The 72,089-nt window shown below is 32.2% G+C and overlaps 5 protein-coding genes and 2 long non-coding RNA genes across 8 annotated transcripts; 4 read left to right on the forward strand and 3 right to left on the reverse strand.

The window, feature by feature from the left end:
* The first annotated feature begins 2,106 nt into the window (after positions 1–2,106).
* LOC128291409 (uncharacterized) lies at positions 2,107–3,704 on the forward strand. Its single transcript, XR_008281183.1, has 3 exons — positions 2,107–2,275; positions 2,759–2,836; positions 3,464–3,704. It is a non-coding gene; the product is annotated as an uncharacterized LOC128291409 (long non-coding RNA).
* Positions 3,705–14,003: 10,299 nt separating this feature from the next.
* On the forward strand, positions 14,004–16,228 carry LOC108459685 (protein BIG GRAIN 1-like A). Of its 2 annotated transcripts, none has more exons than XM_017759086.2 (2): positions 14,004–14,185; positions 14,365–16,228. In XM_017759086.2, exon 2 carries the CDS (start codon positions 14,395–14,397, stop codon positions 15,652–15,654), a length of 1,260 nt encoding a protein of 419 aa, XP_017614575.1. In that variant the 5' UTR covers positions 14,004–14,185; positions 14,365–14,394; the 3' UTR covers positions 15,655–16,228. The 2 variants fall into 2 exon arrangements, with proteins under 2 accessions (XP_017614575.1, XP_052882807.1); XM_053026847.1 differs by having other exon boundaries at positions 14,393–16,228.
* Positions 16,229–19,973: 3,745 nt separating this feature from the next.
* LOC128291434 (uncharacterized) lies at positions 19,974–21,577 on the reverse strand. The gene is made up of 2 exons (XR_008281213.1): positions 21,514–21,577; positions 19,974–20,170 (listed from the first exon to the last, which is right to left on the reverse strand). It is a non-coding gene; the product is annotated as an uncharacterized LOC128291434 (long non-coding RNA).
* A 10,698-nt stretch (positions 21,578–32,275) lies between these two features.
* Positions 32,276–34,492, reverse strand: LOC108459608 (putative pentatricopeptide repeat-containing protein At5g37570). Its single transcript, XM_017759011.2, has 2 exons — positions 33,291–34,492; positions 32,276–33,202 (listed from the first exon to the last, which is right to left on the reverse strand). The coding sequence occupies exons 1-2, from the start codon at positions 34,339–34,341 to the stop codon at positions 32,559–32,561; spliced, it is 1,695 nt and encodes a 564-aa protein (XP_017614500.1). The 5' UTR covers positions 34,342–34,492; the 3' UTR covers positions 32,276–32,558.
* Positions 34,493–34,771: 279 nt separating this feature from the next.
* Positions 34,772–48,964, forward strand: LOC108460307 (uncharacterized). The gene is made up of 17 exons (XM_017759755.2): positions 34,772–35,479; positions 36,324–36,723; positions 36,800–36,871; positions 37,026–37,088; positions 37,862–38,071; positions 38,968–39,564; positions 39,871–40,626; positions 41,485–41,766; positions 42,178–42,333; positions 42,453–42,877; positions 43,271–43,673; positions 43,921–44,250; positions 44,987–45,728; positions 45,842–45,900; positions 46,563–47,036; positions 48,047–48,085; positions 48,625–48,964. Exons 1-17 carry the CDS (start codon positions 35,139–35,141, stop codon positions 48,808–48,810), a joined length of 5,535 nt encoding a protein of 1,844 aa, XP_017615244.1. The 5' UTR covers positions 34,772–35,138; the 3' UTR covers positions 48,811–48,964.
* Positions 48,965–50,298: 1,334 nt separating this feature from the next.
* Positions 50,299–52,905, forward strand: LOC108458377 (ubiquitin-like protein ATG12). The gene is made up of 5 exons (XM_017757742.2): positions 50,299–50,437; positions 50,592–50,650; positions 51,416–51,484; positions 51,579–51,641; positions 52,404–52,905. Exons 1-5 carry the CDS (start codon positions 50,404–50,406, stop codon positions 52,461–52,463), a joined length of 285 nt encoding a protein of 94 aa, XP_017613231.1. The 5' UTR covers positions 50,299–50,403; the 3' UTR covers positions 52,464–52,905.
* Positions 52,906–61,823: 8,918 nt separating this feature from the next.
* On the reverse strand, positions 61,824–62,707 carry LOC108459780 (transcription factor MYB114-like). The gene is made up of 2 exons (XM_017759183.2): positions 62,393–62,707; positions 61,824–62,331 (listed from the first exon to the last, which is right to left on the reverse strand). The coding sequence occupies exons 1-2, from the start codon at positions 62,613–62,615 to the stop codon at positions 61,943–61,945; spliced, it is 612 nt and encodes a 203-aa protein (XP_017614672.1). The 5' UTR covers positions 62,616–62,707; the 3' UTR covers positions 61,824–61,942.
* Between the last annotated feature and the right edge of the window lie 9,382 nt (positions 62,708–72,089).

A 72,089-nucleotide genomic window follows, 5' to 3' on the forward strand; every position in this document is an offset into this window, starting at 1 on the left:
TACTCCATGTATCATTTACACATCACAAACCCTAATTCTTCCAATTATATCCATCCCAACTAGCTCTCTTTCTTAATGAAACAGAAATTTGGTTTGCCCATTTCATGTTCTATTAGAACGAGAACAAATTTCTACTTGGGTTATGGGAAGGTTTCGACCCAATTACCCAATTGATGCTAGTTGTTTATGATCTACAAAAAGTGTTACATATTTGATAAAATATTAACATGGTTCGGTTGGGACTCTCAAGAGTTTCGATCTATCCTTGTGATGGACATGTGATTAATTGGATAAGGATTTAACTCTTATCATTATCACTTTGTTGAATGATTAATTAAGAGATAATTATTATATTTTCTCAATGAATTTTTTAAAGATTTATTTGTTGTTTAGAGGAGATTATCTTGCTGGTATTTCAGCCTATGAATAGGCGTCATTCTCCCTTGGTGATTCACAGCTTGGAGAGGTAGAAATTTACAACACTTTCAACCCACTTTGTTCTTTCCTTGTGTTGAGGGTTTAGTTTGTTTTGTTGGTTGTTGGTGAAAACTCTTGAGTGGAGTTTGAGAGTTGCTTTTGATGTGTGTTGAGTAAACTATTGTTCTTTATTGGGGTTGCTATGGGCTTTAGCCAATAGAAACGGATTGTTACAGTTGTTTGATTTGGTGACCGAATAAGAGCATATCTTGAATCAAATTTAACCCTCAATATTTACATATTGTATAAAAAAAAAGACCAAATTACATAATGTAAAAACTTTTAGGGTTAAATTTTTTAGAATCAAGACTAAATTGACACAATGTACAAATATTAAGTGTTAAAGTTACTATTATGCCAATTTAAAAATTGTCAAGTAATCTTTCAGTCAACCGTTTAACAATTGGTGACCAAAAAGAAAAAAAAATCGAACACCTAAATGACCAAATTTACAATTTTTCATAATTAGATGACTATATATATAATTTACCCTCAATTTTAAGGAAATTAAAAGCTGAATTTTTGTGTAAAAAATTAATTAAATAACTGGACGTTACAACGTTCTTTCCATTGCTAAATTATCTATAAATACATTCAAGACATAAAACTTAAGCCAATTCAATGAGGAATTACGGTATGACCTGTAGCTTTAATGCGGCTGAACATTCTTCTAATAGACATAGAGTTATCATCTGGCCTGGCCTAATAAAATTTTAGGTATGATTGATAGGTTTGAGTTCGACTTGGTTTGAAAAATGGGTCTAATTTTTTGCCTAAATTCGACTCAGATAAAAATGTTAAAACTTAAGTATAACCCGCTCGTGTTAAAATTTTTGTATTTTATTTTTTTATATAATTTTTAAAAATATAATACATAAAAATACTAAAAATATTAAAATAAATGTTTCCTAACAAATTGAAAAATAGTAGCAAAATTGACAATATAATAATAAGAGTTATACAATATCCAAACAATAACAACAAGATTGTAGGAACAAAATAGTGAAATTACAACAAAACAGTAGGAAAAAAATAGCAAAACAGTGGGAAAACAACAATTCTTTTTGCAAATTCGGGCCGCATGGACTTACACACATTTATGTATTGTGATTAGTCCAGTTTTCATTGTACCAGAGGCTACACTGTAACATCCCGAAATAGGGCCTAAATGGAACAGTGGTTGCGAAACCACAAATCCGAGGTAGAATGTAACGGCCTAATTTTCAGTGGTGTCAAAAATGGTGATTTCAGATCACTAAATCGGACAAATAAGATTGAACAAGATAGTAACTTAATATTTATGAGTCAAGTAAGAATTTAGAAGAATTTGTGAAATGGTGAAATTAGTGAATTAAAATAATTTATTAGGTCGACGGGTCAAAAAACGAGGTATCGAGACCTCGAATTTGAAAATCGAGCTATAAATATTTTTATAAATATTTATGAAGTGTCATTGAGTTAGTATTAAAGTTTCGTTAGAAAATTTTGATGTTTGGATAGCTAATTAATTAAAAAGGACTAATCGAAAATAACTCAAAATTTATTAAATTGTGAGTAAATAGCTTAAGTATTTAAAAAGATGGATTTAAAGAGCAATTAGACCCAAAGGTTAATGGCTGGACGGTTTGGGTATGAAATAAGCAAGAAAACAATGTGAACAAGGGACAAAATTGGAATTAGCATAAAAGTTAATAGTTAAAAAAATGATGTGATTGAAAATCTAGACATTTCTTCATCTTTCTCAGCCAGAAACACCGTAATAGGTCTCCTATGCTGGTTTTTCATATTTTTGCACCATGTAAGTTCAATTTTTACTATTTCTTAGTAATTTTTATGTTTTTGTGACTTTTACAATTAGGTCCAATCATCTAATTCATTAGTTTTTGATTTGGTGGGTGAAATTGGAAGTTACCCTGGCTGAGTAAGGGTAGTTTATGATGAATTATTATGAAATTGAAGTTCTAATTTCATATTAAGATTGTTTTATTAAGTCATTTTGATAGAAAATGGTATTTAGGACCTAATTGTGAGCAAAATTGTGAATTAGATGTTGGTGTTGAAATTCAGAATATCAAAGGCTGTGAAATAGTTTATAATGATAAAATAAAAGTGTTAATTTAGAAAAAATTAGTTTAATTGATGGGTGAATTGAGTAGGGACTAAATTGTAAAAACTGTAAATTTTGGGGTAAAAGTGCAATTTCAAATTTTGAACAGCATAAATTGTGAAGTGAAATAGAAATCAAATAAATGCTAATGGGTAGAAATATTTTATATTATAGATCAAGAATCCAAAGAAGAACGAGGAAAAGAAAAAGTAAAGGACTAAAGTGTAAGGTTTAGTCACATTTTGTATCAAGGTAAGTTTACAGTAAATAAATGCAATATTCTTTTATTTTACATTATTATTGTCAATTTCCAGCATTTATATATTTATGTTATGAAAATATTTAAAGTCGAATTTAAGGTGAAGTGACAGAGGAAAACTGTTAGAAAGCCCCGGTTGAACCCTAGGAATGTTAGGATATTAGGGTTGACAGGACAGAACAGAAATGAGCCATGTAAGTCCATATTAGAAATATGGCTTTGGAGACAGGATTGAGCCATGTAAGTCCATATTATATATGGCATTAGAGACAGGAATAATTCATGTAAGTCCATGTCAAAGACATGGCATTGGCAGGATATTGATAGACAGGAACGGCCCTAGTATCCTTAGTATTCCGAGTGGTTCAACGGGTCAGGATACGAGTTAAATTACAGTGAATTAACAGCAAAGGAAAAGTAGATTATACTTATGAAAAAGGAAAGGTCAGGTAAGAAAGAAGGTAAGGGAATAAAGAATAAGATAGAAATTGAGAAGTAAAGAAATTTATGATGTTAGATGATATTATGCATAATTATCCATTATGTTGAATGTTGTGATTTATTTGCTTGTAAGCTTACTAAGCCTAGTGCTTAATCTCTTTATTTTCTTCTTCTTATAGTACTTATCTAGTCACTCGGGGATCGAAGGAAATGTCGGAGGCCGATCACACTATCAAAGAAATAACTCCGTATAACTAGTCGTTTTGTTTTGGGTATGGCATGTATAGAAACTTAGCTACTTTTGGTATAATATGAATAATGAATGATGTGTAAATACTTGCTAGTGATTAGCTAAGAAAATAGCTGATGATATACATGTTTATTAATATGTATGATTGAATGATGATTATCACATGAAAATTATGAAAATGTGAAAGTAACCTAAAAACAGATTCAAGTAACAGAAATGATGTAACTTTGAAAATCACTAAAAATTGTAAAACATAGTTTGAAGATGAATAATATAAGAAATTAAAGCTTATTATGTATATTTTCTTATGGAATAAGCAAAACAGGTAAAAGTATTATATTTTATGATATATCTGAGTTTTAGTGAAACAGGGTCAGAGCGATTTCTGGATCCCTGTTTCAACTTTGGAAATTCACCATAAATTGTACAAAACTAATTAGAAGGTATAATTTATATGGTTAGAATGCTTGTTGAATCTAGTTTTGAGAGAAACAAACGACTTAGTCATATGAATTTTGTACAGGAAGAAAAATGGTTCGAAATAAGAAGAGGTCAGTGCAGTCGAGTTTTGAAACAGGGAAAAATTTAACTAATAAACTGTACTAATTGGCTAAGTCAAAAATTCTAGAAAAAAATTAGTAGATATATATATGAGTCTAGTTTCATGAAAAATTTACGGATCTTAATTTCGAGTTTTGAAACTCGAGAAATGAATTTTTAAGTAACCATGATGCAGAAAAACAGTTTATTCCGAAAATTAAAATAAGTGATTTAGAGTTGTTTAAAAGGTAAGATAAGTTTAGTAACACCTCAAGCTTGACTCCGGTGACGGTTTAGGCGTGGGGCGTTACATTTATTGGTATCGAGCAGGTTTAGTCGGTTCTCGGAACAGCTAGTGTGAGAAAAAGTCTAGCTATACATGCCATACTTGTATTTTGATAGTGTGACGACTCGACGATTTTTAAATATTTTGTTTTATTGTAATGGATCCCGAGTGAGCTGGTGATGATGATGTAGAAAGTAATGCGCTGCTCCGTAGAAGGGGTAGCGCCATCGAGAATAGGCCGAGAATGATTAATCGGGGAGGAGTGACTGAGAAGCTCTCTTCCAAGCTTTGAATGATTTGTTTGCCGAGTTCGTCGCATGCGAATCCGGCAGTTAGACCTCCACCCCTCATGATTCTCGGGCTACCCATGTAGCTCAAGCTCCCCAATCACAGTGCAGTGATAAGAGAAAAGCCACCAGTTGATAGAATCAGAAACAAAGGGCGAAGAGTTTGAGCAACAAAAGATGATGATGCGAAAGAGCGAATTTTGGTTAGAAAATACTATCGAGTCTTTGATGAGTTATCTTGTACACCGAGGAATGTATGGAATGTGTAGTATCACTTCTTAGAGACTCACCTACTACTGGTGGAAGACACTTGTATCGGTTGTACCAAAGGAGAGGGTCACTTGGGATTTCTTTCGGGAGGAATTTCGTAAAAGTACATCATCAGAGGTTTATTGACCGAAGAGAAAGGAATTCTGGAATTGAAACAAGGTAATATGACGGATCGATGAGATTCGCTTAAATTATCGGCAACTTAACAAGGTAACAAGAAAGAACAAGTATCAATTGCCTAGAATTGATGATCTGTTTGATCAATTGAAGGAGCTCTTGTGTTTTTCAAGATAGATTTGAGATTCGGATATTATCGGTTGTGAGTTAAAGAGTCGGATGTCTTGAAGATCGCTTTCGACTTGGTATGGTCATTATGAGTTCCTTGTGATGCCATTTGACTTGACTAATGCTCCTGCCATTTTCATGGACTTAATGAACCGAATTTTCAGACCGCACTTGGATAAGTTTGTAGTTTTGTTTATTGATGATATCTTGATTTATTCTCATGATGAGACCGAGCATGCGAGCATTTGAGAACGCTTTCTGATTCGAAAGATAATCGGTTGTATGTCAAGTTCAGCAAAAGTGAGTTCGTTACGAGAAGTTGGTTTTCTTAGACATATTGTTTCAGGTGAAGGTATTAAGGTTGATCCGAGTAAGATTTCAGCCATTGTTGATTGGAAGCCTCCTAGAAATGTATCAAAAGTTAGAAGTTTTCTTGGTCTTCACGGATATTATAGGCGATTTGTAGAGGATTTTCCATGATAGCTACCCGTTGACAAGATTGTCGCGAAAGGATGTTAAGTTTGAATGGATCGAGAAGTGTCAACGAGTTTTGACAAGTTAAAAGCATTGTTGACTAAAGCTCTGCTTTTAGTGCAACTAGAACCGTGTAAGGAGTTTGTGATTCTGATGATCGTCCATGAATGGACTTGGTTGTGTACTTATGCAGGAAGGAAGGTAATTGCTTATGCCTCTAGACAACTAAAGCCACATGAGAAGAACTATCCGACACATGATTTAGAGCTAGCGCCATTGTTTTTTGCTGAAAATTTGGAGACATCATTTGTACGGTGAGAAGTGCCACATATTCACCGATCACAAAAGTTTGAAATATTTGATGACTCAAAAGATTTGAATTTGAGGCAAAGAAGATGGTTAGAGTTGATTAAAGATTATGAGCTAGTGATCGATTATCACCCGTAAGGCAAATGTTGTTCTTGATGCTTTGAGTAGGAAATCTTTATTTGCATTAAGAGCTTTGAACACTAGTCTAGCCTTATCGATGATGGTTTTATCTTAGCTGAGTTGAGAGCTAAACCGATGTTTCTTGAAGAAATTTGTGAAGCTCAAAAAAAAAATGATGATGAGTTGTTAACCAAAAGAGATCAAGTCTGAGTCGGATGTAGAGTCGATTTTCGGATCGATTCGACGGTTGTTTGATGTTCGAGACAGGTATGCATACCAAGAATGATGAGCTTATTCGAAAGATTTTACAGGAAGCACATAGTAGTTCTTTGTCTATTCATCCAGGTAGTATAAAGATGTATAATGATTTAAAAAAAAAATGTACTGGTGGGTAGGAATGAAAAGGGACATTTCAGAGTTTGTTTTTAGATGTTTGATCTGTCAGCGGGTAAAGGCCGAACATCAGGTACCTTCAGGTTTATTGCAGCCTGTGCTAGTCCCTGAGTGGAAATGGGATCGAGTTACTATGGATTTTGTGACAGATTGCCGTTTACCGAGAAAGAAAGATGCATATAGGTTGTGATTGATAAGTTAACGAAGTCGGCTCATTTTATCCCATCAGTATGGATTATTCACTTGACAAGTTGGCCGAGTTGTATATGTCAGAGATAGTCAAACTACACAGGGTACCATTATCGATCATTTCAGACAGAGATCCAAGATTTACTTCACGGTTTTGGAAGAAATTACAGAAGGCTTTGGGCACAAAGTTGAGTTTTAGTATAGCTTTCCACCCTCAAACCGACGGTCAGTCAAAGAGAGTTATTCAGGTAGTTGAAGATATGCTTAGATGTTGTGTATTAGAATTTCAAGGTAGTTGGGAAAAATATTTACCATTAGTAGAGTTTGCCTACAATAATAGTTATCAGTCGAGTTTGAAGATGGCACCTTATGAAGCTTTGTATGGACGTAAATGTCGCACACCTTTATATTGGATGAGCTTAAAGAAAGCCGGATTTCGAGGTTGATCTAGTTAAAAAACAGAAGAAAAGTGAAAGTTATCGAAATTGTTTAAAAGCGACTTGAGATGTGCGAAGTCATATCTGATTTAAAAGAAAAGAGATCGAATATCAAGTTGGTGACAAAGTTTTTTTTTTGAAAGTATCCCCGTGGAAGAAAGTTCTCAGATTTGGCAAGAAAGGCAAACTAAGTCCATGTTTTATTGGACCGTTTGAAGTGATTGAGAGAGTCGGACCATTAGCATATTGGTTAGCTTTCCCGATTGAGTTAGAGAAGATTCAAAATGTATTTCATGTGTCTATGCTACGTCGTTATCATTCAGATCCGTCACATGTGATTTCTTAGACAAAGGTTGAGATTCAACCAGACATGACTTACGGTGAAGAACCAGTAAAGATTCTAGCTCGAGAGGTAAAGCAATTAAGGAATAAAAGTATTGCACTTGTGAAAGTACTATGGAATAGACACGGGGTAGATGAGGCTACATGGGAACTCAAGAGGCTATGCGAAAATAGTACCAAAATCTCTTCACAGGTAAGATTTTCGGGACGAAAATCCCTAAAGGGGGGGAGAAATGTAACATCCCGAAATAGGGCCTAAATGGAACAGTGGTTGCGAAACCACAAATCCGAGGTAGAATGTAACGGCCTAATTTTCAGTGGTGTCAAAAATGGTGATTTCAGATCACTAAATCGGACAAATAAGATTGAACAAGATAGTAACTTAATATTTATGAGTCAAGTAAGAATTTAGAAGAATTTGTGAAATGGTGAAATTAGTGAATTAAAATAATTTATTAGGTCGACGGGTCAAAAAGCGAGGTATCGAGACCTCGAATTTGAAAATCGAGCTATAAATATTTTTATAAATATTTATGAAGTGTCATTGAGTTAGTATTAAAGTTTCGTTAGAAAATTTTGATGTTTGGATAGCTAATTAATTAAAAGGACTAAGCGAAAATAACTCAAAATTTATTAAATTGTGAGTAAATAGCTTAAGTATTTAAAAGATGGATTTAAAGAGCAATTAGACCCAAAGGTTAATGGCTGGACGGTTTGGGTATGAAATAAGCAAGAAAACAATGTGAACAAGGGACAAAATTGGAATTAGCATAAAAGTTAATAGTTAAAAAATGATGTGATTGAAAATCTAGACATTTCTTCATCTTTCTCAGCCGAAACACCGTAATAGGTCTCCTATGCTGGTTTTCATATTTTTGCACCATGTAAGTTCAATTTTACTATTTCTTAGTAATTTTATGTTTTGTGACTTTTACAATTAGGTCCAATCATCTAATTCATTAGTTTTTGATTTGGTGGGTGAAATTGGAAGTTACCCTGGCTGAGTAAGGGTAGTTTATGATGAATTATTATGAAATTGAAGTTCTAATTTCATATTAAGATTGTTTTATTAAGTCATTTTGATAGAAAATGGTATTTAGGACCTAATTGTGAGCAAAATTGTGAATTAGATGTTGGTGTTGAAATTCAGAATATCAAAGGCTGTGAAATAGTTTATAATGATAAAATAAAAGTGTTAATTTAGAAAAAATTAGTTTAATTGATGGGTGAATTGAGTAGGGACTAAATTGTAAAAACTGTAAATTTTGGGGTAAAAGTGCAATTTCAAATTTTGAACAGCATAAATTGTGAAGTGAAATAGAAATCAAATAAATGCTAATGGGTAGAAATATTTTATATTATAGATCAAGAATCCAAAGAAGAACGAGGAAAAGAAAAAGTAAAGGACTAAAGTGTAAGGTTTAGTCACATTTTGTATCAAGGTAAGTTTACAGTAAATAAATGCAATATTCTTTTATTTTACATTATTATTGTCAATTTCAGCATTTATATATTTATGTTATGAAAATATTTAAAGTCGAATTTAAGGTGAAGTGATGAGAGGAAAACTGTTAGAAAGCCCGGTTGAACCCTAGGAATGTTAGGATATTAGGGTTTGACAGATGTAATGAAATGAGCCATGTAAGTCCATATTAGAAATATGGCTTTGGAGACAGGATTGAGCCATGTAAGTCCATATTATATATGGCATTAGAGACAGAATAATTCATGTAAGTCCATGTCAAAGACATGGCATTGGCGAGATATTGATAGACAGAACGGCCCTAGTATCCTTAGTATTCCGAGTGGTTCAACGGGTCAGGATACGAGTTAAATTACAGTGAATTAACAGCAAAGGAAAAGTAGATTATACTTATGAAAAGGAAAGGTCGGGGTAAGAAAGAAGGTAAGGGAATAAAGAATAAGATAGAAATTGAGAAGTAAAGAAATTTATGATGTTAGATGATATTATGCATAATTATCCATTATGTTGAATGTTGTGATTTATTTGCTTGTAAGCTTACTAAGCCTAGTGCTTAATCTCTTTATTTTCTTCTTCTTATAGTACTTATCTAGTCACTCGGGATCGAAGGAAATGTCGGAGGCCGATCACACTATCAAAGAAATAACTCGGTATAACTAGTCGTTTTGTTTTGGGTATGGCATGTATAGAAACTTAGCTACTTTTGGTATAATATGAATAATGAATGATGTGTAAATACTTGCTAGTGATTAGCTAAGAAAATAGCTGATGATATACATGTTTATTAATATGTATGATTGAATGATGATTATCACATGAAAATTATGAAAAATGTGAAAGTAACCTAAAAACAGATTCAAGTAATGAAATGATGTAACTTTGAAAAATCACTAAAATTGTAAAAACATAGTTTGAAGATGAATAATATAAGAAATTAAAGCTTATTATGTATATTTTCTTATGGAATAAGCAAAACAGGTAAAAGTATTATATTTTATGATATATCTGAGTTTTAGTGAAACAGGGTCAGAGCGATTTCTGGATCCCTGTTTCAACTTTGGAAATTCACCATAAATTGTACAAAACTAATTAGAAGGTATAATTTATATGGTTAGAATGCTTGTTGAATCTAGTTTTGAGAGAAACAAACGACTTAGTCATATGAATTTTGTACAGGAAGAAAAATGGTTCGAAATAAGAAGAGGTCAGTGCAGTCGAGTTTTGAAACAGGGAAAAATTTAACTAATAAACTGTACTAATTGGCTAAGTCAAAATTCTAGAAAAAATTAGTAGATATATATATGAGTCTAGTTTCATGAAAAATTTACGGATCTTAATTTCGAGTTTTGAAACTCGAGAAATGAATTTTAAGTAACCATGATGCAGAAAACAGTTTATTCCGAAAATTAAAATAAGTGATTTAGAGTTGTTTAAAAGGTAAGATAAGTTTAGTAACACCTCAAGCTTGACTCCGGTGACGGTTTCGGGCGTGGGGGCGTTACATACACCATGAGTGTTTTCGTATCATAAGATGCCATGGTTTCAACCTCATGGTCTTACACTTGTTTTCACATTGTGATCTACCAATTTGGTTAGCAATATAACTACCCTACCAGAGGCTTCACAGAGGGACATTGCTCAACATTCACTTACCCAGAATTGTTTGTATTTCTGACTGATCCATACTTTTTGTATATCAAACTTTACCTGAATGCTTATCAATCAACATTCTTTTCAACGAAACTCTCTCTCTATATATATCATCATAACACATATCTCATCTTTACTATACTCATACACTTACCAATTATCATAGATGTCATCATCCTTTATATATATACTTCTACTTGAACAGTTCACACAGAAGAGTCAGGGTAAAGACTCACATGATACCCACCTACTATAGTTCGAAGCTCCAGACTCAGATATCTGTCTTGAACCAGCAGCAACAACTGTTTACAGAACATAGAATTACCAAATTAAAACTCATTTACATACAAATTACTATCATCTCAATCACTGATAACCTCCATGCAAAACCTTGCACTTACAACTTGTTGTTCATATACCTTTTACAGATTTAAACCTTTTAGAATATAACATGTAGAGCTGTAATACTTACTCGGAGATGGAATAATCACTTATTAACTAAGAATTATAGCTTCCAGCTCAACGAGGAAGAGATACAATTAGACTTAAGAAAAAGAATCAGAGAGTAACGTTGAAGGAAGAAGAAGAACCTCTTTCGGAACCTTTCTCACACATATAAATATGACCCATCTTACTTAGTGGAACTTAAGTGTCACAAACTTCATAATTTGTCTTTCTTAATTGCCTATAGTTTCTGAGAGAAACATAAATAAGAATTCTACAGTATAGATATCAAACTAGTTTATCCAGTTGGTTCCTAACTAGGTTACTTTACAACTTAACTAACATAGTATTTCAAACAAACGAGACGTACTATACCTTTGACATTAACTCATACCATAATTACTTTTTCACTTAACAAAACCTTTCTCTGTAAATAGCAAAATAGTCTGAAATAGAATCATTTCTTACTTACATGATGATTATTATACGCCCGCACATATGCGCTGAAAGAAACAATTAGGCAGATTACACTTCGCCAAATAGATTATTTTAGTAGAATACACCAAAATCTTGGACCTACCAGACTTGGGATGTGACAATTTTAAGTTCATATCTTGTTATGGAGGTATATTTTTTACTTTTAATATAAAAATACAAAAAAAGATAAAAGGCACTCTTAAAATAATATAAATTACTTTATAAAATGATGATATTTTATTAAAATTCGACCTATATTTTGATCATTTCCCCTAATCGAGAGAGATGTAGTTAAAGATATTATGTTTTATTTGGGTTAAATCACTATTTGGATCCTAAACTTGGCAACCTTTTCCACATTGGAGTCTGAAATTTTTTATGTCCAAGTTAGGTCCTAAATTTAACAATTGTTCCTACATTGGGACTAGATATTGGCAATTTTTCTCATATTGGGGCCTGAACTTTTTTTGGGTCCAAGTTAGGCATTGAACTTGACAATTGTTCTCATATTGGGGCATAAACATAGAAATTGTTCCTACATTGGGCCTTGAACTTTAGGATTTTCAAGGACTAACTTAGATAAAAAAAAAGTTCAAGTTCCAATGTGGGAACATTTGTCAAGTTTATGGCCTAATTTGGACAAAAAAAAGTTTAGGTCCCAATGTAAGAACAGTTATCAAGTTTAAGGCCTAATTTAAACTAATAAAAATTTAAACCCTCAATATAAAAATATTACCAAGTTTAAGCCCAAAATGTGATTTAAGGGTTTTATTACTACTCCGCAATTGTAATCACCCATATATATCAGGAGTGAATATTTTCCCATAAATTGTACTATTGAACCTAATTTACAAACTTGTTTAGGATTTTTTTTAAGGAAAGAAAATGAAAAGAAAAAAAATTATCATGTAAAATTAACTAATCAACTTTACTTATGTATCAAATATTCGATTTTTTAAATTTATACAGAGAATATTGAATACTGTTAAAAATAATAGAAGCTTAAGTAGGAAATTAATACATGCTAGTATTGTTGCAAATTATACATTTGAATGTATCGAAAAAATAGGAAAAAGGGTGTGGACTAGACCTGTCCATGGGTCAGGCCACTCGAATTGGAGGCCTGCCCGAAAAGTAGGAGTATTTGGGTAAAAATATAAACTCGAAAAATGGGATTGAGCAAAAAAAAAGGCCCAATTAGAAAATAGGCCGAGCCTCGGGTAATGTTTTTTTGACCCAAGCCCGGCCTGAATATGAAAAAAAAATTGCTATTTTTTTTACTATTTTTTGCTTTTTTATTATTTTCTTACTATTTTTTGTTGTTTTTTCTACTATTTTATTATTATTTCACAATTATGTTATTACTAACGTGGACATTTCTTAGGTTTATCAAAATTTTTAACCTGAGAAATTTGAATATTGATGTAAGTTAAAATTTATAGTAAATTTAAAAAATTAATAAACCTGAAAATTTTTATATACTTTTTGAAGGTCACGATTAAACTTCCCAAAAAGTAGAATTAAGTATAGTATACATTATTGCTGATCTTCGTATTGTCTCGTAATCTTTTGTGAAAAATATTATCAAATTTAGATCTTAATATAAGAACAATTATCAAGTTTAGTATCTAACTTGAATTAAATGTGAAAAAAATTATGTGAATTTATATTCCAAATAATGAGTTAACAGAAGTCAAAACACCCATTCAGCCTCATTAATACTTGAGTGTAGACTGTAGAGACAACTAGTGCTAGAAGTAGAGCAGCAAAGGCTAAGGCTAAGGCAAAGCAACCACAAAGATCTACTCCTATATATATAATAGATAAATGATTTGAAAGATTAATTTAAGGAGAACAGTAATAAGAAAAAGAAAAGAAGGCAATTAAAATAAATGGACCCAGCAGATCAATCTTGGCTTTGCTGTTAGAATCAACAATCAATATCTATCTATCTATATGTGCAAATTTAACAATCATGATACCCATTAATTACATTTATTTATCTTTTCTTTCCTTTTCATCTTTATCTTTTGCAAAGAAAAGCAAGGATCTTAGGTCACTTCATGTGAGGGGGGATTTATACAAAACTTCAAGGGTGCATCTCATTTTTAATTAACAACACTTCAAAATTCATCTTTTTAACATTTAATTAAGTTTTAATTTGATTGATATGAATATTATTGTCAATATAGAAGAAAGTAAGTTCGAATGAGTTGAAGTGTATTATTCTTCTATTTATGAGTTGTGAAGGTACTATGAGTAGTTCTAGACATTGTGTAGAAAAAATAAATACTCAGAACTTATAATGATGGTTAAAGTTAAAATCTTTTTATATAGTCGATTGAATCTTAATTTAATTAGTATAAGCATTATTATTAATATAAAAGAATGTGAGTTCGAATGCAATAAAATGTAAATGATATCAATTTTTCTAAACATGCTCTAAAAAAAAAGTATGATTTGTTGCAGCTAGGACCCAGTTGGCGAAGTGTGTGTGAGGATTTATATGTGCTTGCGAAAGAAAGAGAAAACACAAATATTTGTTTGTAGTGCATTTTAGGCTTCAAATCATCTCCTCTGTATTTCGGTCTCGAGTTCAGGCCGGCTTTTGGCTTTCATTACTCTCTCACTCCTTTTTCATTTGGAAGCCACCATCAATGGAAATGTATGCTTTCTTTTTCTAATACTAAATATATGTCTTTTTTTTTTCTGCAAAGACAAAGAATGAAGTGAGTGAGTGAGTGAGTGAGTCGGTTGTCTTTGTTTGTTTCACATATGTAATATAAATAACTCATCGTTGCCGCTGCCGTTTGTAATCTCTTTCTTGTTTCACTTGGTATTCAGCTTATTTTGATTTCAACCCATAAATCAGGTATGAATATGTGGGATAAGCTACCAAGAGAAGATGGGTACCGAAACAGGAGAGAAAACCCATCCTTCTCTTCAACTCTTCTTGATGCCATCTACCGTTCCATTGATGAATCCAATGGCAGTACTAAAGGAGAGGGAGAGCTGATTTTGTACGGGAAGAAGCACGGCAGTAACCCTTCACTGAAAGAAGATGAAATGCAAAGTGCTTGCATGGTCCAGAAATGGATGGAAAAGAAAGTTTGTTGTGATAGACGACGAAAATCCATGGCGGATTCTGAAAGGATCTATCGAAATGAGTTTGATGATCCCATGTTCACTTCCAGCTCTTCTGATTCTAGCTGCGGTGGTAGGTTTTCTTCCTCAGAATCAGATTCCTTTTATCGTGAAAAATCAAGGTCATGGTCATCATCATCGCCAAGTCATTACACTACTCATAGCCATAGCCATAGCCATAGCCATAGCCATAGCCATAGCCATAGCCATAGCCATAGCCATAGGCCTAAGCCTATTCGGACGAGCGTTGAAGACAGTTTCCATGGCCATGGCCGTGCAGCTGCTAGTGCTACACAAAAAAAGCCAAAGCATGAAGGGGGTTTTGTAAGAACAAAATCCAAGGCCTTGAAGATTTACAGCGATCTCAAAAAGGTTAAGCATCCAATATCTCCAGGTGGTCGGTTTGCAGCCTTTCTTAACTCACTTTTCACTGCGGGGAATGCAAAGAAGAAAAATATTACATCGTCGGCAGGAGGATACGAGGAAAGGAAGTCAAAATCTGAGCAACCAACATCGTCAACATGTTCTTCAGCTTCCTCGTTTTCAAGATCCTGTTTGAGTAAGACTCCATCTTCAAGAGGCAACGGGACAAAAAGGTCAGTCAGGTTTTGTCTTGATCATGAGGATTATTCCAGGCCCTGTGGGCATAAAAATGATCACCATCAAAGTCAAGCATCCATAAGAAAACCAATCGACAAAGAGCTAGAGTTGCGCATCATGGAAGAAAATCGTCGAGTTGTGGAAGCTGCTAAGGATCTTTTAAAGAATTACCAGAAGAAAAAGGAAGAGTACGGCAATATTGAAGAGTATAGTGATGATGATGAGGAGGAGGAGGAGGAGGAAGACGCAGCTAGTTACGCAAGCTCCGAACTTTTCGAATTGGATAATCTTTCAGCTATAGGTATTGAAAGGTATCGGCAAGAGTTGCCTGTGTATGAGACAACCCACCTCGATACTAATCGAGCCATTGCAAATAGTTTGATTGTGTGATCACCCCTAAATGCATGCATACAGCAACAAAACTATTAGTACTAGTTAACTAGCTAGTTTTATTAATTAAATTAGTTAAATGGTCTGGGGGGTTTACAACTAGAAGTAATACAAATTTCTGTTTTGGTAGAGCCGTACTGAAGTGAATTTACCCTCTTTCTGTTGATTTTATATGATGGTTGCTTTATTATGCGTGATTCATTTTGGTTTCCTTAAACAATGAGCAACCATTGATGAGCAGAAACAGAGAAAAAAGAAAGAGAAACGATATGATGATGATTGTCTAAAAGAAAAAAAAAATTAAATAAAGTAAGTAGCAGCTAGCTAAGATAGAAACAAGTGATTGAAGATTCTGAAACCGTGTTCACACGCAACGCAAACAAATCAACAGGAGAGAGAGAGAGAGAGAGAAGAAGATGAAGATGAGGAGAAAAGCAAGGGCAGATTTTCTACTCAATTATCATCCAACTGAAGCCTTTTTCTTTTGCTTGCTGTCAATATGAGTGGGTCCTTCATTGCTTCAACATAACACCACTCTCCAACCATACATCCATTTCGGTCTTAGTGAAAGAAAGACTGTTCATGCTTCAATATTGATTATATTCATTCAAACTTTAAATGATAAAATTTTGCAATGGCAAGGGAAGGGGATAGATACATGGTCGCAAAAGCAGTGGACAAAAGGATATCATGTTTGATCCTCCAAGGCCTTCACGTCAAATCTGGTTGGCTTCCAAGTTATGTGATAGAAAGAGAGGGAGCACAAAATGCTTCTGCTTTCACCTGCTAATGTATTCCTACTCCGAAACCCCCCTTCCACTTCAACCCAATATATATTATTCAATAAATCTAATTAGTTTCTCTATTACTAAATATATCATTTTAATTTCTATACTATTAAAAATAATCAAATAAAGTAAAGGTGTAACGAAGTTAACATCTACAGTTAAAAAACGACATGAAAATTATTCTTTTTCATCATTAGTTCATGTGACACCCCTTATCTGATCTGATCACCGGGTCGGAGTTACAGGATGTCACATTCATTATTGGAGAAACTACAATTGATTTCTATACGATATAACCATACCAACATGTTAACAAGTATAAACACATTCACAAAGTGTTGTGCAATCATTTCTAGATCTTATACAAGCTTAAAAACGCTCTTTTGCTAACTCGATGTCAGTTGAGGACTTAATTGAAAAGTTTCCAAAATTTACGGGTTGGCTTTGCGACATCATGGCTATCATATCGCGACCTCCTCAATCAATGAGTTTCGTTGCGACTTCAGAAATCTCGATGTCGTAACGCCTCTCACTATTGATCTAAGTCACTCATTGGGGACTAGTTGTCGCGACGTTGCCCCTGTTTTGGCAAAAATCATATTAGTTGTAATAGCTTGATTTTTAGTGGTGTCAGAAAAAAAGGTTTCGAAACCCCATTTTTGTAAACCAGGTCCGTAAATATTAAATATATATTTATATTTAAGGTATAAAAGAATATTAAAGTTTAGTCCTTCAATTTTGCCTATTAATTGCTTAATTAAGGTATAAGGACTAAATTGTAAAAGTCCTATCGCTATAGCTTTTTAAATAGCTAAAGTTTCCAAATGGTAATTAAACCATTTTGTGTCATCCAATAGTGGAAAATGATGTTAACATCCACTAATTTTAGTTAGTTGTGATTAAAGTATAAAAGGATGAATTAGTGGTTTTTTGTTATCTTTCTTCCTTCATTCTTTTTCATACTATATGTTAAAGAAGGAAAAATCCCCTTTTGAGGTTTTTCAATCAGTCCTCAAATTGGTAACCAAGTCATTTTCTTGTAATTTTTTATGTTTTTGAGGTTATGAGAGCTTTTTTTAGCTTACTCATGTACCAATTTATAAAGATGTTAAAGTTTTTGAAAGTTTTCATTATTTCTTTCATGAAGAAATTGATGTTAAATAGATAGATTTTAAGCTTAGATTATGAAAAAGGACTAAATTATAAGGTTCAGTTGTTAGTTTTGTACATAAGGACTAAAGTGAATATATTGTGAAATTGATGTGAAATTTCAATAATAATAGATAGTGGAGGGTCTTTAATGAATGTAATTGAGATCGGTTTTCAAACCGAGACTCAAATTTGAGAGTTATGGCTATTTTGGTATTAGGAACTAAATTGAATAAAATGTAAAATTTTAAGGGTATTGAAAAATGAAATTTCATAGGTTCATTCATGACATTATACAATGTATAAATTTTTAATATTGATGAATGGAATGGAATAATTGTATAAACCGAGAACTAAATCAAATCGGTGATAATCGATGAAAAACTAAAATTGTCAATTAGTTTTGGTTATTTTCTGTGTTAGACTAGGTAAATTTATATGGAACTTACTTCTTTACTTTATGTTATGTTGATTGTGTTCTATTTTATTTATGTATTAGATTGAAATGAATTGGTGAACTTGGCATTTATAACACAAGAAGGACTGAATTACAAATTTAGGAGAATATTGATTATGAAATTAGAATGGAACATAAATGAGAATATTGATTGAATATATGTCTTATATGAGATATGAAATGATATACAACAAATGATAATGTTATTTATACGGAAATGATGCCCGAGTGAACTCAGTAAAAGGCTAGGATACGTATGGTTATACATACGATTAATCAGAGATTTTATCGGTTATTACGAGATCTAGCATATGTTGTAGATTCTTGAAGTATATGTATCGTAGGTTTAGCTCGGTCGGGTAACCTCAATATAATGTCAGCTTGTGTGAGCAACCCTGAAATACTGTCAGCTTGTATGAACATTACATTCTAGTGTATCTGAGTCTGTTTTACTATAGTTCCACCGGGTGATGTTCAATTGATTGAAAATAGAAGTTAGATCATGAATTGAAAATGAAATGGTATTGATGATACTTGACGACGGTATTGTGATTCGAGAATGCAACTAATGTATTCAATTAGTGATGATGTTGCATGTATAGATATATATTCAAGTGCCAAGGAAAGTTAAATTGATAGCCTAATAGAATGATCGTTTATGCTTTAATGCTCAAGGTAAGCTTTAGTTTCCACATGGGCTTATTAAGCATCCTATATGGTTATCCCATTTGTTTTCCCTTTTTCCTTATATATCGTCACGTTGCGGAACACGTCAAGCGAAATTGCCTTGAAGCGCACGCTATCCTATCACTAAATTGGTAGCTTTTGATCATTTTGAGTCGTAGATTATGGCATGTATATAATGTGTCTTATGTTACTACTTAGTATGTAAATATACTAACTTATGGCAAGTTTGCTTTGACCTTACTTATCATGTTGACTTGATGATTTGAATCATACATGTTGTTGAGCATATATGTTTTTTATTGTGCTAAAGAGTGTGATGAACTATAACCATAGGCTTGGTATGTAAAATGGCATGGAACAAAGTTGAGATGATATGTTTGACTAGTAAGCTTGAAATATGTATTATTGAATAGATGAATTGGTTCATATGAACCATTAAAGTACAAAATAAACATAAATGTATGAATATAAGGTGAAATGACATGTTTCAAATTGGTTTGACATAGATAAGGTTTGGTATTTAAATGGTTAAATGTTAAAATGAGATTTCATGTGAAATGTTGAGTATAACTGGCAATTATGTATTGAATGTTTGTTTAAGATTGGATTGAATTTTTTTTAAAGGTTAGATTGAATGTTTGAGTTATTTAGCATGATTTGGTAAGTTTTGAATCAAGAAAAAGTGATTTTTTATTGATCAATTTGATAGGCATGCTTGGAAGCTTTGAAATATGTCACACCCTAAAATTGGGCCTGTAACACCCCCTAACCCCAAACCGTCCCGGAAGAGAGTTATGGAGCATTACCGGAGTTTACAGAATAATTACACACAATTTCATTTACTTTCTTATGTTCATGTCAAAACTGTCTTCTTGAGTAACAGTCACTAAAATATTTATATCTAGAGTTACGAAACTCCAAATTAAGTTCCGTTAATTTTTTTTAAAACTAGACTCATATACCTTTCTACCATAAAATTTTCAGAATTTTTGGTTTAGCCAATTAGTACAGTTTATTCCTCAAAGTTACCCCTGATCTGCTGTTTGACAGTTTCGACCTTTCTTTACTAAAATTTAATTATCTCATAGCACAGGACTTGGATGATGTTCCCGTTTATTTCTCTTGAAAATAGACTCATTAAAGATTCTAAGAATATAAATTATAGCCTGTAATTATTTTTATACAATTTTTAATGATTTTCCCAATTCAGAATAGGGAATTCCAAAATCAATCTGACATTGTCTCACAAAAATTCAAATTCATACCAAATTAGCCAAATCTAAATTTATTTATTTTATCCTTACATTTACAATTTCAAAATGACATTCACATAAGACATCCTAGGTACATGCCATTACCAATAATTAACACACTTTACCTTAATGAATTCGGGATCGGACTGGGATGCTGATTCAACGTACTATCTTTACTTAACCTGCGCACGGAAACAAACCGTACGCTGAGTATGGTATACTCAGTGGTATTTCTATAATCCGAACACTTGGTAATATAGCAATTAAACTTAAAATCACAATGATAAATATAACTCATTTATTTATTTTATAGATAAGTTTCATTTACTTACCATAAAAATTCTATACAAGCCATATAACAAAACACAACAACATATTTGCTCAATTCTTTTCATTTGCTTACTGTATAAATTCTTTCAATATATTCACAATTCACTTGTATTCACACTTTACTTCTTAACAATATACCATTTTAATTCATTCTAACATCAATCATCATCCATTTGAATTTCACTCATTTCATGAACCTTTTGGTTCATGTTTTCAATCTCATATCTCAATTTCAATTCTCAATTCAATTTCTCATTTCATTCCAATAGTTCAATCAATCAAATTCACTCGATTTATCTTTTCACTTATTTACCCTATTAACAAACCCGGACTTTGACGGATACACGGATTCCAACCCAAACACACCAAGACGGCACATTGTGCCTAAACGGTACATAGTACCGATCAAGATATCGACACATAAAGTGCCTAAAACGACACACGAGGTGCCTGAAATACGACACATAAAGTGCCTAATCGGTAAAGCCGGCAAATCCCGTACACTTTCAGATCCTATGGCATGCCAATTATATCCGACTTAGCCCGACTAGTTAATAGGGTATTTCATTCACTTTCTCAATTTAATAATTCTTTCATCAATATCTCATTCAGATAATTACATATATTTATCCATTTTCACAATTCATACAATTTCATTCAATTTAACAATATATTTCAATTATTCACATTAATTCATAATTCAGTACAATTCAATTCATTTTTCAATATCAAATATTCAAATTTCTACATAAATCATATATATTATATAATTCAATCAATATAAATTCAATTAAAATAATTTCAATCAATAGAAATTCAATAAAACAGATATTCATAAATCAATTCAATATAAATTTATCACACACTAAATCAATTCATTTCAATTATAAAGACACAATACATATAATTCCCATCTTAATTATTTATCATAATATTTATCCAAAATTCAATTATCATAATTGCATAATATCTCATTCACACACACACACACACACACACACACACACACACATATATATATATATATATATTTATAATATATAATTCAATTTAATTCGATCAATATAAATTCATCACATACCAAATTAATCCATTTCCATTATAAACACAATAATTCTCACTTCAACATTTATTAAATGCATTGAATAAAAAAATATAACAATTAATAACTAGGTTCGATTATAGAAATACAAACCGTATTTTCTCGAGCTAACTTCCTTTGTCTTTGCCATTTTTTTCCTTGCTTAGCCGAGGTTTCCGAGACAACATTAGCTACGGAATTAAAACAATTCATATTCGTTAATTCACTACTAATTTATATCTAATTAATACAATTTTATTCAATTTCTACTTTAATTTCAATTTAATCTTAACTAGATTCACTTACTTTTTCTATCTCAATTCATACTTCATTTCTATTCAAATTTTGTCCAAACTCATACTTAACTATTAAATTTCCAGCATATTTTCATAATTTCGAATTTATTTCCATTTAATCCCTAAAACTCAAAACTTATAGCTTAGTTTACGATTCAATCCTTTATTCAATTCCAATCAAAATTTCTATCAAATAAACCCCCAATTCCATCATTTTATTCAACATGAACCATACTTAGAAATCTAATGACTTTCAAAATTTCTACTTAAAACAAGTAGTATTTATCTCTAGGATTCCAAAAACTCAAAAATCATAAGAAAAGGGGCTAAATTGACTTACCAAATTAACTTGGAACCTTTAAAACCTTATTTTTCCCTTTTTCTTTTCTTCCTTTCTCCCTTCTCTGTTTCGTCCTCGTCCCCTACTATTCTGTTTCTTTCCTCCTTTTATTCTTTTGTTTCTTTCTTTTGTTTCTTTTATATATATATATAATGACAATAATAACTATTATAAAAATCTATTTAATAACAAATATTTATTTAACACTTGTACCAATCATTTTATACACTTGTTTTTCTTCTTTTTATATATATATATACATATATATTTAATAATTTAATAATATACATAATTCAAGAAAAATCTTGATTTTTCTTCCATTCACCGCCTCATTTCATGGGTATGGCTTAATTGCCATTTTGATCCTTTTATTTTCTATTACTTTAAAACTAAACTTTCACATTATATTCAATTTAATCTTTTATCCAATTATCCCTAATTAAGCTAAATTTACTTAATTAAACTTTAATTAATCACTTACTTAACTTCATAAATATTTTTACTTTTTTTTTAATAAATATTTTCTAATCCATTTTTCAGAAACGATGACCCGAAAATAAACTTTTCTAAAAACCTTAAAGTTCGGGTCATTACATTTCTCCCCCCTTTAATAAATTTCGTCCTTGAAATTTTCCTAAGAGAGGTGGGAGTACAAGTATAAAGATTTCGCTGTTTCTCTCGGTTCCTGTATTGTTTCCTCAATATTATGACATTACCGCTCAGGCTAGTATCTCAACCGGCTCTTTCTCATACGATAGATTGCGTCAAATCTCAATATCCTTTGTCGATATAACATGTAACAGATCTGATCTATATCATTTTCTAAGCTTCAAATCATGGAAAAATTATCATAAACTTTCTGTAACTTCAGAAGAAAAACCAAACAATATTTTACCGATCCGACTTTTCTACAACTTCACATGGCCCGACAGAATAAGAACTCAATTTCTTTTTCAACCTGATCTTCAAAATTTTCTTTCAAACTGAATCTTTAAGAAATATCATATCACTAACAAAATACTCGATATCCTAACGTTTCAAGTCCACATATAATTCCTGTCTGTCAAAACTGCTTTCAATCTATCTCGAATCACTTCTACTTTTCTTCAATTTCACAAATTAAACAGTTCCGCATATTCTTTTTCTCATTGTATTTAATCAGATCTCATGCAGTTTTACATCATAATCATTCAGAACTTCATAAAGCGCTGAAAACTGTTATCACGTACCCAAAACTTTTTGTACTTGTTCTATAATCAGAGTATAAACCACGTATCTCAATAAAAAAAATAATAGAAACCACCATACCATGAAATCTGATAATTTCAGAAACCTATATTTCAGAAAATTATTAAGAAATTTATTCATACCTGAATAGAATTTGCAGACTTTACCATACCTTCGACGATTATTCAAATACCGTCTTTCTTTTTCAAAGATCGAGATAATTCCAATTCAAACCCATAGAAATTATATCCCACTTCCATTCTGATATCCTTTCTAGCTGTAACAGTTCTGAAGATATCTGTATCTGATATAAACATTTATATACAATTTCAAAGTACTACTTTTCTTTCCCAGTGTTCAACACATCTTCCTCAAATCACTATACATTTTATTTCTTCCAGAATGCATAAACATAGTATTGCTATAAATTTCATACAAATTCTTCTGTCTAAGCTCTGAATTCTTCAATACAGCTTCTATTTCTAAACAGCAAATAATCATCAAATTCAATCTGAAATTTTCAATCAAAATCATTTGTTCACACCCATTTAACCATTAATTCATTATCACATTTCTGAACTTTGTAGACCTGCTGTAGAGAAGTAAGTTTAACCTTTATTTCAATTAGAATAAAGCGATCATCAGATAATGACAATAGAGTGTTCATAACTCCATTTGCTTTTTTTTTTTTTTCCTGGATGATATTCAATTATAAAATCATGATCCTTTAATACAAAGACAATAGCTATCACTTTCGAATCATGTATCAAATAATTCTTCTCATGTAGTTCTAACTTTCCAAAACATAAACCGTTAATTCATTTTTTTGCGTCAAACACTGCTATCCCTGTAAATCACAAGTTTCTTTACTGGATTTTAGGCTAAACCAGAACTAGTACTTCAGTTTACTGAGTTTTCAACTGATTAAAACTTTACTGACATTTATCATATCATTCCAATGCCATATCTTTCTATGGTAACCATATATTTCAAAAAAATTTTTCTAACTTTCTGATAATAACCGACAAATCTCAGAAATTCTTTGATTTCAGATACATTTTTCAATATTATTTCAGGCACAAGATCTATAATAAATTCAGCTTCTTCAACCAACAGTAATTCGGGTAACTCTTCCGGAAACACATCAAAATTGCCATTGATTTAAAATTTGACTCAAATACTTTAATATCCAATTCATAAGCAAAGTAAATACCACAACCCTTTTCTAGCACACTTCTGTGTTGACATGTTCAATATCACAATAAACAATTAGTTCAATTTTCATCGTTCTAACCTTGCAGTATAATGCACTTTTGCTTACAATTCACCACCATATCATGTAGAATTAACCATTCCGTTCTTGAAATCACATAAAATAATAATAACATCAAATTAATCAGGAAACAGTACCCTAATATCATTATCAAACAGTTCTTGTAATTTTATCAATCAATAAATACTGATCCGAAAAATTTGATACTTCAACCAATAATTCGTCGAACTGAATAGAAAACTCTTCAATAAGTGCTAAATTCATGCAATCATACGAATAAATAAAACCAATATCAATTTAAAATAATCATATCAGTGCCGATAAAAGAAGAAGGTACCTATAATGACATCCGGTAGAGAAACATCTTCTTATATACAATTAACATATGCCCTGGCTGATATTCATTCTCCAGATTTTATAGTGAAATCCTTTATCACACTTCGACTACCACTCGCATTTCTAGGTTACAGAGTAATCTACCTCTAATAACTGTGGTATTTTGTCTTGAAATTTAAATAATATCTCTTTCAACTCTCTTCAATCAATCACTAAGATAATGATCAGAAGAATCATATCTAACTCATATTCCGCTCTTTATTCTACATTCTTCGACTTTATGTTTTCATTTAAACCATCTTCAAACTACTTGTACATTATGGTTTCTATTGGAATATACCCTTTGATATACTTATTCAATCAAACAAATTCCCTTCATACTCAGTGACAATCATATGACCCTGTTTAAGCTTCAAAAATTTCTTTGCATTTCTAATCAGGAAATCTCTGACTAACATATATTTCTTTCAGAACTCATTTTAGAAAATTCCAAATAACCCTTTCATAGTTACAGCATAAATCAATATTTTCCACCTTTGGTAAATTGAATCTTTTAGTAGAAATATCATACCGTCCTATCATTTATACGACGAACCAAGCAATTCATTTACAGCCTTGATAATATTCTCTTGCCAAATTTGGACGGCAATAGCTGAGAAAAACCAGGAAATGGGTGAAATAAAGGCAAAATTGGAAAATTGAAAAATGGGACTAAATTGGAATATCTAAAATTCTCTTCATTTCTCTTCATATTCATCAGCTGAAAAACAGACATGGAAGGGGGTTAAAGCTGGTTTTCATACTCTAGCTTCATGTAAGTTTAATTCTTGCTTTCTCCTTGAAATTTCTATGTTTTTGGAATTTTACAATTGGGTCTAACTTACTATTTCATTAGTTTTTGATTCCATGGCTAATTTTTAAAGTTTTTATGGATGAGTGCTGAAATAATATGATGAATAATCATAGAATTGAAGCTTTACTTTTGGTATATGATGATTTTATCAAGTAAAATTGATGGAAATTCATTTTAGGACCTAATTAAGAAAGAGTTTGGAATTAATGTCTAATGCTAAAGTTCTGATTTTTATGGGTTATGAAGAAGTTTAAAATGATAGACTAAAGTATTAATTGAGAAAAATTAGCTTAATTGAGGGGTTAATTGAGCAAGGACTGAATTGTATAAACTGTGAAATTTGGGACAAAATGGAAATCAACATTTTTCACTAAAACTGTTTTGGACAGCAGCAGTAGTGTAACTTTGAAAAATCACCAAAAATTGTATAAATTGAATTAGAGGATGAATAAAATATGAAATTAAATCTTATTGAGTCTAGTTTCTTATAAAAGAAATGATGTAAGCAATGGAATTGTGAATTATGAGATATAATAAATTTTATAAGATAAGGTCAGAATGATTTCAGGTTCCCCTATTTTGACTTTGGAAAATCATAAAAAATTGGATAAAAATAATTAGGGGATTAAATTTATATGTTTAGAATCCTTAATGAGCCTATTTTCCATAGAAACAAACGACAACATCATTTGAATCTTATACGAGGATAAAATTAATTTTTAGTGAAGAAGAGTCGGAACTATTAGACAGCAGAATAGGGGTAACTTTAAAGAATAAACTGTATTTATTGGCTGAACCAAAAATTCTGAAAATTTAAAGGTAAGAAGATATATGAGTCTAGTTTCAGGGAAAATTATCGGATCTTAATTTGGAGTTATATAGCTCCAGATATAAATAATTTAGTAACTATGACACAGATGGACAGCTTGAATATTCATAAAAGTAAATAATAAAGATTATAGATAATGTTACTTACAAGTGTGTTATATACATTAAGGATGTGGAATGGAAAGGAGGAGGAGGAAAATATATATGAATATCCAGCTAGCATGGCAACGTGATATGAAAATGTGTAAGACCATGGTTGAAAGATACCATGGCAACGTGATATGAAATGAATAAGACCATGGTTGAAAGATGCAACCTGACATGAAATGAGTAAGACCATGGTTGAAAGATACCATGGCAACATGACGGGAAAATGAATAAGACCATGGTTGAAAGATACCATGGCAACATGACAGAAAACGAGTAAAACCATAGTTGAAAGATACTATGACATCATGTCGAAGATAAATAAGATCGAGGAAGAGAAACGCCAAGATATCTATTGAACAATCGATATTCAGGTAATATGTATCAGATGCAATGGTTATATGAAATGTCTGTGTGAAATGTTTACAAGAATTGGTCATATGGAAATATATGTACAAAATAGTTGTAAGAAATAATTAAGAAGATAGATAAATGAAATAAGTATAGGTACATGGAATTTAATTTATGTTAAGTTTAATACTGAACTATTACCGAAATAAATATATACAAGATATAAGGAAATGATGGTGCATGAAATATTGATACAACGAAATGAATGATATATGCTTATGAAGAAACAGTAAGAGAATAATATATTTTGTGACATGTACATATATAATTATCTTTGATATGTTGATACAAGAAAATTATGTAAGTTGAGACTATTATTAAACTCAAGTGTGATATGTTGAGAAAATAGGTATATCATTGTTGAATTTATATGAAATATGTGCAAGTATACTAACAATGTTGTTGTTCGACGCTTAGACAAGTGCCAAGCTATTGATTGAATGGTAACATGTTTAATTATAAGGAGCATTGAAATGGTAAGTACTTAGATGAAAATATAATTTAAGATTTTGCAAAATTTTTTTATGATCTCGATTTTATTCCAGTTGGTTTCTAATGTATGTTTTGGGCTTCGAAGGCCCAATAGAGAGACGTTATGATTATTTCAAAATATGAATAATAAATGACTCAAAATTATCTGAAAATGTTCAGTAAACTCCGGTAATGCCTCGTACCCTATTCCGGCAATGAATACGGGTAGGGGGTGTTACAGGAACCATGAAATTGTGTAGTTTTGAGTAGTTTGAAGGTTGGGAATTGTTCTTAAATGTATAATAGGTCTATTGGAATCAGTTTCATCTAATTTGAGCGAGTAGGTGTTGAGATTTTTATGTTTCGACTAAGCTTGTCGAAATTTTAATTTCATAAGAATTTAGCTTAGGCTTGTGTTTTTAGTTAATTTTGGTGAGTCCTTGGCTAAATGATAATTGTGTGTATTGTGTGAACTATTATGGTGAAGCTTTGGAATCATTAGGATCTTTTTCGAGTAAAGATAAAGGTAAGGAAAAGCTAGTTTAAGCTTTCGGCGATAAGGCAAAAACAAGAACAATGAATATTTGGAATCGATACTTGTAGACACTATTCATAGTGTTAATTGGAAGTTTAAGAGTAGCCTAAACCTTTACTCTAAGTTTCGAGTGTAAGTTTTTTTTATATCCCTTGTTTATTTTGTGTGACATGTGGTAATGTGATGTGGATTGTGTAATATGATGTGCTAATATGACATGTGACACATGCTAGAGATAGTATTTGTGCAATATGTTAATTGTGGGCATGATATTCATTTTATTCAATTTAGTCCCTAAAATCGGGACTAACTTAACTTTCTACTTAAAACTTCAAATTGAAATTCGATTTCACTATTTTCCATTAGGGACCTTTTATTTCTTATTTTTACATCCAATTTTATAATTTATTCAATTTGATGCCTAATATACGAAACTATCAATTAGCTTTACAGTTTTATCATTTTTCATATCTAAGCTTAAAATCTATCAATTTTTCACCTAAAACTTTCAATTCTCAAAAATGAAAATTTTCAGAACTTTCACAGTTTTACAAATTAATACATGGGCTAGCTAGATTAAGCTCTCATGATGTCAAAAACATAAAAAATACAAGAAGAAAACTAAATTACACTTACAAATTTTTGTTGAATAAAAGCTTGATGTTCGGTTATGGCATTTTTTTCCTTCAAATTTCTCTCAATTTTGGTGGGGAAGAAGATGTCTTCTCTCACTTCCCACCATTTCCAATATATATACCTATATTAACATTTTTAATTAATTAATTAATTTTAAGCATAGCCATGTTATACCGTCAACAAAGGATTAATTTAACATGCTCTAATTATTATTTTAGACCTTTGGTAAATTATAATTTCAGTCCTCAAGTTATTTTTTAATTTAAAATCTTTAGCGATTGAACTTTACAATTTAGTCCCTAAACCCTAATTAACAATCAATTGAGAAAAAAATACCTATTCAAAATTCAATTCACCTATAACATAGCCCTGTAAATATTTAATGGGGTCCCGAAATTGTATTTTTCCACACCACTGACTTTTGGGTCGTTACATATATAGTCTCTTACATTAATGGGTTATTTATAATTTAGTCCCTGAAACTCAACTGTAAATAGCCTAACTATTTTAGCATTTAAAATTATCTCAATTCCAAAATGTTAGAGAGTTTTAGAGAGTGTTGTTTCCCCTTATCAACAGAGAATTTTCATTGTTTTCTCCTTATTAAAGTGAGAGAAGTTATAATTCCTAATTTTCTCATAGTGAAACTCTTTTATCCTTACCCGTGGTTTTTTCTCTATATTAATTAGGGGTTTTTCCAAGTAAAATTTGTGTTTCTTTATTCTCACTGTTATTCTCTCAAATTATCAGTTGCAATTTTGCTCTATTTGGCGACCATATTCGCAACATTACCTAATTAAAATTTTTATTTATATTCATGCGTTTTTAAATTGGTATAATGAAAATTTTACCTCCTAATATTTACTTTTTTTTTACTTTTATCATAATTCTTTTTCTACCCTTTTGGTTTCAACCTTTAAAATTTAATCAAACTATTTTTTGTTAGACGAAAAATTAATTGAACTATTAAAATTTTGATAGTATTGATGTGGTAGCCCAAGTGATATCTATGTTTACATCATTTCGACGTGGATAATTTAAAATAAAATTTATGATTTTTAAAATTCGTTGAATTTTAAATATTTATAAAAAAATTATGAAATACACTTGAACTAAGTTGTCATGTTAGTGTAACTAAAATTTTAATAATTTAGTCAATTTTTTATCCAACAAAAATAATTTAACTAAAATTTAAAATTGAACACCAAAATAATAACAAAATCAAAACCAAAATAACAAAATGGATAAACATTCTGGTTAAATTTAACATTGATAAAATAATTTTATTTACTAAGTTGTAGTTTGACCTCAAAAAGATTAGTTACATAGGATAGAATGATCCTAAAACCATTGTGCATGAAAAATCTCTCTCTCTCTCTCTGTATTCTATATGTTGTTGTTCTCTCTGAATGTTAAGCAAAAGGCATCAGAGGTATAATTTTTTTCTTTTGGGTACAAATCATCACCCCTCTAAAAATTTAAGTAAGTGTTTTGTTGCTCGTTCTCTCAGTGAGGGGAATTGAGAATTTTTAAGATATGATTACTATTTATGAAAATGACGTTTTGGGTATGTTCCATATATGTCAACATGTATACTGTTTTAGATTTAACATGTGTTCATCGAACTACCCACTTGACTTTGTATCGTCTGTGTGCGAACACCCAAGAACATGCGAGTTTTTAATATCTCTATCTTGTGGGGTCCAAGTTCCTCCATATCTACTCGGATTATAGATCGATAGTTCAAAGTTATATTCAAATTTCGGATCGATAACGGAAAATACCATAAGAATAAGCAACACGTTGAAGATACATTTCATTAAGAGAACCACCAGATCTTAACAGTATTGATATCCTAATTGATTAAATTAAGGCAAAATTTTTGAACTTAGCTTGAACTATAGGTAAATAAATTAAAAGGCTGTTCTATCCTACCCTATATTCAAAAAGTGTTGTAGGCTCTATATTGCCTATGCAACTATATATATATATATTACCAACAGAAAAGTAAACAGTAGCAATGATATTCAGGGGTCCATCTATTTTGTATGGTAATAACTAAGCATAAGACATGACATTGTCAAACTAAAGCAATTTATCATGCAACCACCGATATGTTGTTGGGGGTTTCAAAGAAAATAATATTTCACTATTACTTTACATTTTTTAATAAAATTAATTGATTGAGTATCTAATTAAGATTTTCTTTGAATTTAATAAATTTTTAATTAATTTTCCTTCATGAAATATTTCTTTATTTTACAAATGGTTAGTGAGGTGGGGGAAGTAGTTGACGACAATCATGAGATGGTGAACGTGCCTCCTTCAAGCTTCAGCTATAACCATAAACCTTAATCATATATTTGTTGATTTGAGTTGAGGCCAACTAGTTGCTTGTTTTTAGGTGCTGATCCAATGCTTGTTTTCATGTAGACAAATTGAGATTGATTGAAATTGTCATTATCAAAATATATTTTTATTTTTAATTTAATTGTACTTTAAAATATATTGATCAGGAGAATGAAGGGAGCCCTTTTGTGTTTATTCGGATAACGAAACAACACAAATCAACTAATAAATAGAAAGATGGAATTGTAACTATCATCAGCTTAATTAGGGCTAGGTAGATGTAGAAAAGCCATGTCACTCACCAACCATGCATAAACATATATTAAGCACCGGCGGGGCAGGTGGCACCTTGGCTTGTATAGCCGATATGGATTAACCAGTCCCAACCAGTTTGGAATTAGATTAGGGGCGGAGTTCACCACAAATTGCTTTCATAATTGGCTCGACAACCTTTATAGCTGTCCATGCAAAAGGGGTGCATGCTGGGTCAACCAAAATGCAGTAACTAATCATTTCTTTAAATATATGTATACACATATAGTGTAGCAGAAATCGTTTTTTGTCTCCAACCACGAGTGAGTTTGAGCCTTAGATTTTGTTGGTATTCTGCTTTAAGGTGTTAGGTAATTTTCAGTTCCCCTCCTCTCTTCTCAATAATTTGGCGACACTTTGGAGGTTTTGTTAAGATTCAAGCGGTCAGCTTTGTATTTTTCTGTACTCAACATAAAAATATTAGGTTTAAACCATAAAATTATACTGTTTTTCCTTAAGTTGATATCAGGAGCTAAGGGGCTGGAGAAGAACTCGGCTTCTCTTAAAATGAAAAATTTCGTTTTAATCTTTTTATAATTTAAAAAATTTAAATTAATATATAATAAAATTACACTTTGACCCTCTAAAATGAAAAAAAATTAATTAAATCTTTTAAAATTATAAAGATATAGGTTATTAAAATGGTAAAATTTTACTTTTGCTATCATAGAAATATACAACTTATTTCTTGGTCCCTGTCACAAATGGTACCCAAACTATACTCTATTACACCAAGTGGTAACTATATTTCATTACACAAATTACCTCAGCCATTAAAAAATATCTTTTTGTCAATCATTTTGTGACATGTGATATTTTTAAATTAAAATTAAATTAAAAGATATAATTAATAATAAAGTAATTCTCCTCAATTCAAAATTGCTTTTCTATACATATTATAGATTATATAAATTATAGATTTAGCTTGCCAGTGGATAGCAAGGAGGTGCATTTGCCCCCCTTTTTTTCAGTCAATTACATCGTAGAACCCAAATCCGTGCGCATTGGATCATCAAATCAATTCCATGGGCTAATTTAGTTACTTGTAATGGCCGAACACATGCATGCGGGCCATGCTTGCTTAAGATCGAAAAGGAGTGAACCTTAAGCAATCATGTAATGCAAAAATAATGCACAAGATTTCCTCAACTTGGCACCCAGCTACAACCAGGAGATTTCCTCTTTCCCTTTTCAGAAATCATCTTCTTCAGTTTCTCTGCGTCCTCCCATTTATTTAGTGAAGCATAAATATTGGCCAAAAGCACATAATTTCCAGCATTTTCAGGCTCAATTTCAAAGAGATGATTAGAGGCAATCTCACCCAGTGCAGCATTACCGTAAACCTTACAAGCTCCAAGCAAAGCACCCCAAATTCCAGCATCCCAGGCATCTCCATATTCAATGATAAGATTATATGCCTTCTCAAGGTGGCCTGCCCTTCCAAGGAGGTCAACCATGCAAGTAAGGTGTTGACTTAAGGGCACTATGCCAAAAACAACTGTCATTAGCTCAAAGAGTTTGCATCCTTCCTCAACCAATCCACCGTGACTACAGGCATTAAGGACGCCTATGAATGTAACTTGGTTTGGTTTGATTCCTTCCTTGTGCATCTTTGAGAATAAAGCCAAAGCTACCTGGCACTCTCCATGGTCAGCAAGGGCTGTGATCATTGTGCTGTAAGATACTACATCCCTCTGCTTCATTCTACAGAATTCCATCCAGGCCTGCTCCATGCATCCACATCTTGCATGCATGTTTATTAACGCATTTGACACAAAGAGCGTCCTACCTATATTTATCATGCAATGAGGGGAAAAAAGAAGCATTTAATTATAGTACCACACTAGCAATTACTAATACATACAAGCACGACTTACCACAGCATCCTTCTTCCAATTCCTTAGCCAATGCCTCCGCCATACTAACATCTCCAATTTGAGTACAAGCAGAAATAACACCCACCATTCCAACCTCCGTAATTCTGACATTTTGCCCTCTCATTGCCCTATAAATCTCTATAGCTTCCTTTGCATATCCATTCTGTGCATAGCAAGCCAACATTGCTGCCCAACACGAAGCGTCTGGCTTTACTATTCCATCAAATATTCTTCTAGCCTTACTAACATCACCGCACTTCCCATAGCCTGCGATCATAGCAAGCCAAGCAACCGAATTCTTCTCCATCATCCTGTCATACAAGTCCTTGGCTGCTTCCATGTCACCATAATTTGCATATCCAGCAACCATAGTTGTCCAAGAAACCATATTGCGTCCCTCCATGTCATCAAATAAGAACCGCGCTTTATCCATTAATCCCACCTTAGTGTAACCACAAATCATAGCTGTCCAAGCAACCGCATCTTTCTCTTCCATACCATTGAACACTCTTTCGGCGTCCAACACGAATCCACACTTTGTGTACATATCAAGCAATGCTGTTTGCACAACATTGTTCCCCAAGAGTCCTGATTTTTCGACTCTCGCATGAACTTGCTTGCCTTCGAACACTGCCGGGACGCGAGCACAGGCATTAAGAACAGAGGAGAAGGTGAACCCAGAGGGGGATATGCTTTTACACAGCATTCTAGAGTACAATATGATAGCTTGGATAAAATAACCGTTGAAAACATGGGAGCGTATGAGGGAAGTCCAAAGGAATTGGTTTCTACAGTTGGGTATTTGATCGAACACGTGGCGGGCGTAGCAGAGATTGTCACCAGATACATGTAATTGCTTATCGAGGAAAAGAGTTAAGAAATGGGAGTACTGGGGCTTACGCACAGTTTTCAGAAAGAAAGCATGGGTTTGCTTTAGTTGGTAAATTGAGTTACTAAATTGGAGGTAATGGAAAACGGCTGAAAATCGTTTTCTTGTTGCTGGGAATGAGCGTTGGGACATGACATGTATCCTGAGTTTATTTACATGCATTGGGTGGGAAAGTTGTTGGCCTGACTTTCATGGATATTGATGTTTGACTTCACCAACATTAATTTACTCACTTCACTTTTCAAATTTCAAAATTTAGTTTAATTATGGACATTTTTATTACATTTATTGTTATGATATTTTTCAAATAAAAAAATTAGGCCATGGGAGGATATTTATTGGATCAGCCAGTCGTCGGAATGGGGAATAAATTGATTAATGATAGGAGGTTTGGAGGAATTTTTGGATTTAGAGCGAGTTTAATATTATTTTTAAGAAGTATTTTTAGGATAAAATACTTTTAAGTTTTTAAAAGTGTTAAAAAATATTTTATAATAGTACCTTTTTTAACTAAAAATAAAAATAAAAATTTTAAATTTTATTCAAAAGTATTTTTAATTTAAAAATACTAGTAAGAAGTAATATTAAACTAAAACTTAACAGTTGGGAGAGTGGTTGTTCCTTCCGAATCCCCAAAAAAGTAGTGCATTGACGGGTTTGATGGACTCTTGACCAATTACCAAATATGGAGCAAGTTAGTTATCAACTGATATGGGCCAGCCCACCGCCTTCAATTTTGTATCCATCGGATCCGGTCCGGTCAGTTCGGGATCTAATTCTTTCTCTATCCGACTGACTTCCTCGCATATCCCGTGTCTATCTCCCTCTAGCTCGCCGTCTGCGGCGAACACTGCTGCAAGCCAACTGGGTTTTGTCCGTTCTCTTACTAAAAAATTGTTCTTTCATGTTCGTGCAAAACTGTTTCCTCTTTTGGGACTTCCAAAGAGCAACCGACCAAGATGGATTCCATCATCACCTCAGCTCTGGAAGAAATATGCTTCCACGGGCAGCTAGGCATTTCTCTTTCCTCTCTCTGCACCAATCTCGACATCCCTCCTCCTCTCAAAGCCTCCCTTTGGAAAAATCTCCTCTCCATCCCCGGTCTTCGGTTCATGCCGCGAAACGCCGCGTTTCTTAGCCCTACCGATGCCTCCATTCAATGCGCTGAAGGTGCCGAGAAACTCGATATCATAATCTTAGCCCATGAAACGCTTAGAAATAACTTCGTTGGCCTTTATGATGAAAATGTTCAAATCTCATCTCAACAACGTCGCACTCTGGAAAGACTCGCTGTTGCTAGGTTTAGTTTCCTTTTGTTATCTGATTTTTCTTTTTGGAATCTTGTGAAGTTACTTGTGATACTATGTTTTTCTGATGAATTTAGAGGATAAGATTTTCAATTGATTAGTTGGACAATTTGCGAGAACAGAAAGCACATACTATGCATAAATTAGTTAAGGGGTTATATTCCCTCATATTGCAAAAGGTATAAGAAGGTGAATTCCAAAATCTCAAATAATACTTACTTAACATTTACCATTCAATAGGCATCATTCAGGGAAAATAAATTTGAAGGTACTATTTATGTTTGTCTTGTCACACAATTTATACTAAATTTGAAATCTAAATACCTTCTCTCAAATTGAAGTTCTCAAGGTAAGCTAATTTTCAAAATGGTGGGTTTATGAGAATTTTGTATTTAGATTGTCTAGGATGAACTAATAAGTTATGCAGATTATTCTGATTAATCACCTTGAAATTCAAAATTCGGTGTATTGCAGCTATATACTCTTTTAATTATTAGCTACATGACCTGATTGTTAAAGTACTACAACATGAAGTGAATTCATTCGTCCTTTTTATTTTTATATGAGGCTTATGTAGTCCTTTATGATATGGATTGAAGTGTAGAAAATTGATGGGAAGAGGGGAGGACTAATAACTACTGGAAATACATAGAGATATATAATTGTTATGTACTCCAGAAAGTGTTATTGCATTAGGGTTTATGATTTTGCAGTTAGTGATTAATATTGGTAAGCGTAACTTGGTTGGTAAAATCTTAAGTCTTATTCACTTCTTTGTGAAGCCACATTTGTAGTGATGTTAAAGAGAGATAGGTTATTAACAGATGGTACTTGCAGAACAAATGGAGTGACACAAAGTCAGCTTGCAAAGGAATTTGGTATTGAAGGGAAGAACTTCTTTTATATATTAAAAAACCTTGAATGTAGAGGGTTGATTGTGAAACAACCGGCACTTGTTAGGAAGAAAGAACATTGCAGTGAAGGGGACTCCAAAATCAGTTCATCTGTGACCACCAATTTGATATACTTGCATAGATACGCGAAGCGTTTGGGCTCTCAACAGAAGTTTGAGATTAATAAAGAAGAACAAACTGTTGAAACCCTTGCATACGGTGAAGAAAATGCTTCAGATGACTATGGATTTGCTACAGAAAATGGGAAAGAAAATATTTCTGTGACTGATTATCAACCTGCAATGAAAGTTGTTTGTGATAAACTGGAAGAAGCCAATGGAAAGGTCAATCATATTCAGAATGTTGTTAGATTCATGGATTTGATGTTATGCCATTATGCTGATTTTCGTTCTATTGAAGGTTCTTGTTGTCTCAGATATTAAACGAGACTTAGGTTATACAAGATCCAGAGGCCACAAAGCCTGGAGAAATGTAAGATTGCTATCTTTATTTCTCTCTCAAAAGGGCCAGAGAAAAAGGGGGGGGGGGGGCTTCATTTTAATTTTGTCTAGTCCACAATCTGCTCCTCTCTAGTGATTTTTTGAATTTGTCTTCCTCATACCATGTGCTGCATATATGCCATTAGATCTACCGCAGGTTAAAAGATGCTGGTCTCGTCGAGGATTTGCATGCTGTTGTGAATGAGAAGGTGATGTAAACTATATAGTTCTTAGTTCATGCTTTTGCAAGATTCCATTTTACTTTTTCTTCATTTATGCTGAATAGAAATTTCCAGAAAAAGTTATGTTGATGGGCTTACACCTTGTGAGGATTTCTAATAAGCTTTTCTAGAAAGTCTTCTTCCTGTCTCTTTCTTTCTCTCTTCTTTTTCTGGTTGAAGTTTGTCTATTTTCAAATCATGCTCAAATCGACTCATCTAAGTTTTAAGCATTTTGGGGCAGTTAGTTAAAATGGATTCTTTCGTTCTATTCTCCAACTGGCGAGGAGCTGCTGAATCCTTCTTTATTACAACCTTTTCTTATTTTATTTTTTTTATTCCTGTTTATATATGTTCCCTAATAGCTGATGTGTAATTGTTTAACCTTCTATTCCTGATTATGTTTTTAATGTTGTGTATTCTTTCTAACCTTATATAACTTTGTAACTGTTGACTAATTAATAAAATTTATTCAATATCATAAGCTTTAGATAAACTAAGTAAACAAGGTTATACATCTTTTATGAAGAGTATTTTTTGCCTTGATGCGCAAGATAAGATTTCTTTTATATGAAGTTGATAAACTATTCCATGCCTTTGGTTGTGCTTTCTTGGCCAGTATTACCAATACAGATCCTTGCAGTCAATTATACCATATAAAATCATGTAAAACATTCTAGATTATATTTTATGGAAAAATATTCTGTCTACTTCTGCACTATCTAAGTGAGTGTTCATTTGTGATTTGTTTCTATTTTCTTTAGGTTGAATTTTGCCTAAGGTTGGTGAAGAGCTTTCCTGAAAAGAATTTTGAGCCAAAACTTCTCAGGTGTGATGCTAATCTTGACAAAGGACAACAGCTGAAGTTTGGAAAGTCAATTCTGAATGTAGACCAGATTGTAGAGCTTCCCATTGATAATCAAATTTATGATATGGTCGATGCTGAAGGATCTGAGGGTTTACCGGTTATGACGGTGCATAAATATTTTCTTGACTTTTCTTTGTTATGATCTTGTTGATCTTAATGGCTATGATGCTGTGTTTTTGACAAATATTAGTTTGTTGTAAGCTGAAGAGTGGATCTTAAAATGTAAATCAAGGCCTTTAGATATTTACTAATCATGCTTTAAGAAAGATGAAATTCAATTCAAATATGTACTGCATACTGTTAATGGAGTAGAAAAAGCATAAACAAGCTGTTTATTCAATCAAGTCTTAGCAAGTCTTACAGCTTGTTCTTTTTCCAACTTAGCTGAAGAGATTCACTTGGATTTATGGTTATCATCTAGTTCAATTATGTTAAGACTCTTACTTCCATCAAGATGGTGATATAGTTTTTATTTTTCTTTTGGTACATTGGTTAATTGGGGGATGGGTTGGGACACTAGGGTTCGAACCTTAGCTCTAATACCACATAAGCTTCTTCCCCCTAGGCTAAGATTTTGTTGTCAGGGAATTGTGAGATCAGCAATATACTGCCTCAATATAATTGTAGTGTCTTTGCGCTTTGATGCTACGCAGATGATTCAAAACTCGATATGCATGTATATTATTCATGACATGTGTGTGCTTGGCAGCACTTGCTACCACTCATTTGTCCGAAAGAAGCATACTGATTTTAATGTACTACAGTATACTGATTTATGCCTGAAAATGCTGTAACTGGTAGATAGCTGTAATGATCTATTTTATAGTTATTTCAGCTTTTTACTAGTTTTCTTTTTATGTTTTAATCATATTATTGTGTGTAGTTTTAAACCTTTAATTATCTGTGCCTTTTCAATGTCTGATTTTGCATGAAGTTCCCTCAAATGTATTTCATTTGTTTCCAAACTGGTAACTCTCTCATGTTCATATATGGTATGAGCAGGTATGTGAGAGGCTTGGAATTGACAAGAAAAGAAGCTATTCTCGATTCTTTAACATGTTCTCTAGGTTTGGGATGCACCTGCAAGCTGAAAGCCACAAAAAGACTACAGCTTATCGAGTTTGGACATCTGGGAATTCTTGTAAATCATCAAATGCATTTTTGATTAAATCAAAAAATGCTGATGATGAAAAGCAGATCTCTAATCTTGATGTTGGCCATTCAGGAGTTCCTTATGAGCTGAACCAAAATCTTCTAGAGTATAATCCTTCAGCTTCTGCAAGTGATTCTTTTACTCCCCTGAAAGTGAATGATTTGGAAAATGGTACTGAAATTTCCTGTGGCTCCCCTGGAGAAACTAACCATATTGTTCTGTATTCTGACAACACACAAGGGCTTCCAACTGAACAAAGTAATACTGCCTGTGAAGCAGAACTTGATTTAGTTAGTACTGAAAGCCAAATATGTGCTGCTCCACCACAGCCTATAGGACTTGATTTGTTGAGGCCTCCTGATTCTGGCTCATATCAGACCTATTCAAGTCAAGTTCTGACTGCTGATGGTGCTCGAAGGGAGCAAAGGATGCTTGGACGTTTACAGGTACTATTTTTTCTCCAGGCACTTGACTGAAGGCTTAAATCGAGATCTATGTTACGCAAACTCCTCGTTTTCCCTTGGTACCTTTATTTGACAGCTCTGTCTGACACATATTTGGGCTTGAGTATGAGGGTATGATCCTCCAAATATATGAAAAACTAAGGAAAAATCAAGTATACCTATGTTTGAGACGTGCCTCTGTTTGACACACACCTCTGAGTCTGGCTAACGTAGTTTGAGATTATAAACTTGTTTACCATCCTTAACAATTTCTAGAAATACAAATTTCATTCTAGTTTTCTTATACAGGATGAGAAGTTTATTTTAAGACCTGAATTGTATCGATGGCTTGTGGAACTTGAGAAGGACAAGAGCACAAAATTGGACAGGAAGACTGTTGATCGAATGTTAAAGAAGCTTCAGCAACAAGGGCACTGCAAATGCATGCACATTAATGTGCCTGTTGTAACTAATTGTGGCCGAAGCCGTATTACTCAGGTGGTTCTGCACCCGTCTGTTAAAGCATTACATCCGGAGCTGCTGAGTGAAATTCATGACAGGTTGAGATCATTTGAAATGCAAGTCCGTGGCCATGCAACATCGAAGTTGAAAAGCAATGATTCAATTCCTGTATTAGATGGTGTCCAGAGAACTCCAAACCATGTTGATTTAGAAGCCAAGGCTGCTAAATCAGAAGCCATGCGTGCCAATGGTTTTGTGCTGGCAAAAATGGTACGCTTGAAACTGCTTCATAGGTTTTTTTGGGGTTTCTTGAGTAGTTTTCATGGTTGGAATGATGTTTTATCACTTGAGAGATACCTGCATGGTCAGAAAAATCTTCATGGTTCATGCATTTTATTTTCATTGGAAGCAGCCATCAAGGCCATTCCACTTGAACTTTTCGTACAAGTTGTGGGAACTACTCTAAAGTTTGATGATATGATTGAGAAGTGTAAGAGAGGCTTGTGTCTTTCTGATCTTCCCATTGATGAGTATAGGCTTCTAATGGATACTCAGGCAACTGGCAGACTTTCACTGCTCATTGACATCCTAAGGCGTTTGAAGGTACAATTACTTAGCCAAGTTTCCAGGAGGTTAATCATGTAGGAATATTTCATTCTTCTGGAAACTTTTGCATCATTAATATGTTCACTGTGATTTCTCTTTTGAAACCATTTAGTTGCTTTTTACCATTAAAAAGCTGGGTTTCATTCTACCAATCCAATTATGCTGTTTGACATGTTAGTGACATTGTTGTAAGACAATGATGGCTGTTCTAAGTTATTGATCCTAGAATGTGAATTTTAACATTTGATTTTTAGATAAACAAGGCTCAATGATTTTCTTGCCTTGATATAAAGTAAGTGGTAGCTACTGTGGAAGAATGCCTTTTCTTCTAGACACACTTGTAACTGGTGCAACGTTATATTGGTTAAATATCTGCTTGAAGAATTCCCTTTTCTTCATGTCTTGTTTCACGGTTGTTGTTTGTATGAACGTAGGTTAATAGGAATATAATGATAGCAAAGTTGACATGCATTAGCGGAAATCAAATTTGAAGCTGTTCAAATATAATGGATTTATGCTGGAATTCAATTCTGAGCAGGCTTACTTTGAATTGCTGAAATTCAATGTAGCAGCATATTTTATTTTAATTGCTGGGAAAGACGAGAGCTGGAATATGTTTGAATGGTATATTGGTAGAATGAAATATTATTAGAGCATGCAAACTCCTGAATATATTAATATAAAAATTCCTGATCAACAAAATTAAAACAGTTTCTAGGGGATTATACGTTTTAATCAATATGTTTGTTTTAAATTAGAATAGTTAGTTCTGTATAGATTCTTTTTTGATGAATTTCTCTCTGCTCCTGCATTGCATATTACTGTTTCTTTGACTGGCATTATTTGGTGATGTAGTTGATTCGGCTGGTACCTGATGAATGTTCAGATAACAGATTAAAGGCACCACATGCCATTTTGACCCATGCTATGGAGCTTAAACCTTACATAGAGGAACCACTATCACTGGTTGCCACATCTACTTCTAGTTCTCTTGACCTTCGTCCTAGAATCAGGCATGATTTCATCTTTTCTAATGGAGAAGCTGTTGATGACTATTGGAAAACTTTGGAATATTGTTATGCAGCTGCTGATTCAAGAGCTGCTTTGCATGCATTCCCTGGGTCTGCTGTTCACGAGGTATGCACTAGACAGGAATGTAGAGTCTAAAATTCATGGCACATATCATACTTGAAAAGGTAAAATAAAAATTATTATTTAGAATTTTAGTTCTAAGAATAGATTGTAAAAATAGGAGATAATGTCTCACTGAATTTTGTTAGATTTAAACTTGTTTGAAAAATTTACAATGGTAATAGAAAGTCAGTGTGATGCTACATTCAACAGTCAGTGTAAGTATTTGTATGTGTATTACTTTTTGTGGATGATTAGGAATTTCCTATTTATAAGCATGGTTAAATTCGTACAGGCGATATGTGTTAGGTTTGCAAACTTTTCTGTTATTTATAAGTTATATCTGCTGCTGCTTTGCGTCTATATCCATTGTAACAGCCTGCTAAGTGAAATGTAAAAGCTAAGTGATTATTGCAGGTTTTCCTTAATCGATCATGGGCTTCGGTTCGAGTTATGACGTCTGATCAGCGTTCTGAGCTCCTTAAGCGAATCGTGAAGGATAATTTAAATGAAAAACTTTCATATAGAGACTGTGAAAAGATTGCAAAGGATCTTAATCTGACCTTAGAACAGGTAAAGTATATTTTGCCTATTGTTATTTGATCCCACCGCCCTTTCTCCGGGGCAACCATTAGTGTCCAATTGGTTGTAATAATTTGTTTGGTTTAAACTAATTTATTTTCTGTTTACAGGTACTTCGTGTATATTATGATAAGCGGCAAAAGCGTCTTAATAGATTTCGGGGTGTTCCAAATATCAGTGGAGAGCAGTATCAAGGAGAAAGAGATAAACAGTCATCTTCTCGGAAAAGAAAGAGATCAACTGTCAAATCAATAGAAGGAATAAAAGCTGATGCAAGAATCATACAATTAGGTGAAAAGGAGGGTGGTACACTATCTGATGGAAATGATGAGCTAAAAGAAGATTATCATTTAGCTTCTTCAGTGGGACCTGATGCCATCCAAGCATATCAGGAAGCTGACCTTGTTGAAGCTGTGAATAAGCCAGGGTCACATGAAGAAGATGAGGCGCATTATTCCTTAATTATCCAGAATTCCTTCTTGAAAATGAAGCCAACACGTAGAAAAAGAATCTTATGGACAGATGAGGCAGACAGGTAGACTGTAGTATATATTCTTAAGACTGTGGAAATGAGAAGCATATCTCTATGGTTAACAAACTGAATTGACAGTGGGCACAGGGGCACTTTTTTAAAATGTTAGATATATCATATTCTTCGATTTTGGTCCATGCATAACATATCTCCAACTAATGATGCGTGCCTGGCAGTAATTTTGTTAAGTTATAAGAAGGTTTGAGAACATGATGATTGGGAGAATTTTCAGTATCTCTTTAACCTCGTCAGTTGCTTGTGTTTAACATTTATTTTATGCATTTGGTGGTTGTCTATCTGCTTTACTTGATGATAGATATAGTATAGGGACTTTGAAGAGGAAGATGTTTAAAGTATATTACGGTTCTGTGTTTCACATTATTTTGTTCTATGCAGGGAATTGGTAACCCAATATGCAAGATACCGTGCTGCCCTTGGGGCAAAATTTCACCGTGTAGATTGGACTTCACTTGATGGCCTACCTGCGCCTCCTAGAGCTTGTGCAAGAAGAATGACAAACCTAAATCGAAGTGCAAAATTTAGGAAAGCATTAATGCAACTATGCAATGTGCTTAGTGAACGGTATAAGATGCATATTGAAAAAAGCCAAAATAGGTCATCCAACAATAGTGATTGCAGACTTCTCCGATTTTCATCAATTGAACATGGAATGGAATATGGTGAAGATGCAGGCTTCGAGAAAGAAAGATGGGATGATTTTGATGACAGAAAGATAAAAAGTGCTTTGGTGGATGTTCTTCATTTTAAACAGATTGGTAAACTGGAGGCCTCTAGAAAGGTCAGATCTTTATCTGCTGAGTGGTCTAGTGTAAACATGAATTCAGAAGATTATGTAATTCCTCCACTTTAGGGCTGACAAATATATTCCATTAGTGCTCCTAAAGTTCAAAAAAAATTATCAAATTGCAGTTGGAAAGCTTTTATTGATTTTCATCATTGGGCATTCTTTCCCAATGTTTGGGATATTATATTTATCTTGATTTTAAGTACACTGAAAGTTTTTATGCTTTCTTGTTTCCTAGCAGAAGCAACAAGGATCTGAAATGGTTCTGGCAACTACCCAAGATGGAAGTGTTGGAATTCCTGGTGCTGAGCAACATAAGGGCTCTAATCAAAGCTCACAACACCATCGCTTTCATCAAAAGTTAGTTAAGCTATGGAATATAGGAAATGGTGTTGGCAGACAAGTACACGAATCGTTGGCTGTTTCTAATGCGGTTGAACTATTTAAGCTTGTTTTCTTGAGCATATCCATAGTGCCACCATCTCCAAATTTGCTGACAGAAACTTTGCGCCGTTATTCAGAACATGATCTTTTTGCAGCTTTTAGCTATCTTAGAGATAGAAAAATTATGGTAAATATCAGTTTGTATTTCCTATATTTTTAAGTTATTTCAATCTATGCAATTTACATAGAGGTGTTAATGTTTTGTACTTAAGTAAAAGAGCAGTATTTCATAAATCTTATGAAATAAGATGCATTAGGATGCAATAAAGATCTCCACTCACTAATTTGTTTAGAATTCCTTTTCATTTCAGTCAAAATCTTATGATATTTGGGACGATATCCTTGGAGCCTTGGTGATAGGCTTTTGGCACCATTGGACTACTCCAACAATTTCTCTTGAGCTATTTTGCATTTCAATAAAATCTGATATATTCACGAGGACATCCTTGGATTCTTAATATATTGCTTTTAGCACCATTTCTCTGTTTAAATTTATAACATAATATCATCTCCTGCCTCTAGCTTAAGCAGTACACCTTGTGAACAGGGCTGGGCAGGTTGTACTTTTTATCTTATTAATCATGTAGAACAGTGTTATAGTAGTGTGCTGTTTTCCGGTCTTTCTTTGGCGACAACTCTGGTATTAGTAATTCAACTCTTTCCGTTGACTTTATGTTAAGTAATTGCCTTTTTTCTACAGTACCAAACCATCTGAGATGACTTCACCTTACATTCCCTTGCTGTCAGTGTGCCAGCTTCTTGATCTGCATTATTTCTTTTCCCTATTGTGCTGTTATCAATTCAAATTCCACCCCTGTTTACCCTTGTTTTCCTGATTCTGTATTTTCTTCAACTTTTGGCAGATTGGTGGTACTTGCGGTCAACCTTTTGTGCTTTCTCAACAGTTCTTGCACAGTATTTCCAAGTCTCCATTTCCTTGCCATACAGGAAAGAGAGCTGCTAATTTTTCTGCTTGGATTCATGAAAGAGAAAAAGATCTAATGGAAGGGGGGATTAATCTTACTGCAGATTTGCAATGTGGTGATATTTTCCACTTGTTTTCTCTTGTTTTTTCTGGTGAGCTTTCTGTTTCCCCTTGCTTACCAGATGAAGGTGTTGGAGAAGCTGAAGACCTAAGAAGCTTAAAACGTAGAGCTGAGGATAATGAATTATGTGATGTAGATAAGGCTAAGAAATTAAAATCCATTGCAGAAGGTGAATTTGTTTCACGACGAGAAAAGGGCTTTCCTGGTATCATGGTATCGGTGTATAGCTCAACATTTCCTGCAGCCAATTCTTTAGAATTGTTCAAGGATGAGGAAACATTCAACCCTGAGCTTTTGAATGAGGAAAGTTCAACTAATTTGGACCATATGAAGGAAATGATTGAGTTTAGAAATAGTGTCACTACGGCTTCAAAGTCGGCTGAGTCACCCTGGGAAGCTATGGCTGGTTACACTGAGCATCTGTTGGCAAAACCTTCTGATGAAGGGCAAGGCAGTCACTTTGATTCTGAGATCATCAAGGCTGTTTGCACTGAAATTCAGAAGGCTGGTGACCAAGGTTTGAGCATAGAAGATGTTTATAGTCTTGTCAAAATGCCAGGTATTTTGTTTTTTGGTCATGTTTGTACTTGGGATTCATCTTCATATTTACGAAAGAGGATGTATGCATGTAAATTCCAGTTCATTGAATGTTTTGAGATATTCGTCTTGCAGGAGAAAAGACACCTGAAATCATCATTGATACTCTCCAAGCATTTGGAATAGCTAAAAAGGTTGCTATACTTGACCATTGGAATATAAATACTATTAGTATGTAATTTTTTTTTTCTTATATATGTATTCCCTCTGTCACTTCTTGCCAATAGTGCAAGGAAGGGGTTATGGTAGAAGGTGCCTTAAATTATTAGTAGCCGTGTTCCAGTATTGACAGTAGAATGTTAAAACAGATCTGGCAATGGGGAATTGATGACTTCATCTTTAAGACATTTGCTAGTACTAGTATATCTTGAGAATTCTTAATTGGCTGCTTATAAATAGCCCTTGGACTATGGAACAAAGGACTATCCTGGAGACCTACACCCTGGTGTTGACAGTGATTCTCAAATATCACAGAACAGAACATGATACGATGGGTTAGGGTGCAATAGAAACGAAGATACAGGCAAAGGTTACCTGATCTTAATGGTCCTAGTGAATCCTTCCATTCTGACATTGAGTTCTTTAATTTGGAATGGATTAAATCTCCTCAAGTAGGATTTGAACCTAGGATCAGTCAAGTTGTATTGGTTTTTGTTAGGTTGTAGAATTTTTAAGGAAAGAGGGAGAGAAGATCATGGCTTGGTAGTTTATACTATATTTTCAAAGTACTAGATGATATCTAAAACTTCCCATTACCAAATTCATGTGCACTGATGTTGTGATCTCTTTCATGCAGGTCAATGCATATGACTCTGTTCGTGTTGTTGATGCTTTATATCACTCGAAATATTTTCTTGCCTCAGTTTCAAGTTTCCATCGAGATCTTAAAACACCTTTGTTGCTAACATCCCAAGCCAAGGATGGTGGCAACTCTGTCCAGCAAGACAATAAGAGTCTTGATGCTGCTAAGTTATTGGGCAGCTCAAGTGTTAGTGATGTGCACAAAGTTACTATTCTTAATCTTCCTGAAGAGCATGCTTTACCTTCCAATGAAGTTCCTACTAGCAATGCAAATGAAATCTGCATGTATGGAAAAGAAGTTTTATCACAAGGGGATGATGAGGATATGATTTGTAAGCCTTTTTCAGGTGAGAGATTGGTTCCTATATTGCCATGGTTAAATGCAGATGGGACCATCAACAGGATGGTCTACAATGGACTTATACGACGTGTTCTTGGTACTGTGATGCAAAATCCTGGGATAGTGGAGGTACTGCCTTTTCTGTACATATTGATTTAATGTCATGGTTTTCTGAAAGCACTTGATGAACAGGAATTTCTTAATTTAAAGTGATATGAACTTTTAGAACTCTTCTTTTAACTTCACAAAAGAAGGCACCTTTTAAAGCTGTCAGCAAGCTGTTGTATTACTTAAAACTCGAGGAAGTTTTTGCTTTCATGAATTTAGTTTTCTTCTTCTACCTTTTTTTTTTTTTTTTTTTTGTGGGAAAGTAAAATTTTTAACTAAACTGAAGTATTTGGTTTCTAAAATAGAAAAACTGGCTTGGTTGAGTTTTAACAGTTTGGTTCACTGAGTTATTTCTCAGTTCTTGGATGTTCCAAAGGACATTCTACTTTGCAGTTATTCTTGTTAAGTGGTGTTATATAACACTTAAATTATAGATTTCTTGTGGTACAAGTTGAACTTCACCTATTGTCTATTGGTTTTAGGTCGGATACATAACACGATATTAGAGCCTAGTTTCTCCTGTTCTGTTATTAACCCATGTAAGGTTTTCCACGCATTGGCACTTGTTGAGTTACACATGAGGAAGTATTAAGTAGCGTTATGCCTTATGCCATATTGCTTTAAATTTGAGTTTTCTATGGTCTTATATTCGAGTTGTCTCCCCACTTATTGTCAATTGGTTAAGTAGTATGCTTAACAATTCATTTGAGTGTAGCTATGATGACTTTGGACTATTTCAGACTTTAAATAACAAAGGTTGGAATCAAACTGAAATGAATGGTTTCCTCTGTTGTTGAATTGAAGTCTATAAGAAGATTAAAAGATTCGATTAGTTTGTGTTTTCTCTATTTAGTTTTCCCATATTTTGCACAACCCTTCTTCTGGGTGGTTTGCCCATTGCCTTGGGTACGACTTTTCTTGATGTTGGTGTTTACTGGTCTGGGCAATAGTTCTCAAGTTGGGGTAAATGTGTTTTGTATCATATGCCTTTCTGACTTTCTTTTTGTTCCTCTCTTCAATCTTTGGGACAGGAGGACATTGTCTGCCAAATGGATGTACTAAATCCCCAGGTATGCTGTTCAATTTTCCTTATGTTGAGGGTGGAGGCGGAAGATTGTAGTCATGATACTTGAATGTCTTGCATCCCCACCTGATCGCTAAGATTGGAAAATGGTTAATTGATGATCATCATATATTAAACGAATTAGGTTTTTGGACAAATATTTTGCATGGTTCGATCTGACTTTTTCTGCCCATAACCTACAATCATGGTTGGTGAAAACTTGGCAGTTCCAATACAGATTTCGAGTTCTTTTCTTTCTGACTTTTGATAGATAAATTACCTTGACATGGTGTTGGCGGAAGTAGGATCCTAGGATGCGTACTTACCCTCAACCCTAATACGCACACAAAGAAAAGGTTAACAATATGAGAAAAAAAAATTCATATATTTATGTGATTGCGTTGATCATCCATCAAACATATAGTCCACGTTTTGGTATGCATACAACCAGTAAAGTTTGCCACATTAATATGCTTGTATACTGTTATGAAGACTTAAAAAGTTTATTTACATTCCCTCTAATGTGCATCTCTAAACTTTCTGTAGAGTTGTAGAAAGCTACTGGAATTGATGATATTGGATAGACACCTGATAGTGAAAAAGATGCTTCAAACAACAGGTAGCGGTCCTCCTGCCCTTCTGGCAACCCTTGTCGGGAGTAGCTGTAGAAAATCAAAGATGGTGTGCCGTGAACATTTCTTTGCAAACCCTACGAGTACATTTTTCCTGTAGCAATGTCAGCATTGGTTTGTGTAAATAAACAGCATAGATCCTGGGCAGCATAGGTTAGAAGCTGCATTTTCTTTCTTCTGCTTGCTATCCTATTGAAAAAGAAGTGTATCCTACTGATGATTTTAGGGGTTAAATGACTTTTTTATTATTATAATTTTTAGTTTTTTATTATAAATTTTTATATTTATTTATAAGTTTTTTATGATTTTTATGATTATTTATAATTTTAATAAGTTTATATGAATTTTGAGTTTTAATAATTTTTATATTTTTATGATTTTTGTAATTTTTTTACTTTTTAATGATTTTTGATAAAAATATAATATTAAACTAGAAACGCCACGTGTTATTATCTAATTGATTTTAATTGATTCTAAAGGTCAACGTGATCAAAGATAAAAACCATTAGCGGACGAGCTTAGTTGATCTTTCTAAAGTAGTGTTCAGAAAGTCGCATGATAAAAACTATTAGTGGGCGACAATGGTTTTTTTGTGTTGCATCTTTTTTACATTGTACAATAACTCGTCCTTGTCAGAAATCTTGATGTCTCCAACTTTGTCACAAGTTATAGTAGTGTGCTCACCGTCTTTGGTGGTGATGGATAAAATGAATTACTTAATTATACTGAAAAGTCTCTGTGTTTTTCATCTTTGACTTATGTATGAGTTTTAGAAAACATCCTCCTTTGATGAGGTAGAACTCATCGTCATGGTCGCATAACCATTGCTAATTGGAGTCTCATTTATGCTACATCCCTTGATAGAATAATTTTTGTAAATTTGAAACCCCAGTTACACTTCAAATTGAGATCATATAATCACTATTAACTGGGGAATTTTGAGTTGAAATGTGATCCAACTTCTCAGGAGTTCACTCCATGTTCACATGGCAAATGGAATTTGTAGGTTACTGAGTCTCACTATATTATCGTAAATTTAAATATTTTTTAAAACTATAATAATGTCTATTTCAAACATAGACAAAAATAACTCTATAAACTTCTTAAATCGACCACATCAATTGAGTATAACGTAAAAAAAAAAATGGATCGTATTAGCATGTTGCATGCTTCGTAGCTTCATTCATAAGTGGATTTGAGATGATCTATACTTCGAAAAGTATATGGAAGAAAGATATATTGATAATTTGAATTATACAAATTCGAGTCAGATGATAATGAACTCGGTCAAAATTAACATTTGATGAAAATGAGCTTAATTCAATAAATATGAAACATTAAAATAATTAGATAAAATTATATATAATGTCTATTTTTCTTGTTATTTTTATTAGTAATAATATTATCAACTAGTTTTTAATTAACATAATATATATATATATATATATATATATATGATTATTTGATTTTAATTTTAGACACTTGTTTAAAATTTTTTATGCTAATGATTTTTATAATAATTAATATTCTTTAAAAATATAAATTATTTAATTATTTAATTATAATTTATATTATCAAATATGATTTAAGAAATTTCATTTTATTGCTTAATTAGTTGTGTAGAGGCTAAATTTATGTTTTTAACCTGTAACCCTTATTTTTTAAAGGGATTCGTGCTTTATCTCAGGTAATCATGGCAGCTGAGTCTCCCAATTCAGCACGAAAAGGTCCATTATCGAAGCCAACCGTTAAACCTTAGTTTCTCGATGTCTCGTTTCGATGATCAAACTCTGTAATTGGGCGTAAAATCTTGGGGTTTTCTTTTGTAAAGTGATTTTCCCCTAACTATTTCATTTTATTTTGGTTTTCGATTTGATGCAGTTGTTGTCCATTTGAGAGCAACTGGGGATGCCCCCATACTAAAACAAGCCAAATTCAAGGTATTTCTTTGTTTTCTGTTTGCATTAATTAATACCCTCGGACGTCAATCTAGATTCTAGAATAAATTTTATGATCAAAATTGCAATTTTGATAACTAATAGGATAATTCTAGATTACCATTAGGGTTTCGGTCTTAAAAGTGGACCCTTGATGAGGATTATATTTTGCTTTGAATGATAGTCTAATTAGTTCTTAAACATATGATATTTTGCGCTAGTGATGAGAATTTTTTTTCTCGCAATTTAGGCATTCTCTTTGAAATGTGAAACGCTTGGTTTAGTTACCTAGAGACACAATTTACTTTACATAAAGTTTTGGTAATGTCAGTTACCATAAGCAAGAAACATAGCTTAGAGTAAGCATCTTAATTCATACATTCTTAGACATGCTTTCTGTCTTTTAGTTTTCAATCCTATGCGGTTAAGTATATCTATTTTGGGGCTTTTATCAATGACATGGCTTTAAAAATATGTAAAGCAATTGCAAACAAATGAGTGTGTCTTTGATGGTGCACTGGGTATGGAATGTTTACTACAAAGCTTGCTTTGTTTGCCCTTAAATAAGTTGTAACATTGTAGTTGATATTGTAATTGGTGTTTTGTGCTTCAGTAGAAACAATGCCTTCAATTATGTTCTTGAATTTACTTTAGTCCAATATTTCAGGGTTTAAGTGTGAATAATATAAATTATGTATAATACTTCTTGCTTGTGATGGTGGTCATCAAATGAAATTTATCTTGTCTTAAAAACTTCGAACTTGACAGATACTTGGAACTGACAAATTTGCTAAAGTAATTGATTTTTTGCGTCGTCAATTGCACCGAGATACACTGGTAATTGGTCTATATTTATTGTAGTTTTATCGAAGTAATTTCAACCTGCGGTTTCTTGTTTGGTTAGTATTAATTCTTATCCTTTGTTTTGTAGTTTGTGTATGTAAACAGTGCCTTCTCACCAAACCCAGATGAATTGGTGATTGATCTGTATGATGTAAGTCATAATACTTAGACACTTCTTCTTGCTGATGTTAATTTTGTAGAAAATTCTTTCGAGGCTATTATAGATTCTATATTGTGGAATTTTGTTGTTGTTTCTTTCATGACTAGGTGTTTGTCCCAAAACACAAACCTCAAAAGAACAAAAATATTTAGCTGAAAACCTTTTTAATGCAAGCTTATCGTTATCAAAGGCAACATGTTATTCATATACACCAACTCTATGGCATTTAACTTGGTCATATAATACATTTTCTGATGACTTAGATGGGATGCTTTTTCTGATTGTGTGTATTATCTTCATGTATAGAGATGATTATTTATCTTAAATCTGCAACTATTTCCCTTTATGTGACATTAGTATTGAGGCCTAGAATGGCAGAATCAGATGAGATTTCACATGAAATGGTCCATTCTTCTCAAGCACAGTAGCTTGTCTGTGTATTCTGATAGAAATATTTATTACGGTGGAAGTAATTCTTCTTTATGAACATAATATATCCACCGTTACACACTTTTAGGTCTTTATGATGTCTGCTATATACCAGCTGTTGCACATTGCAATTGAAATGTAGAGAAGTTTTCTTCATTGTATGGAGTGAGCTTTTTTCTTAGAGGAGGATACCACTCCGTGTTGTGCTTGTCCCCTACTAGAGTTCAAAATACACATAAATTACATAGAAAATGTAATTGCTTAGCCAGCAATGCCTATGTTTATAAGTTGTCTAGTCCAACCCTTGCTGCTTTTGCATTGCAGAATTTTGGTTTTGATGGCAAACTGGTGGTTAATTATGCCTGTTCTATGGCATGGGGCTAACTCTTGATGATGGATCTTCTGAGAGATGAGATAAAAACTGTCAACTCTGTAACTGTTTCCTACAATTCTTTATTATGCATATTCCTCATTGAACCATTTTCTATAATTCCCCCCCCCCCCTTTTCTCTGAGAAACGGGTGATCCTGTAGCAGATACTAACTTCTTGCTTCTTCTCAAGCAAGGGAATATTGGTGTTCTGAAGATTCGGATAATGGCGACATCAATTTGAACTGCAGTTGATGTACATCTATCACACTTTTTTATTTTCTTTTATGTACATTCCACTTGTACGTTCCAACTTGTTTGTAATTCAAATCTGGAAAACTTCTCTTGGTTCACATGCATCGAGCACATAAATTTCTCTGTTGGATTTGGAGCAGTTGCTGAATGTTATTTGTTTTTCTTTTGGTTCAAAGCTGAATATGTTTTGATGTCAGAGAAATTGTCGTTGGAATTCTTGCTGCTTAACTTTGCTCCCTTGAGAAATTATTACTCTTCAGTGCTTTTGATCTATATCCTTACCAAATGCTTGCCATGCATCAGAAACTTTGTTGAATGTGCTTCAAATGTGTAAGATCAGTGTACCCATTATGGCTAATAATTTTATGGTTCTGAGATGCCATTTTAGACTTGCTTCCGTGGGGTTAACTTAGCTATTTATTCAGACATTTATTGAGACGAAAATTCGCAGGGAATGCAAATTTCTACTACTAATTCTCTGCTATGAAACTAAATTTGGGGTTATCTTGAGTCTTGATTCTTGACCAAGTTCAGATAGGCACAGCAGGACCTACTATGAACCATAACTAGCATGGTAGAGTTTCGTAAATCCAGTCTAAATGATTGAAAGTCTTCAGCTCCTAACCCATTTAATATGATAAACATACATTCTTTACTTGAGCTGATACCTTCCATGTGCCAAATAATTTTGTTGTTCATGTGTTCACTCGGAAACATTGTCCTTTCATAAATATCTTTTTTGTTGATATTCTTTCAGTGGTAGAGTGTATGAATTCACATTGCATCCAAATAGCCCATGTGTTCCAATGATTGATAGTTAAATTTTGTATCTTAGATTAAAGGAATAAATTGATAGTTAAATTTTGTTCCTTAGATGAAAGGAATAAACCATGTCTTGTAAAATGATTAAAGCAACAAAACAATCTTTTATCATTCTTGGCTGCGAAGAAGTTGGTTGGGTGGGTGAGTTGCAGTAAGACGTATGAGAAATGGTCGATTGTCGCATTCGCTTGGCTGAATGACTGATGCATGAACGCAGCCGTGGTCCCAACTCAATCCCTACTTTTCTTGTTTGCTTTTCAGACATAAGCAATCTAAACCGATAGGTTTCAAGTAAAAGAAAAAGAAAAATCTTTTCAACCCAAACACAAAACTCAAAACTTTTAGCTTTGCATTTGTCAAAAAAAAAAAAAACTATTTTTGAAATCAAATGACATTTTTAATCATAATTTGCGATTTAATGTATTTTATATAATATTTATATGAGATATACAATTATTTCCTTTATTGAAATTTGTTTCCAATATATAATATTATATATTTGAATTTGTAATAATTATATTTTAAATATTGAAATATACTCTATATTATTTGAATTAAAATTTACATACAATTGACATTAATTGTCTAAAAAATTAAATTTTATATTTTATATATCAAAATATTAATAATGAATTATAATAAGTTATTTATATATATACACTAAAATATCAAAAAATTAATGGATTATAATATTGTAGAAACAATCTTTTGGCTTAGTGACAGAGTATTATGTTGTAGGTATAAGGGTTTGGGTTTAATCTCAAGTAACCCCATTCTTCATCCTCAATTATAAAAAAGAACAAGAAAATTGTAGATGCTAATAGTATTTTCTGTAAATATTGTTCATTGGAGGAGCGTATTTGAGAACATGTTGGAAGGAACTACTTTTGGGAACATCATGATGGGAATGACTTTTTGTTGGGAACAACCATGGAAGGTTGGTAGGATTCTTGAGTTGTTCCACTTTTAAGATGTCATGGAGAGCATGTTTGGAGGCTCGGATACGAAAACTGTTAAGAAGTTTCTTTGGAATACAAATGCTTCCTCCTTATTTCTTTAATGAATAAACAATGCATTTTACACTTAAACCCTTTCTTATTAAAATAGTTTAAGTGGGTGTAGCTTTCATGTAATCGTTATTATACCCATTATCTATAAAATTTATCTTTCATTATCCGTTCAAGTAACCCTTTCCAATCCCATTACTTACCATTTTAGCACATTCATGCCCATTTTCTCGTTATAATTGTTTCTCTTTTAGCTTCCTTTTTCAAGGTTTATAAATAGAGGTTTGAACGTCTCATTTGAGACTTTTTAAATCTTTTGGCAAACTTAAGATTCTAAAATTCTCATTGCAACTTTCTTTTTACAATCACAACAATCACAATAACTCTCATCCTTCTTAGCCTCTCATTACGTCCATCACCATCACTTGCAACTGCATTTTTTTTCTAAGTTCTGCTCCGATCTTCCTTTTTGCTATCTCCCCACAACTTCTCGTTTTGTTAGATTGTAATGTCTCCTCACCTAATCAAAAGAATCCTCTACAAACATCATTTAAAAATGCATATTCGTTTTTACTTTATAATATAATGCTAAAATAAAGATTTTATTTCTCAAAAATATTTTTAACAGTAATACTAAATATTTAAATTTTAAACTAAAATTTTCAAAAACATTTTCTATAGAACTTTTTAAAACTTTTTCAAAAACCTCTTAATGTTATTTTAGATGGAAGAAGGCAATATTTATTTTTTACCCCAACAATACAAATAAATTATTTATTTATGGAAATAATATAAGCAACTTTTTTTGACCAAAATAATATGGCCTGGTGATTGAAAAAGACTAAATTTATAGGTAAAATACCAATTTGAGGGAAAAATAAATGGGGTTATAAGAAGTGAAGCTGCCAGACAACCATCCCATCCTGGCAGCCTCACTTCCCTATATAACACCATTTCTTCAGTTCCGTCAATTTCCTATCAAACCCATAAAACAAAGCCCTTATCCCCACCTATTTAAACCCCCCAATTTCCCATCTCTTTTTACAAACAGTAGCCCCCTCCCCAAGTTGTCACTTTCAGCAGAAATATTTTTTTTAATCCACAAAATCCAAAACCATTTATTTCAACCATAAAACCACTTTGAATATTCATTTAAATTGTGTTTTAAGATTTTAAAATTTATAAATTTAAAATGCTAAAATTTGCAATTGCATTGTTTGGGTAAATAATTGATTTAAAAAAATTATATTAATGAAATTTTACAGATTAAAAAATTATAAAAGAAAATAATTATTTTAAAATAAATAACATAAAAAATTCAATATGAATATTGTTATATTTGTAAAATTTTATAAATATTTTTAATAAAATAAAATTAAAAATATATTATAATTAAATAAAAATAAGTTTTGAAATTTAAGTTTTTCTTATAATGAGAACATGTGTATTAAATCAAATCAAATAAAATAGAAGGAATTTTGAAAAAACTACCTATTTAGGTGGAATTTAAAAAAGGAATTTGAGCTATTAAAATTCCCTCTTGAAAGTAAAAAGTAACACATACAAGACATTGAGTATAACATGCATATAACGTTGAATGTAACACACATAAGGCGCTGAATATAACACGCAGAAAGTGCTGAAACTCCCACCTATCAAACGCACCCTATAACATATCAACTATACTTGTGACTCTATCTGAGAACGTTAATAAGATAAATTCATGATTATTAAACATATATCATCAAGCAAGCAATATACATATACAAATCACGTGCCAATTATCACAAACTACATAGTTAGGTATATTTTCAAATACAATGACACTGATAGTTTACCAATTTTGAACATTTAACGAGTCGAACATATGTACATAAATAATTAATGAACTCGAATTATGCAAGCACAAACCAGATTAAATATTTATCGACGACTTTGCCATTTCCTTTTTTTTTTCTTCGATGTCTCAGCATTGTTTTTAGCTATATACAATAAAGTCAAATATGGGAAATTCAAGGAATATAATTCGAACATAGAAATATAATAATTAAACATAAATGCACGTTATTCATTTTAGTTCCTATAAATCCCGATATTTAAAACACCCATTTCTCACAATTTACTTGATTAAATTTAAATTTGGCTTTATAAATATAGTACAAGGACCTCCTAACAATCATTATTTGTTATTAAACTTCAAAGTTTTCATCTTTTACAATTTAGTCTTTATTAGCAGATAATATAGCTATGGTATCTAAACTTAAGTTAATAATCCCAATCTCATTTCTAACATGTTTTTCCATCATTGAGCTCTACATCATTCATGCATGAGTTTAAGCTACACAAAAATCAAATTTTGTAAAGCTGTTCAACTAAGTCATCAAAACTATTATCAATAGAAAACGAAACAGAACTTCACAAATCGATTAATTTGACAAATGGGCTCTGAATAAGTATTGTTCTCATAAGATTCCTGACAAAATTTAAAAGAAGAAACTCACCTATGCTTGGATGGAGGCTAAGGCTATGGCGAAGGAATGAGGAAGAAAATAGGTTTTCTTTTCTTTCTTTTTCACTTAGTTTGGATGGTGGATGAAAGTAGAGAAGATAACCTTCTCTTTCCTACTTAGTTTATATATACATATATAATTTGTTAGTTAATTAACCTTATTAATTACTAATCAAGTGAATTAATAACCTTAATCTTAGCTAGTGAAAAATGATTACTCTTTTGGTAATTAATCACATGTCATAATTTACAATTGGTTTAATTGCTAACGTGACCTTTGTTTAATTGTCATTTAAGGCACTTGCCAATTTGAAAATCACTTTCCTTTAAATTTTGTAAGTAATTAATTTAGTCCCTGTACTATTTTTATTAACTGATTTAATTTAATAACACTTAATTACTCGACATCTCCGATTCATATGTGACTTATAATTATTCTATTTTAAAATATTACTAACTTACCTCTTTCATTCAGTCTGAAACTGAATTTTACGACACTGTTGAAAATCGAGTCGTTACAACTATTCTAGACGCATACTCTTGCATTATTGCTGACCAATATTGTAACTCATTCTATGAGGCATCCCAATCATCGCATAGGTCTGTCACCACTATCTACTTAGCATCCCACGTTTTTCGAAATGATAGTTTGTAACCATATCGGTTTTGAATTTTTGTCACCAAGACAACTATCGGAATAGTGAGCTTCGTCTCTGTAATGCCCCAATTTTTCTAAAGTTTGAATTGCCAAAGTATGTTAAATGATTTAATTTGTTTTAGTGGTTTAGGTTTTGAGTTCGATTCCCTTCTCTTTGAAAATTTTCCATTAATTTTGAAATTATGTCTGGCTTGGTTTGTAAGGGTTAACTTTAGGAGCATTGCCCACAAGTAGGCACTTGAGGCCTAATTTTTGTTAACTTATTAATAAGAATGAGCTTGTTGGTTTAGTGGTAAAGCTTTAGTTAACTATTAGGTCCCAAGTTCAAATCTTATGTATGTGTAAAGTGGAATTATTTTTGCCTTTCTCTTCACATTTCCCTTCTTCTCTTTTCTTTTATTTTTCTGTCGAATTTTTCTTTTTTTTTTTGTTGTTATCCCTTTATTTTCTTCCTATTATTTTATGCTTCTCTATCCGTTCGTGCCACTAATTCTATGTTTTCTTCAAGTAAGTGTTTAATGCTCATTTTGTAAGGAAGTGGTGTGGGTGTTCTTTTTTTTTTTTTTGTGGGGGTAGGTGTTCTTTTGAATGTTTTGGTTGGTAATTGGTTTTGATAAGTTTTTGCGAACTTGATAGGTGATCACTGTGGAACAGAGGATTTTTCAGCTAGCTAAGTGCGGTTTAGGGTTGTCGTTATTTGCAAGGGTAAGTGACCAAACATTGAGTATAGGGACTGTTTCGTTAAGTAATCTAGTATCAATGTTTTAATTTGGTATCAATAATTGGTTGCTAATCCGGTTCGGCGTGGACTTCGTGTTCAGGATCGAGTTGCTGATTTAGTGCCGATATTCCAAAAGTATTAAGGTGTGTTTCTAACCCGAAAATACTTAAAACAGTCACGAAAATCTAGAATTTCGTGAAAATTTCAAAGCTGGCAAACTGCGTCACACGACCATGTGACAGACCGTGTGGGCCACACGATTTAGACAAGGTGTTTGGGCCACACGAACTTGTGGGCTCATTTTGGGAGGATTATTGGGCCCAGTTTGGGTCGGAAGTGAGATTTCGAAATCATTTTTGTAGATACTTTGTAAGCATGTAAGACCATGAAATCCGTAATTTAAACATATGCATGTTAGTAAAGCATGACTCTGATTAGTAAAACTTTGCGTAGGCTATGTGACATAATCTATTTTGATGACACTTATGAAAGTATGTCATAATTTTTTTTTTTAGCTATGATCATATGTAGCATGAGATGTTTGTATATTTTTGCATGTGCATTGGGGTGGGATATGATAATGTGACAGAAGAAGTGTGTTTTTGGCAGTATTACTGCAATTCTGGCGATATATCCCCAACATCTATATTCTAGCAGCTCAGCTGCATATTATCTAAATGACACACGACCATGTATTAGTATGTTGAATGGATGGGTTCTTGTAACCCTATATGATATGATTAGTTGGATAAAGTGGTGTGTACCGGATGGGGGTAGGAATTATTTTATTCTAATGTATGCAATTACGCATGTAAATATCGTCTCTATCTGTTCTAATGTATGTCTTTAAGCATGCTCCGATATGATTTTTTTTTGTGGGCCAAGACTCACACACTGAGCTTTTTAGCTCACTCTATTGTTTAATATTTTTCAAGTGATTCTCAGACTTAGGATTTGGCGGTGTTCCCGGAGCTCAATTCGGTTTATTGAATTTTAGGATTTTTAAACTTTATATTTTGGATTTTACGGACTTTTGGACTGTTTTATTTTCTGGACGTTTACTTTGGTTTTTGGTTTTGCTAAATATTTTTACTAGTTTGTTATTTTAAAAGTTCACATGATTCCTACTAATCTAAATAAATCAAACAATTTACAAAATTAAACAAATCTAAAAGTTTTCCGCTGCAAGGTTTTAAATAAGATCATGTGTTTTGCAAAGCGAGTAACTAAGTTTATTTCAAGACGGGTTTGAAAATAACGAGTTTCCAAGAAATCAATTTAAGATTACACAAGAAATATTTATGTATGTCAAATTTCTCCTACCAATAAGTCATGACTAGTTTTTATAAAGTCTTCGGTGTTTCAATTTCAGAATTAGATCCATTTTCAAAAATAATTGTCAAATCTTCAATTTATTAATGTAACCTTCCTGGTTCGGCCATAACGTCTAGGCCGGGTTTGGGGTATTACAGTCTCAATCAACGGCATGATAGATCAGTTAATTAACTTTTCATCTAATTTTTTATTGTCTTGGCTCAACCTTGCAACTGTACAAGTGAGTGGTCTCTCATACTTTTGTACCTTCCATATCTAAAACTGCTTAATAAATGCAGCTCTAACCCTCCACCTATACCCATCAGTTGCATTCCAACACTCCTCCACATATAGCGTTGGATTTGAAATGGTCATTTTGTAGTCCACTGACACCTTTAAGCTATATTGCTTTATGGTAGAAATATAGGATCCTTATCTAGATATTGTAGTCCAACACGAAGCTCTTTTGTCTCCCTATCTTCTGGTAATATATGACTAGATACTATTTCTGGGTATTCCGAGAACTCAAGAGCATGCACAACATTAGGGTCAACAGTCGTTAAATTATTAGTGGGTTGAAATTAGGTTATTATGCCACCCAAATCTTGCCCAGGTTGGGGGAAGTCATGATAGTTATGAACTTAATCTTCATCATAATCGTCATTGGAAACTTCATTTGAATCTTGGTCATTAAATTCCTCAACATTGGCATTTGGGACCTCATCATCATCATCTTCTTCTGCTATACTATCTGGTAACCCTATTTTGTTCTCAAATCCAACAACCAATGGTTGGATATAGTTAGGGTTACCACTAGATGTCGATGTAACACTACATTCAATGAGATTGACCCAACAGATGTTAAGATTGAAGTCATAATGGCATTGTGCTGTAGGATTATATTGATTTACTAAAGTAGCATCAGTTACGACATCCGTTGATGAAGTCTATTGAATGTCTGCCTCCACACCAACATTATTACATTTTAAATCAAAATACAATTCTGCGGCATGGAGGTCCCCATATTTGGCAAGTGTATATACCGTTGTATTCACATATTCATCATCAAACAAGTTCCAACGTATTATAGGTATGAGGATTGGATAGGATAGTCTTGATATCATCATCCTTCCACAATGGCGAGATATTTTCCCGTCAGATTTTCTTCTTCATCAGTTTTAATAAAACGACTGAACCTTACGTCCACCTATTGGTTTGATTAAAAAACTACACAAACTTTAGACCAATAAATTTGGCCATCATAGTATACATATGCAACGAAATCATTGTCCATTTTCACAAATGGTGTTTTTTTAAGATCTTCACAAATGATTTTTTCCTACAAAATGGGTTTTTCTTTTGGTTTTTAAGATTGTTTTGAATCCTCCCTTCTAGTTCTTATTATACAGAAAGTGACTATTGTATAAGATTCTTGCATTTCGTTCGGGATTCCCACAATGAATAGTATTGTCCATGTCAGGGGAGCAAAATGGTGATTGTACTAGGACTCCCTGCTCTCCTGACACAAACAAGACTACACTAAAATGGGCGTATCAAGTAACGATTTGATCTCACATTTTAGATTCTCCCATAAAATCGGAATCTCACCCACCAATTTAGCCTTTCCCAGCTATCGGTCATATTATTTTGATTAAAAAAAATTGATTTATATTAATTTGGTAAATAATTAATTTATTGTATTATTGGGTAAAAAAATCTCCTTTATTTTCACCAAAAGTCTCTTTATTGGAGAGTAGGAGTAGGAGTAGGATGAGGTAAGGCATAGCCACCCTTTTAGTTAGATGGTAGAATTCTAACCTTAGTCCCTCCCAAATATTAATTATTTAAATTGATCCCTTTAATCTTCTTGATTAAATAAAAACGTATTTTTGGATAAAAATTCAATTAAAAAAATTTAAACTTTTATTATGACTCCTCACTGACTTCACTGGATATACAGATTTTTAACTTGGAGCCTTTTCTTCTCATCAGACTAATCTGATAAAATTGTCTACCATAATGAAAGAATCTTACCCTCTGATATAACTATTAATCTTAGCAAAGCCCAAGTGACTAGGCAGTTTCATGATTTCAGCTGACACAAAGCGCCAAATTGATGAATAGAGAAGAAAGTTTTACTGATTTTACAAGGATTGCATCAAACAAAGAGTCGCACTTCCATATTAAAGTTTGAAACAAAACCCTCCCTCATCTGTTTATCCACTCAAATTTCTCATCCGAGAAATCAAAGAATTCATCCACATCGAAGCTGATATTTGAGTCCTCACCTCCTGCTGCACATTTATTCTCTTCTCTCAATTCCTCTTTGCCATTCTCCACTAATCTCTTTTCATCTTTGCAGCCTTGTTTCTCTTTCTGCTTTATTTTCTTGCTCAAATGAGAATTCCAGTAGTTCTTGATCTCGTTATCTGTTCTTCCTGGTAATCTTCCCGCAATCAAAGACCACCTGTTTCCAAGGAGTTTGTGAAGCCTAAGGATCAAGTCCTCTTCTTGCTCTGATATATTTCCTCTCTTAATATCAGGCCTCAGATAATTCATCCATCTCAGCCTGCAACTTTTACCACACCTCTTCAAACCTGCAAAAACAAGGTTAAAACAAAGGAAAAAGAAATCTATTCAATTACTTGGATTAGTTACCTGCTTTGCTTGCAATAGTGTTCCAACTTTTAGCACCATGAACTGCAATAACCTCAGCCAATTTTGTATCTTCTTCTGACGTCCATGCTCCCTTGTTGATTTGTGATCTCTTAGAGGACGCAGGTCTTTCCTTTTTAACGCCAATTATTGTTTCAAGTATTGGGTTTGTATGATTAGAAAGTCGGTAGTGGTTTGAAGAGCTGTGGGAACGTAGGTTAGTCATCAAGAGACTGCGTTGCTTGTTTCAGCTTCACTCTGATAAAATCACCTCAACAACCACTTCAATACTATAAACGCTCAGTTTAGCTCCATATTTAAGAGGTTACACCAAAAACAAAATGTCTACCTCGGATTTAAGGTTTTTTTTTTTTTTTTAATATTATTCTCATTATAGTCCTTTATTATATCTGTTCTTTTAAACGGATTTAGACCTACGTCTTTCTATGTTGACAATAATATTAACAATAATATTAATACAAATCGAGTCAAGACTCAATCGACGATTTAAGTCCAAATTAATTATACCAATTTCTTACATAATTTCCACGTAATTTTAACTTTACCATTTTAGCCTCTTTATTATAAACAAAGGGAGAGTGATTTTTAAGACATGGTAGGTAGACCTCCAAAGTTAGCATAATTTAAGGGTTAAAATATGTTGTTAATTCCTATATTTTGATAAATTTTGAGATTTAGTTTCTATATTTAAAAAGTTAAAAAATCATCCAATAGTTTTGATTTAAAAATTCCAGTCCAATCATTAAAATCATACGCATTTTCTGTTAAAATTTGTCAATTTAACATGCTGATTGAGTTATCTTCATGTGACGTGTTATATGATTAATAAAAATAAACATGTTAAGTTGGCAAATTTTAATGGAAACTACCAACATCAATAATGATTAGATTATGATTTTTAAACTAAAAAAGAGATTTTCTTTATTAATTTTTAAAATACAGAGATTAAATCTCAAACATATTTTAACCTAATTTAAAAATATAATTTAATAATAGTTGTATAATAAATATAATTATGTTCTTAAAAGTGCAAAATCTTCCCATCATGTAAAGTTTTACAATCATGTATAATTATTTTATTATGTATTCGTTTATTATAATTTAATCCTAAATTATAAAATAAAATTTTATGGTAATAAATTTTATTTTTTAAAAATCTAAAAATTATAATTTGATGACTAAATTTTAAGTTAATATACTATATATTAACTAAAGTAATGGATTTTATTTTTATATATTTATGTCATTTAATTTACATAAATTAATAAATAATTATATAGTCAAATAGAAAAATAATTAAATTTAAATTCAAATAAGTTAATAAAATTATAGGTTTAAATTTATTATTTTAACAGATATTAATATCATGTGATTTTAAAAAAATATTACTTATAAATTTAAATAAAATAATATATAAATAACACAAATTTATTAATTTAAAAAATTATAAGGTAATTATGAGTTTGTGAATGATATATTTCAATTTTATTAATTTTAACATATAAAAAGTACATTGATGGCTTTAATGATTGAGTAAATAAGAAATTCTCAAAAGTTTGTCAAAAGATTACTGCAAAGGCTGCTGACAGCTACAGTATTTTGGCATTTTTATATTGGTTAATGTATATTTTAGTAATTTGGCATTTTTTCAGTTTTTAGATTTTTAATTTTTCTATATAATATTTTAGATATTTTTAAAATCATATATATATATCATATATTATATTATATTATATTACAAGGTCTTATGGTTTCTACTTAAGTAGATAGTCTAATCTTTTGACACATAGCATATCTATTTTTGTTGACATGTGTTAATTCTTTATACAATCAATTTGTAATCTTAGATTGATTAAGGGAATATTCTTATAGCTCACACTTACCTTACAAATAAGTGTAAATTTTTCACTATTTTTATAAGCTCTCTAAATTTTTTTCTTTGAATAAATTTTTGAGAAAGATTTTATAGTTTAAAATTATTTATATATTATTTGTATATAATAATATATATTATATGAAAAGAGAAATAATAATCTTTCTATTCAAATCCCAAAATGAAAATTTTCCACTTCAATCCTCTTATAAATAGAGAGTTTAACTTAATAAATAGTGAAATTGAACTTTGTCCCCATCAAAATGAAAAAGAAATTCAATTTAATCCTCTTATAAATAAAGAAATTATAAAATAATATATAATAAAATTACACTTTAGCCCCTAAAAAGAAAAAAAATATGTTTAATCTCTAAAAATGATGAAATTATAAATTAATACATAATAAACTTATATTTTGATCTATGGAAAATTATAATTAAATTTCGGCCCTCATGAAAATAATTTTGGATTCGCCCTATTTCTATTGGTTCGAGAATAACTTAGAACTACCATTTATTTTTCTAGTCTAAGAAATTTTTAATATAAAAATCATATATCGTGTTTGTATATATAGGGGAGGGATCCAGTTACACCAATGTAAAACTTAAGTGATTTTACACCCTTTCGTAATTTTTATACGATTAATATTATAACAATCCGACCATCATATTTCATGTTCCATTAATGTACATCATGCATATAAAGTTTGGTATAAATTAAAATTTCTAATTATTTATTTTATGTAAAAAAATTCAACCCTTAAATATATATATTAATATATACAATATTTTCGATCGATGTGATAGGGATATCGGATCGATTCAAAATTTTACAGGCATAACAAGTACAAATATATTTCAAAATTAGACAGTTGAATTATTAAAATATTAATCATATAAAAAGGTACGGGATAGTGTAAAGCCACTTAATTTTTACGCTGATGTAAGTGGATCTCTCATTATTACAAGATCTTGTGGTTCCAACTGATGTGGAAAATCTAATTTTTTGACACATTTCATACCCATTTTGTCGACAGGTGAAAATTCTTATACAACCAATTTTTAAACCCACTGATGTCGTGGGCTGCTAGAATCGTTTTGATAAATTTAGTATTATCAAATCTGCCAATTTACTTCATGTCTTTATTTTCGGCTCCTGAATCTGTTATCAGAAGAATAGATAAAATTAGGAGAAATTTTCTGTGGGGTGGGGTTGATGGAAAACGGAAAATGGCGAAAGTAAGTTGGAATCAGATATGTTGTCCAAAAGAAAAAGGGGGAGCCGGAGTGGTTAATCTTAGGACAAAAAACAAAGCCCTCTTACCAAGATGGAGATGGCGCTTTATGATAGATAAAAATGCGATGTGGAATAAAGTGATTTCAACAAAGTATGGCTCTAATGTGGTCCGATGGAGATTCAGTGCGAATAAGTTAAAAGATATGTCGAAGGTGTGGAGAGGGATTGTTGAGAATTCGTTGGATGCTAGAGTGGTTCGATGGGTAGGGGATAAAGATTTTAGTTGGAAGATTGGGAATGGAAAGACTACGTTGTTTGGGAGGATAAATGGTGCGGTAAGGACCCATTAAAAGTGGATTTCTCTAGGCTTTTTCGTTTAGCTAAACTCAAATATGCTTCAGTGTTTGATTATTCGTCAAACTATGATTTTAGCAATGTAAATTGGGAAGCTATTTTCGTCAAACCTCTTCTGGATAGGGAAATAGGGATCCTTTGCCGGCTTATCGATAGGGTGAGTTGTGTTGTCCTGGTCCCGGAGGTGGAGGATAGGATTTTATGGGATCACGACAAAAATGGTGAGTTCTCAGTAAAAAAATTATCCAAGTTACTGAGTGAGGGTGAGGGGGAGGGTCCAGTCTTTGTCTTCGATAAAATATAGAAGTTAAAAGTTCCTCCACGGGTGCGGAATTTTCTTTGGTTATTGGCCATTGATAGAGTCCCCATGAAAGATTTTTTAATTAAAAGGGGGGTGAAAATTCATGACAGCTTGAACGTGTGCCCGTGGTGCAATAGGGAGCTGGAGAGGGCGGATCATGTACTTTTTAATTGTAATTTTATTGCAGGATTTTGGAAGAGAATATTCAACTGGTGGGACATCGGGTGGTTAGCGGTTAGCAATTTTGAGGAATTTTATTTGTTATGTTTCAAGGCGAAGATTATTGGTTCTTGTAAAAGTATGTGGCTGACTTCAATCGCGGTATCTTGTTGGTCGATTCGGTTAGCAAGAAATGAGATTGTTTTTTATAATAAAGTGTTGACAATGGACACATTGATTTTCCATTCCAAATTGAGGGCTTTATTGTGGGTAAGGGCTGCTGCTGAAGAGTGCAGGTTTCAAGAGAGATTATGGTGGTTATACCCGTATAGATGCGGATTATCCAATTCAGGGTCAGTTGGCTGGTGCTTTCCTCCACTTGGATGCTTGAAATTTAATGTAAGTGGTGTTGCTCTTGAGGGCGAATCTGGCGTTGGAGGTGTAATGAGAGACAAGGAAGGTATTGTTAGAGCTCTATTCTCGGGCCCGAGTGTTGCTTGTGAGGTGGAGTCTGCTGAATTGGGAGCAATTATCATAGCTATGGATGTTTTTAGTGACATAGGATGGAAGGGTTCATGCTTTTTAATTGTTGAAATGGGGTCGAGGGAGGTTTTTAATTGGATTTTAGAGAAATCAAGTAGACCTTGGTCGCAACATCCTGTTTTTGCAGAACTTGATAGAATGAGTGTCTGTGCTAGAAAGTTAACATTTACATTAGCTGAGGCAGGTGGAAATGAAATGGCAGATGCCTTAGCTTCTACTGGTATGAGTAGGCCTTGTTTGTTTAAGGCTTGGTGGTGAGTTTGGTCTATGAAAATTATGAGTTTTTCAAGGTTTGTTCTCTCGGTGACTGGTATGCAAAGGAAGACGCTGCTGGAGTTTGCTACTGCTGATATGTTTTGATCAGATCTTGTTATAGGTTTTTTTTTAGAATTGAGTAGTGTTTCTTGATGTTTTTGTTTTTGGTGATGTGCTCAACTGTTTGGGTATGATCTGATTGTAAAAGCTTTGTTGCATTTGTCAGTGTTGTTGACTATGTGCTTATGTACTCATTTACTGAGGCAAAAAAAAAATTTAATTTCACATTAATTAGAAAACACTCTCATAGCTCACACTTACCCTATAAATGAGTGTAAATTTCTTCATTATTTTCATAAGCTCTTTAAGAGTTTCTTCCTTTAAAGAAATTTATGAGAAATAGCTCATAGTTTAAATTTTTTTATATATAATAATATATATTATATGAAAGAGAGAAATGAAAATATTTCTATTTAGAGGAAGATTTGAAGGGAGTAGGTAGGGGCCTTGGCCGCCTAAAAATAAAAAAAAATTTAATTCAGTCCTCTTATAAATAGAGAAACTATTGTCACGCCCCCAAAACATAGGGGTTTAATCATAATAGATAGACAAGAAATAAGACATAGGTTAATGGTTAAGTGATAGTGTATTTGTCTTGGAAGTCTTAAGTTTAAACCCCATTCTTACAATTTCTTTTCCTTTTATTTTCAGCAACTTAGGGTAAAAACCACACTAAAATAAATACTCTTGGGGCTAAGAATTGAAAAATAAATAGGTCGCCTAATGGCTAACACGCTAGTTCCTTTCCCATTTTCCCAAGTTTGAGCCACATTCTTTCCTTCCCATTTCCCTATTAATTCCGCCCAAATTTTGGGTAAATTACAAACCCTAGCTATTTAGTCTTTCATACTCCTATTTTTTATTAGAATAACTACCTTTTTCACAATTTTAGTAAAACTCTTCTTCATCCTCTATTTATTTTTTCCTCTTTTCTTTTCCTCCTTTTTTCTCTCATAATTGCATCATATTTTTATTTTTGAGTTATTGACTATTTTCTTCCCTGAATCAAATCAACCTTCGTCCTAACGTTTTTTTACTGGTTTCATAATTTCCATCAATAGCACCTCGATCTTTGCCAAAAAACGATAAATACATTTCGTTCCAAAGTTTAGATCCCAAATTTTCATAGTATTTCTAATCAAAATTAATCCTTCATTCAATCTAATCAATCTTTTACGGGTCTTGCCAAAACTTTCGACAAACTTGTCAAAATCTTGAAATTAATCGTTAACTCGTGTATAAATGTTGTTTGAAGGATCGAATTTAGGTGAATCAGACCAAAATCGAGCTTGAGGAACATCGATCAAACCCTCGACAAAAGGTGTGTGTCTACCAAGTGAATTGGGGCAAACCATGTGTAGGTTTAGGACCACACGGTCTCCCACATAGGCGTATGGACTACACGACCATGTGCCTTGCAAACCTAGGCTAGTTCATGAACTACACAGCCTGCCACACGGTCATGCTCACTTACCCTATAAATAAGTGTCACATAGAACACTCCAATATCTATAAATCAGTGTCATGAGTTATTTATATATTATTGATATGACATATAGTTTAAAGTCATTTATATATTATTGATATGAATGGTGGTGATTCTAATACTATATTAATACTAAAATTTTGTAGTAGTACAAAGATTTTACGAATAAATGATAGTGATTCCATTATATTGCACTTAGTCATCAAAAATCAGCAAATAATAATTCTAATTCAGTGCATGTAGTTATCAAATTGTTATGTGTAAATAATTTATATATAAAATGTGAGTTAATTAAATATATATTTTAATTAAAATACAATGAACCTGCATATTTATTTATAATTATTAATTAACACTATTATTAATTAAAGGCGCATCGATTGTTTTATAATTATAATTAATATTATTATCTGTACATATTAAATTATTTTAATTTACTTATTAAAAAACTTATTAGTAAATTTCAATTTTAATAGATTTTCATAACTTTTAGCATTATAAATATTTATTTATTACGTAAGCTCGTGCATTACACTGGTAAGAAAATTAATTTATATATATTAAAAGGTATTTTTTAGATTTTTAATTTTTTAATTTTCAAATAAATTTTGGATGAGTCACGCTGCCACATCACAGATTTATTTGAATTAAAATATAATAAAAATTTAAAACACTCTAAGAATATAAATTTATATATAAATATATATAATCTAAAAAATAAGAAAAATAAAAAATTGAAAAAAATTCAAAATTTCTGAATATATCATAATTTTTTAAAAATTTAATATTTTTATAATATTATTTTTGAAAATATAAAACTACTAAAATTCAAATTCATATGAATTCGAACATCTATGTATATTCATTATGCACATGAAATAAAAAAATAAAATTAAACAATATTCTTTATTTTTTAAGATAATTGTTGCTATTTTATTAGCTGCAAGTAAAAAATTAACGAGATGAATCAAGTATCTAAAAAGGTACTACCTTAATTAACATTTTCCACTTTAGGTGTAGATTAAATTCATAATAATTGAGATACCAATTAGGAAGAAGTTACCAACATCATCCCTTCTGTATGATAATATACTTGATTAATTCACGGCTCAATAAAAAATATTGTTTAATCGATAGTGCATCTGTCGGGAGTAAAAATTTATCTCAAGGAAAATGATTGAATGAAATAGTGATATTATGCATTTGTATTCATTTTTCAATATTTTAATGTCATATTAGTATTTTAATCACGAAAAAAATCAAATCTAAATAAAAATATTAAAATTCAAGATAAAGTTACTAATGTGACATTAAACCATTAGAAATAGATAATATCTATATTTCATACGATTCTTTCTCATGTAATTTATAGTGTAAGTGACTAAGGTTTTTTTTTTTTTTTTGTTCCTGGAGGCAATCTTTGAAAATACTTTTCTTTTTAACGTTTGTAAAAGAAATATTATAGAATGTTGAAATCATGAAGCTTTAAACCAAATTGAAGGGTCTAATGGAAAAAGGTTAAACCTATGGATTATTAGATAATGAAGTAGACAAGGAGGTGAAAAAAATAGGTAGATTTATGTGTTTAAAGGAATTTTATGCTTTTCAGAGCAAAGATTAAAAAGTAAATTAAAGATAGTGGGTAAAGATAGACTAGGGTTAGTATAATATATTGATATGATACCTTTATTTATCTTTTCATATTTTGAACTTCGAAGTTTTTGTCCTCACCTTGTACATCACTGTAATTAATGCCCGACTGGAATTATAGATTTGGTCTCAACTAAACCTAATTTTTCAATCATATGTCATTTGTCAGCAGCTTGCAGGCATGTTGGGAGATAAATTCATGAATCAGGCTAATCTTATTGTTGTACCTTACTTAGTCGACCTCGTGGACGTCATTCCATATTTCAAAAGTAACATTATTGTCAAACACAGAGAATTGATTTATCAACTATAAATCTTTATCTTCAAGAATTTTGGGACTATGCGCCTCGATTGAGATTATGTAAGATTCATATGGAAGCTTAAGAGTTATTTACTGTCTAACATTATTGTTATTGTTAGGAGTATTAAATTTGATCTCTATGTCAATAGCTTTAGGAGTTGAATTTGGTGTTTTAAGTGTAGTATTTTCGTTTATGTACACTTGTATCTTTCGAACAAATTGGTATTATTGTATATTGTCTTCAATAGTTTTTTTGCATGCAAAGCAAAACGAAAGTAAATATTAGTTTACTACTGGTTATCTAATGTTTAACTAATACTAAGTTGTTATGACTATAACGGAATTAGAATTGAGTTGAGAAACTTATTTAATTGGAAAATTAATTAATTAAAATTAATTTGGTAAATAATATTTATTTTGGAAAATAAGAAAACATGTATTGGGTTAAATTAAATTATAAAGTGTTGGGTTAAAAGTCTAAGAAACACATTGGACTCAATAATACAAACAAAGACTTAATTGTCAGATAAGTTATTTTAATTCAACTCGGATTCTTCTATCTCTCCTTATAAATAGATAACACTGGCGAAAATAGTGAGAATTTATTTTCTAGGTATAAATTATATTTTTTGTGAATTACAATTCTACCTGTTTTTATAGATAGATTTATTTGCCTACCGAAAGTAAGAAAATTATTTCTGGTTTTGTGTTTGATTTGTAATTATTCGAGACCACACTCAAAACGATTTGTGATACGATAATAACGAAGAGAGTCTATTTAATTCATAATTTTTCGCTGTGACAAAAAATTATTTTAAAATTTTTTTTTTCAACATCATGACATAACTAAGCTTATCTAAGTTGAACATTTTAAAATCATTGTGATACATCTCAAAGCTTTATGTAGCAGCAACCAAAGGAAAAAGATTCAAACTTCTCAGTGAAAACGTTTCGACTAGTATTACCTTTGTTCTTCATTAATGATAATCCACATGTAAAAATATTATGAAATTTAAAAAATAACTTTTGTATTAAACTCCACTACGCAAGCAAATATACGAGAAGAGATTGTATTAAACTGTGATTCCATGTCATCTTTATCCCTTTCTAATAGGAGAATGACAAATCAATTTTTTCCTCCTTATTTTTAGTACTTTTAGTTGGATTTGAATTTTTTTCAGGGAAAAAAAACCGAAAATCAAGAGGAAAAAATTGATTTGTCATTCTTCTATTGAAAGGGGATAAGGATGACGTGTAATCACAATTTTATATTGTTTGTACTTAGTATGAAATAAGCATCCATTTTCTTCATCATAAATTAAACAAGAAATAAATACATAACCAAGGTCCAAGGTGGAGTTAGGTTAGACATTCATCTTTATTTTAAGGGTTAGGTGAAAAAACAGCCTTGTTTTACAGACTTTAAGTAGTATATAGTATACTAGATTCAGCTATTTAATT

The sequence above is a fragment of the Gossypium arboreum genome, chromosome 4, assembly GCF_025698485.1.
Source record: "Gossypium arboreum isolate Shixiya-1 chromosome 4, ASM2569848v2, whole genome shotgun sequence".
Taxonomy (NCBI): Eukaryota; Viridiplantae; Streptophyta; class Magnoliopsida; order Malvales; family Malvaceae; genus Gossypium; species Gossypium arboreum.

What these genes read in the sequence shown, in the direction of transcription:
- LOC108459780 (XM_017759183.2), bottom strand. Translation starts at nt 62,615, where the DNA reads ATGACTAACCTACGTTCCCACAGCTCTTCAAACCACTACCGACTTTCT. An exon ending in CACTATTGCAAGCAAAGCAG is followed by an intron (nt 62,332 to 62,392) that starts GTAACTAATCCA and finishes TTGTTTTTGCAG; the next exon opens with GTTTGAAGAGGTGTGGTAAA.
- LOC108460307 (XM_017759755.2), top strand. Translation starts at nt 35,139, where the DNA reads ATGGATTCCATCATCACCTCAGCTCTGGAAGAAATATGCTTCCACGGG. An exon ending in TGGAAGAAGCCAATGGAAAG is followed by an intron (nt 36,724 to 36,799) that starts GTCAATCATATT and finishes GTTCTATTGAAG; the next exon opens with GTTCTTGTTGTCTCAGATAT. An exon ending in ATGCTGTTGTGAATGAGAAG is followed by an intron (nt 37,089 to 37,861) that starts GTGATGTAAACT and finishes TATTTTCTTTAG; the next exon opens with GTTGAATTTTGCCTAAGGTT.
- LOC108459685 (XM_017759086.2), top strand. Translation starts at nt 14,395, where the DNA reads ATGAATATGTGGGATAAGCTACCAAGAGAAGATGGGTACCGAAACAGG.
- LOC108459608 (XM_017759011.2), bottom strand. Translation starts at nt 34,341, where the DNA reads ATGCATGTAAATAAACTCAGGATACATGTCATGTCCCAACGCTCATTC. An exon ending in ATTGGAAGAAGGATGCTGTG is followed by an intron (nt 33,203 to 33,290) that starts GTAAGTCGTGCT and finishes TGATAAATATAG; the next exon opens with GTAGGACGCTCTTTGTGTCA.
- LOC108458377 (XM_017757742.2), top strand. Translation starts at nt 50,404, where the DNA reads ATGGCAGCTGAGTCTCCCAATTCAGCACGAAAAG. An exon ending in TAAAACAAGCCAAATTCAAG is followed by an intron (nt 50,651 to 51,415) that starts GTATTTCTTTGT and finishes CGAACTTGACAG; the next exon opens with ATACTTGGAACTGACAAATT. An exon ending in AATTGCACCGAGATACACTG is followed by an intron (nt 51,485 to 51,578) that starts GTAATTGGTCTA and finishes TTTGTTTTGTAG; the next exon opens with TTTGTGTATGTAAACAGTGC.